The following is a 72,089-nucleotide window of genomic DNA, read 5'->3' on the forward strand; positions in this document are numbered from 1 at the left end:
GGACAAATATAAGGAGAACTATTCTGGTGAGCAAAGTTTGGATAACTTTAAGTAAGTGAAATTCATTGAAGAACCCATCATACCACTCATTTTAAATACTTCATTTGTGGGTTTATTTTTTTAAGTGAGAAACCTAATCTAACCTATTTCTTGATGTAATACACAATACACTTTTTCTTTTTCAATGAAATGATATATTTATTATTTTTTAATTAGTGCTGATGAATTCACAGAGTTGTTATTTCAGTATACATTTGTTTGAGAGTAGGAACATCCTAATTTGAATACATTTCTAATATTTGTAATATGACAGTATTCAGGAATATTTTATTCAGTGAATAAATATTTTGAATCAGATTTTTAATATTGGTTGAAACGTCAAATATTTCAGTGTATATTGTTTTTAAAATATATTTGATTATGAATATTATGTGTTTTATTACTTGTGTGAATCTTGCATCAAAATGCAATATATACATGCCTAATAGCGGTTACTCGTCACATTCTTGGAATATTCCAAATATTCTTAGAATATTCATAAAATATATTAAAAGAATATTCTATGGTGTTTCTCTATTGTATATTCCTACAATAAACTAGAATATCCTGAATATTTTATGAATATTCCTCGGGTTCTATTCCTGGAATATTCTTAATAGAATATACCTTAGACATTCTGAGAATATTATAAGATATTCCATGAGAATATTATGAGATATTCGCCAGGAGCACTTCCAGGGAATATTCTCCAGAAAAATATATATATATATATATATATATATATATATATATATATATATATATATCCATGGCATATTCACAGCATAATACAATATCCTTAAATGTATATTCATGAAATATACCTGGAATATCTATTGCTATGTGGGTATGAATTATGAAAAGAATTGAAGAAGAATTCCAGTGAATTATATGAGAAATGCGTGATATATTTATGAGTTTTTTCAATTATCGAAATGAATTCGAAACGAGTATCAGTTGAATTGAAAAAAAATTGGGAAATTTTGTTTCATTTGTATTTATGTTATTCGGTGAATGATTTTGTTAATCTTGTGAGAAATGCCCAATTTCACTCTTGTTGAACATTTCTACTTCATTTGTAATACTTTGAAATGTGCATCTCAAAACTGAAGGAAGTTGATGGATATTTCTTAATTTTGTGATACATGAATTATCAGAAGAATTGAAGAAAAATTCGTGTGAATTATGTGAGAAATGCGTGATATATTTATGAGTTTCTTCAATTATCGAAATGAATTCGAGACGAGTATCAGTTGAATTGAAAAAACATTGGGAAATTTTATTTTATTTGAATTTATGTTATTCGGTGAATGATTTTGTTATCTTGTGAGAAATGCACAATTTCACTCTTGTTAAACGTTTCTGAGTCATTTGTAACAATTTGAGTTGACTATCTCAAAACTGAAAGAAGTTGAAGGATATTTCTTAGTTTTGTGATATATGATTATTGAGAAGAATTCGTGTGAATTATGTGAGAAATGCGTGATATATTCATGAGTTTCTTCAATTATCGAAATGAATTCGAGACGAGTATCAGAGAAATGAAAAAAAATTGGGAAATTTTGTTTTAATTGAATTTATGTTATTCGGTTAATGATTTTGTTAATCTTGTGGGAAATGCACAATTTCACTCTTGTTAAACGTTTCTACGTCATTTGTAGTACTTTGAAATGAGTATCTCGAAACTGAAGGAAGTTGAAGAATATTTCTTAGTTTTGTGATATATGAATAATGAGAAGAATTGAGAAGAATTCGTGTGAATTATGTGAGAAATGCGTGATATATATGAATTTCTTCAATTATCGAAATGAATTCGAGACGAGTATCAGTTGAATTGAAAAAAAATTGGGAATTTTGTTTTATTTGTATTTATGTTATTCGGTGAATGATTTTGTTATCTTGTGGGAAATGCACAATTTCTCTCTTGTTAAACGTTTCTACGTCATTTGTAGTACTTTGAAATGAGTATCTCGAAACTGAAGAAAGTTGAAAAATATTTCTTAGTTTTGTGATATATGAATAATGAGAAGAATTGAGAAGAATTCGTGTGAATTATGTGAGAAATGCGTGATATATATGAATTTCTTCAATTATCGAAATGAATTCGAGACGAGTATCAGTTGAATTGAAAAAAAATTGGGAAATTTTGTTATATTTGTATTTATGTTATTCGGTGAGTCATTTTGTTAATCTTGTGGGGAATGCACAATTTCACTCTTGTTGAACGTTTCTATGACATTTGCAGTACTTTGAAATGTGTATCTCAAAACTGAAGGAAGTTGAAGAATATTTCTTAGTTTTGTGATATATGAATAATGAGCAGAATTGAGAAGAATTCGTGTGAATTATATGGGAAATGCGTGATATATTCATGAGTTTCTTCAATTATCGAAATGAATTCCAGACGAGTATCAGAGAAATGAAAAAAAAATGGGAAATTTTGTTTTATTTGAATTTATGTTATTCGGTGAATGATTTTGTTAATCTTGTGAGAAATGCACAATTTCACTCTTGTTGAACGTTTCTACGTCATTTGTAGTACTTTGAAATGGGTATCTCAAATCTGAAGGAAGTTGAAGGATATTTCTTAGTTTTGTGATATATGAATTATGAGAAGAATTGAAGAGGAATTCGTGTGAATCAAATGAGAAATGCGTGATATATTAATGAGTTTCTTCAATTATCGGAATGAATTCTAGACGAGTATCAGTTGAAATGAAAAAAAATTGGGAAATTTTGTTTTATTTGTATTTATGTTATTCGGTGAGTGATTTTGTTAATCTTGTGGGAAATGCACAATTTCACTCTTGTTAAGCGTTTCTACGTCATTTGTGGTAATTTGAAATGAGTATCTCGAAACTGAAGGAAGTTGAAGGATATTTCTTAGTTTTGTGATATATGAATAATGAGAAGAATTGAGAAGGATTCGTGTGAATTATGTGAGAAATGCGTGATATATTTATGAATTTCTTCAATTATCGAAATGAATTCGAGACGATTATCAGTTGAATTGAAAAAAATTTGGGAAGTTTTGTTTTATTTGAATTTATGATATTCGGTGAATGATTTGGTTAATCTTGTGAGAAATGCACAATTTCACTCTTACTGATCGTTTTCTACGTCATTTGAGATACTTTGAAATGTGTATCTCAAAACTGAAGGAAGTTGAAGGATATTTCTTAGTTTTGTGATACATGAATTATCAGAAGAACTGAAGAAGAATTCGTGTGAATTATGTGACAAATGCGTGATATATTTATGAGTTTCTTCAATCATCGAAGTGAATCCGAGACGAGTATCAGTTGAATTGAAAAAAAAATTGGGAAATTTTGTTTTATTTGAATTTATGTTATTCGGTGAATGATTTTGTTAATCTTGTGAGAAATGCACAATTTATGTTATTCGCTGAATGATTTTGTTAATCTTGTGAGAAATGCACAATTTCACTCTTGTTGAACGTTTCTGAATCATTTGTAACAATTTGAGTTGAGTATCTCAAAACTGAAAGAAGTTGAAGGATATTTCTTAGTTTTGTGATACAGGAATTATCAGAAGAATTGAAGAAGAATTCGTGTGAATTATGTGAGAAATGCGTGATATATTTATGAGTTTCTTCAATTATGAAATGAATTCGAGACGAGAATCAGTTGAATTGAAAAAAAATTGGGAAATTTTGTTTTATTTGTATTTATGTTATTCGGTGAATGATTTTGTTAATCTTGTGGGAAATGAACAATTTCACTCTTGTTGAAGGTTTCTACGTCATTAGTAATACTTTGAAATGTGTATCTCAAAACTGAAGGAAGTTGATGGATATTTCTTAGTTTTGTGATATACCCACACAGCATTAGATATTCATGGAATATTCCCTGTATATCATAAAACGAACGTATATATTCCAAATATTCATAGAATATTCTTGGAATATATACATGCCTTCAGAATATTCATAGAATATGCTTGAATGAATATGGCAGGATTATTCCCGAAAGAATGTGCATAGAATGTCTATAAATGGATTATTCTCCCTTGAATATTCTAAGAATATTGTCGATCGAATATACCATATGGTATATTCTCAGAATATATCCCCACGGTATATTTTGGAATATTCTATACAATGGAATTTCAAATTATCTTATAATAACGTATTCAAATAATTCAATATTATTAAAAACAAAAATATTTGAAGATCTTAATCGAATGCATAACCTAATGTATATAACCCTGATAGTGTTAACCAGTTTTTGAACTCAACGCGAAGATTCTGGATGAATTGCTCCAACAGCAACTGTTGGAAACGACAAAAAAATTTGAATGGGCCAATAAATGAACCAATTGCATCAATAAATTGGTTAATTCTCATCCTATTTGTCTTTTTATATTTGAAATTATTTAATTACAAAGCGAAAAATCCTGGAAAAAGTGAAATGGGTAAGTGAAGAATTGGAGTAAACGTTTTTCATTGGTCAATTGAAGTGTAGCGCGAGTTAAGTAACTTTGAAGTCGAAAACCGTTTTTAAAAACAATTTATTTTATTCAAAATTACAATATAAAATTTCTAGAGAACTTCTCACATCGAGATCTGCAAAATGAATGAGTAAAAAGTTACGATGATAATCGTTTCTGGATCCGGGGTGGGAATCTGCAAGCACTGCATTTCCTTGGATAGTCTGCAAAATCTCTTCACATAACTCCTCCCTCCTCAGGAGAAAACAATACGGATAAAGGGTTGTTTTCTTTAGGGTCCCCTTCTGTCGGTTGGTATTGCGATGGCCATTTTTCTTTTTCATCCAAAACCAAAGTATGGCGAATCCGGTAAGGAGTAGAACGCATATAGTTATACCGGGTATATTCCAAATTGCTGGGTGTATTAATTGGTTAAGATATGGCGTTTGGAGTAGCTTGGCTTCTGTTTGAAGTTCTCGTATGGATTGGAAATTGATTGACTTCAGTATCAATGGCTTATTTTCGTGTTGGTCACCATTAGATTTGGAATCCATATTCCATCTCAGTTTGGGAAGAATAAGTGGGTTTCCCAAATAGTTTCTTCTTCGTTTCTATAGGTGAAGTTTTTCACAACGACACTGCAACCTTCTGGAATTTTCAGAAGAGTATTTGTTTCGATTCTGTGTACACTTCTTTTCTCGCAATTCGCTTGGGCTATAACGGATTCACTGGATGGCAGGATTAGGAGAAATCGGTCATTGATTTCTTCTATTATGGGGTGATTCAGAATGGCTTCATTCGTCAGGCAATTGGGTTTTTTGTCCTTCATCAGAGCAATAATACAGGTGTCGATTATAGTTTCGTCATGATGTTGGCACAGGAACACACCATCTATTTGAGGGCATGGTTTATCTTCAAACTGGTGATATTCGGTACCGAGTATGAGGAAAGGTTTATAGGGGGTGATGATTGTATTTTGGTATGGTAAACTAATAAGATTATAGGTTCGGAAGTCGTCTTCTAGGCAAATTGGTATATGTATTGCAAAAATAATTTTGTATTTCTCAATTTTTACTTGAGTTCCTGCCAGCTGGTAATAAAGGTATGCATTTTGAGTTTTGAGGATCTTTTTATGACCATAGATATTGGCCATGTGTTTGATAGCACTTACTAAATCGTTAAGTGGAATTACTGAAGGATGGAGATAACCTAAGTTGGCAAACATGATTGCATTTTCTAAATTGTCAAGAAATGTTATCAAACTTTGGCAATTTTCTATTATTTGGCTAAAGGCCCCCAAGGATGCAAAATAAGAATATAGATTATTAGTTCGGTTATTGAGCTCTTCTCTCAGTTGGTTGAGTTCATTTCTCAATAAGATTTGATTATCGTGAACTTCGGTTATGGTTTCATTGTAGTTTTTGATCAGTTTTTGATTAAGAGAAGTCTGTAGTTTAATTTGATGATTGAGAGAATTTTGATTTTCAAATAGTGTTTCAATTTGTGAATCGTATTTAATTTCGTCATCATGATCTAACGTTCCAAAAAGCCATTTACTTGCTATGCCTAGACCATTAATTAGTCCGCGTTTTTTGCGATTACTTGAAATTATATTACTCAATTTAGTTTTTGTAGTGGTTAGGAAATATTTAGCTTGATTAAACGAATCATTCAGAATGATCTGGTCCTTTTCCAATTCAGTTTTATTATTGATCGATATTATTAGTCTCTCGTAGAAAAATTCAATATTTCTGAGTTGCATTTTTAAGAGAGGGGTTTCAATATAATGTAAAAATGTATGTTTTGTTTGAATGATTCTTGATTTTCCGAATTCTAATGGTAAGAGTGGAGTGTCGAGTTGTTGAATTTCAATTTCTTGGCTGGTTATTACCTGGGTCATTATGAGAAGTCGAAGGGATACTATTAGGATCGGTGTGGTCCGTTCTGTCATCCTGTAAAGAACGTCGAGAGTGAATAGGTGGTTTTCTTATTTTCGATTTATGAATTATTGCTCCTGTTGTTGTTTTAATTTTCAGTCCTAAGTCTTTAGAAACTCGTTTTTTAATGTGTCTAGGTTTGGCTTTGTTACGAGCAGCTTCGCGATTTTGCACAAATACATCTTGATTTTCTGTGAACTCTACAGGGTCTCCGCGAGTCTCGTTTCTTTTATTGATGACACGTTCTTTATTATTTTCACAACGTTTCTGGATGTTCTCGTAATGGGTAACCAACCTACTTTTCCTGTCATTTATGAAGTTATTGATTATGTGTTCGTCCGAAGTCAAAAGGGTCTAGTGATTTTGTATTACCCAAGACTACATCGTAAGGGGAATATTTTGTCACGGAATGGATTGACGAATTGTACCCTATAATCGCTAGTTGGACTAGTTGTTTTATGGGTGTGTTGGGATGTTGTAGTTTCAGGACGCGAGTATTTTCAAGAAGAGATAGGTGAAATCTTTCAACGGGGCTATTACTGTTTGAATTGCGTGGGGTAGTAACATGAAGTTGAATTTTGTGAAGTTTGCAAAATTCCATAAAGAGTTCTGATTTGAATTCGGTTCCACTATCACAAGTAATGGAACATGGTACGCCAAAATGAGTGATGAAAAGGTATAGTTCTTCTATTACGTTCACGGTGTTGACGCTATTTAAGATGTATGCTTGTCCGTACTTAGAGAAGGAATCGAAGATTGTTAGAAATTTCGTCTGTAGAATTTGAAATACATCAATATGTATCATTTCGAAAGGTTTAGTGGGTGTGAGAGTGATGGAGTATTTTATTTTCGGAGGGTGTCTATCATATTTGGCTTGTTGGCAGATATCACAAGCATTTATATACCGGATGATATCCGTTTTCATATTCGGCCAATAATATTTATTTCTTAATGCTTGGAATGTTTCGTTTATGCCGCGGTGACAAGATTTACTCTCATGGTGGTATTTCAAATTTCTTTTTATCTCATCTGAGTTTGTTAGGTCTTTGACGAATTTCTTTGAAATAACCAAATGATAGAAATGATTTTCAAATGTATTTTGAAGTGTTCTTACAAGCGTTGGAATAAAATGTTCGATTGATTCTTTGACATAAATACAGAATAATTTTTTCGGATCAATTTAATTTTTGAAGGTGTCAATCATTTCTTTCTCGAGGTTTTTGGTGAAGTTTAATGTCAATCGAGATTTTGAAATGAAAGGTTTGCTTTTTATCATGTATTATATGAATTTGTGACACTTTCTGTATACGGTATTTCAAGAACAGGATTCTCTGCATTTGAATGGACCGTTTCGTCAGTGGTAATCTCCTGCTCAACGGGGTATTCGGGAATCTCTTGTATTTCTTCGTTGTTGGGTCTCTCGTCTAAGGGTTGACTATTAGTATTGTTCTCGATTGGTGGTGGAATTTCATTCGGGTCTATTCCTAATAAAGCATCCCGTATATAATTTTCAATTTCTTCATCGATGTCACCTGGATTGCAAATAATGGATTCGTTCTCAATAGCATTTATTTCAACACGTGAAAGAGCATCAGCATTTGTATTTTGTTTGCCACTTTTATAATGGATGTCATAATCAAACTCTTCCAACTTGAGCCTCCAGCGAATAAGTTTTGAATTGGGATCTTTAAGACTAAACAACCATTTGAGTGGTTTATGGTCGCTTATAATGTCGAATTTCCTTCCAAATAGGTATGGGCGGAAGTATTTGGCAGCCCAAATACTTCCGCCCATAAGAAAAGTTCCTTTTCAATTGTGCTGTAATTTATCTCAGAAGGGTTGAGTGTTCTTGAGGCGTAAGGTATTGGTAGGTCGTATTCAATTTTTCCTTGGCTTAAGACTGCTCCAATTGCGAAGTTTGATGCGTCGGTCGTAAGATTAAATGGTTTGGAAAAATCTGGGTACTGAAGTATTGGGTCGTTAGTCAAGATATTTTTGCAAAGTTCGAAGGTTTCAAAAATTCAGGATTGTGTTCGATTTTTTCACCTTTTTTCAAACATTTTGTGAATGGTTTAGTGATTTTGGCAAAGTTTTTGATAAATCTCCTGTAGTAGCCTAAAAGTCCGAGAAAGGATTTAATTTCTTTTGCAGTTTTTGGCAAGGGGAATTTTTTATGGCTTGTATTTTCTTCGGATTCGGTTTTATTCCATTTGGAGTGATTACATGTCCAAGGAATTCCACATCCTTGCGGAGAAATTCAGATTTATCGAGCTGAATCTTCAGTTTGGTTTCTCTGAGACGTTGGAATACTAGTTTGAGGTTTGCGATATGTTCTTCGAGGCTGGAACTGAAAATAATAATGTCGTCCATGTAAACTAAGCAGACTTTTCCTTGAAGATTTCTTAGGACGTCATCCATCACACGTTGAAATGTAGATGGGGCGTTCCTCAAACCAAAAGGCATGCGCAGATACTCGTAGTGACCTTGCTCAACGCTGAAAGCAGTTTTCGAAACTGAGTTGGGGTCCATTTCAATCTGGTGGAAGCCAGATGCCAAATCTAGTGTGGAAAAATATTGGCAACGTCCAAGTTTGTCCAGAATGTCGTTAATGTTAGATAAGGGATACCGGTCTTCAATAGTTTTTTCATTCACTTTCCTGTAGTCTACCACAATTCGCCACTTTTGTTTACCACTTGCGTCTGTCTTCTTCGGGACTACCCAAATTGGACTACTCCATGGGCTCTGACTGGGTCGTATTATTCCGTCTTCTAGCATTCTTGAAATTTGCTTCTGCACCTCTTCTTTATGAATAAAGGGGTACCGATATGATTTCGAATGGACCAGGACTTCGTCCGTTGTTTTAATTTCATGTTTGACTTGATTTGTAAAGGAAAGTTTCTCATTGCTTTTATGAAAAATATCAGTGTATTCTTTACATAGCCTAATAATTGCTTGTTTTTCTTCTAAATTCAAGTGATCGACCCTAATTAGATGTTCTATATTTTGTTTTAAAGTGATTTTCGAATTTTCAGGCAAAAAATTTTCAACGTGAAAAAATTCAAATTTTTCTTTGAGACACCCTGTTAAAGGAATTACTTCAATAGGTGTTTTTATTACTACGGTAACTCGTGTATCAGTGTTGTTTATAATTTCTGTCTTTGCAAATCCGTGTTTCGCAGCAGATAAGGTTTCCGGTAAATAAAGAGTGTCAAGTTTCATCTCGGGTATAATGACATCGCCCTCATAGAAACTAACAGGAAATAGCCGCGATTTCATGTGAATCCACTGAGATTGTGAAATGTTGTCTATTCAACTTATAAAAAATTTGAATGCATAGATTTTCATTAACAAGTAGGTTTCTTTTAAAATCAATAGAAAATTTTAAATTTCGAATATCGTTAAGGCCAAGTAACCCATCAAATTGATTATGAAATTGAAATAATATGAAATTTATTTTATCGGAAGATTTAAATTCAGGAAAGGCCGGTATTTCGGCTCTAAATAAGGATTCTTTCTCGCCGATAGCTGTTTTGATTTTCGTTGGATTTTGGTATATAAATTCTGGAAAATATTTTTCTGCAATGGCTGGATTTAATATGGAGTTCATACTACCGGTGTCTATTAGTAATTTGATAGGCGGATTTTTAATTTCAATGAACGGTAGGTCGGTTGAGTGGGCATCCGAGAAAATCTCGTTTATATAGGGGGATCGGTTTGAGATGTTGACCAAAAATTTTCATCCGGGTTCGGTTGAGAGGGTTCAATATCTTTTTCTTCGATATTATCGTAGTGTGTTGGATATTCATAATCATAGCCTTCGGTATTACCGCAGTATATATTTTCGTTTTGGGCAATTTGATTAGTTTCGTCAAGATAGTCATCATTTTCGGGTGAGGTTTCTTTACTGTCAATTTGGTAAAGTTCCTCAGATTGAAAATTTTGAGGACCCGTGGGTCTAAATTGATTAAATTTGGGAATATTGGAAGTTTTATATGTATTCCTTGAAGTTGTTGACATTGGTTCTGGATTATAATTCGGAACGTGTCCGGTGGGCTTAAATACATTTCTGGGGGGACCGAATACTTGTCTATTTGTCGGATACTTTGTGACAGTGGGTCTAGGTTGTATCGGTATGGGTTTACTAGGAAATATGTTTGGGTTATTTTGAAAATTCTGAAAACTAGGTGGAATTTGGTGGTTAGGGACTGTCTGCGTGTATTGCTGTATTGGGGGTTTGATTGATTCGATTGGAATGTTCGAGAATATTGCTGGGTATTGGAAATGGGGTTTTGCAAATAGGTTGTTTGCTGTCTAGGACGATCTGGGGTATTTTTCGGTAAATTGTTTTGGTTACTGAGTTGTAAAAAATTATTTTGTGCATAGAAAAAGTTTTCTTCTTCTATCATATAACTAATAGCAGTTTCAATACTGTCCGGATTTTTAAATCTAACTGTTTGTTGTAAGGGAGCCGGGAGATTTTTTATAAGAGTTCTCAATGACATAACTTGATATTGTCGCCTATAAATAATTTTTGTTGCTTCATCCATTTCTTGAATGCTATAAGAATTTATTCTTTGAATCAAATGACTACGAAGAACTTGTAGTCTTTTCGCAAAATCTAAAGGTTGTTCGTTTTTGAAAGGTCTGGCTACAAGAAGGTCTTGTTCTAGACACTCCAAACTTCTCTTATCTCCAAAACATTGAATGAGCGCTTCTTTAATTAAGGCCCAGTTATTTAACTCTATTCTACTTCCTACTTCACATAACTCGCGCGACAGTCGAATAAGCTCTGTGAAAGCGGCTGTCCCTTAATGCATGGTACATTTGCGTTAAATCCGACATTTGATTCAACATGGCGGTTGACGTGGCAGGTTCGCGTGTGTAATGCCTGGTGTGTTGGTGTTATTATCAAAGTATAATTCTGTCACGTTCAGTGTACCATTTATAATTTTGGGTTGTTCAATTTACAGTACAGCGAATAGTTTGATTTTGGATCTTCAAACAGGAGAGTTGCATATATTCAGTCTTCAAGAAAAGTAAGTAAAATGCAATAGTATCGATAGTAAAGTCATGGTGATTAACCTACTATACCGCATTTTAGGTTCGAGGAGAGTTGGTGTGTGGGATTTTTTGGTTTGACAAGTACATGTTTGAACTAGAGTGATTTCAGTTGTGTATCTTCAATAGAGAAAAGTAAGTGAATGACACATTCTTTGGTATCATTTGTTTTCATAATTTTTATCACTCGTTTTCAAGATAGTATCAATTTGCCCAAAAGGAAACAGCGTGGTACCTAGTACAGGCAGGTGCGCCAAGGAACTGAAAACGTAATGAGCACTTTTCAACAAGACAATGCAAGTTGCTCTCCAAGTCATAAAAAGTTGTAAATGTTCATGAGTAACCTATGCGAAAAATATCTATTCGATTTGTATTCCAGTTTTATTGTGCCACTTTCAAATAGTGATAATGAACGTTAATGCACATTTTGTTCCAGGTATTACTATTGAAACACTGGCTGATGCATTGTTGGACAAATATAAGGAAAACTATTCTGGTGAGCAAAGTTTGGATAACTTTAGGTAAGTGAAATTCATTGAAGAACCCATCATACCACTCATTTTAAATACTTCATTTGTGGGTTTATTTTTTTAAGTGAGAAACCTAATCTATGCACAATTTATGTTATTCGCTGAATGATTTTGTTAATCTTGTGAGAAATGCACAATTTCACTCTTGTTAAACGTTTCTGAGTCATTTGTAACAATTTGAGTTGAGTATCTCAAAACTGAAAGAAGTTGAAGGATATTTCTAAGTTTTGTGATTTATGAATTATGAGAAGAAATGAAGAAGAATTCGTGTGAATTATATGAGAAATGCGTGATATATTTATGAGTTTCTTCAATTATGAAAATGAATTCGAGTCGAGTATCAGTTGAATTGAAAAAAAATTGGGAAATTTTGTTTTATTTGTATTTATGTTATTTGGTGAATGATTTTGTTAATCTTGTGAGAAATGCACAATTTCACTCTTGTTGAACGTTTCTACGTCATTAGTAATACTTCGAATTGTGTATCTCAAATCTGAAGGAAGTTGATGGATTTTTCTTAGTTTTGTGATACATGAATTGTCAGAAGAATTGTAGAAGAATGTGTGAATTATGTGCGAAATGCGTGATATATTTATGAGTTTCTTCAATTATCGAAATGAATTCGAGACGAGTATTAGTTGAATTGAAAAAAAATTTGGAAATTTTGTTTTATTTGTATTTATGTTATTCGGTGAGTCATTTTGTTAATCTTGTGAGAAATGCACAATTTCACTCTTGTTAAACGTTTCTACGTCATTCGTAACAATTTGAGATGAGTATCTCGAAACTGAAGGAAGTTGAAGAATATTTCTAAGTTTTGTGATTTATGAATTATGAGAAGAAATGAAGAAGAATTCGTGTGAATTATATGAGAAATGCGTGATATATTTATGAGTTTCTTCAATTATGAAAATGAATTCGAGTCGAGTATCAGTTGAATTGAAAAAAAATTGGGAAATTTTGTTTTATTTGTATTTATGTTATTTGGTGAATGATTTTGTTAATCTTGTGAGAAATGCACAATTTCACTCTTGTTGAACGTTTCTACGTCATTAGTAATACTTCGAATTGTGTATCTCAAATCTGAAGGAAGTTGATGGATTTTTCTTAGTTTTGTGATACATGAATTGTCAGAAGAATTGTAGAAGAATGTGTGAATTATGTGCGAAATGCGTGATATATTTATGAGTTTCTTCAATTATCGAAATGAATTCGAGACGAGTATAAGTTGAATTGAAAAAAAATTGGGAAATTTTGTTTTATTTGAATTTATGTTATTCGCTGAATGATTTTGTTATTCTTGTGAGAAATGCAAAATTTCACTTTTGTTAAACGTTTCTGGGTCATTTGTAACAATTTGAGTTGAGTATCTCGAAACTGAAGGAAGTTGAAGGATATTTCTTAGTTTTGTGATATATGAATTATGAAAAGAATTGAAGAAGAATTCCTGTGAATTATATGAGAAATGCATGAAATATTTATGAGTTTTTTCAATTATCAAAATGAATTCGAGACGAGTATCAGTTGAATTGAAAAAAAATTGGGAAATTTTGTTTTATTTGTATTTATGTTATTCGGTGAGTCATTTTGTTAATCTTGTAGGAAATGCACAATTTCACTCTTGTTAAACGTTTCTATGTCATTTGCAGTACTTTGAAATGTGTATCTCAAAACTGAAGGAAGTTGAAGGATATTTCTTAGTTTTGTGATATATGAATTATGAGAAGAATTGAAGAAGAATTCGTGTGAATTATGTGAGAAATGCGTGATATATTTATGAGTTTCTTCAATTATCGAAATGAATTCGAGACGAGTATCAGTTGAATTGGAAAAAAATTGGGAAATTTTGTTTTATTTGAATTTATGTTATTCGGTGAATGATTTTGTTAATCTTGTGGGAAATGCACAATTTCACTCTTGTTAAACGTTTCTACGTCATTTGTAGTACTTTGAAATGAGTATCTCGAAACTGAAGGAAGTTAAAGGATATTTCTTAGTTTTGTGATATATGAATAATGAGAAGAATTGAAGAGGAATTCGTGTGAATTAAATGAGAAATGCGTGATATATTCATGAGTTTCTTCAATTATCGAAATGAATTCGAGACGAGTATCAGTTGAAATGAAAAAAAATTAGGAAATTTTGTTTTATTTGTATTTATGTTATTCGGTTAGTGATTTTGTTAATCTTGTGGGAGATGCACAATTTCACTCTTGTTAAACGTTTCTACGTCATTTGTGGTACTGTGAAATGAGTATCTCGAAACTGAAGGAAGTTGAGGGATATTTCTTAGTTTTATGATATATGAATAATGAGAAGAATTGAGAAGAATCCGTGTGAATTATGTGAGAAATGCGTGATATATTTATGAGTTTCTTCAATTATCGAAATGAATTCGAGACGAGTATCAGTTTAATTGAAAAAAATTTGGGAAATTTTGTTTTATTTGAAATTAGGTTATTCGGTGAATGATTTTGTTAATCTTGTGAGAAATGCACAATTTCACTCTTGTTAAGCGTTTCTACATTATTTGTGAGGATATAAGATGATTATCTCAAAACTGAAAGAAGTTGAAGGATATTTCTTAGTTTTGTGATACATGAATTATCAGAAGAATTGTAGAAGAATGTGCGAATTATGTGCGAAATGCGTGATATATTCATGTGTTTCTTCAATTATCGAAATGAATTTGAGACGAGAATCAGAGAAATAAAAAAAAATGGGAAATTTTGTTTTATTTGAATTTATGTTATTCGGTGAATGATTTTGTTAATCTTGTGAGAAATGCACAATTTATGTTATTCGCTGAATGATTTTGTTAATCTTGTGAGAAATGCACAATTTCACTCTTGTTAAACGTTTCTGAGTCATTTGTAACAATTTGAGTTGAGTATCTCAAAACTGAAAGAAGTTGAAGGATATTTCTTAGTTTTGTGATACATGAATTATCAGAAGAATTGTAGAAGAATGAGTGAATTATGTGCGAAATGAAATATATTCATGAGTTTCTTCAATTATCGAAATGAATTCGAGACGAGTATCAGTGAAATGAAAAAAAATAATGAAAAATATTGTTTTATTTGAATTTATGTTATACGGTGAGTCATTTTGTTAATCTTGTGGGAAATGCACAATTTCACTCTTGTTGAACGTTTCTACGTCATTTGTAATACTTTGAAATGTGTATCTCAAAACTGAAGGAAGTTGATGGATATTTCTTAGTTTTGTGATATATGAATTATGAAAAGAATTGAAGAAGAATTCCTGTGAATTATATGAGAAATGCGTGATATATTCATGAGTTTCTTCAATTATCGAAATGAATTCGAGACGAGTATCAGTTGAAATGAAAAAAAATTAGGAAATTTTGTTTTATTTGTATTTATGTTATTCGGTTAGTGATTTTGTTAATCTTGTGAGAAATGCACAATTTATGTTATTCGCTGAATGATTTTGTTAATCTTGTGAGAAATGCACAATTTCACTCTTGTTAAACGTTTCTGAGTCATTTGTAACAATTTGAGTTGAGTATCTCAAAACTGAAAGAAGTTGAAGGATATTTCTTAGTTTTGTGATACATGAATTGTCAGAAGAATTGTAGAAGAATGTGTGAATTATGTGCGAAATGCGTGATATATTCATGTGTTTCTTCAATTATCGAAATGAATTCGAGACGAGTATTAGTTGAATTGAAAAAAAATTTGGAAATTTTGTTTTATTTGTATTTATGTTATTCGGTGAGTCATTTTGTTAATCTTGTGAGAAATGCACAATTTCACTCTTGGTAAACGTTTCTACGTCATTCGTAACAATTTGAGATGAGTATCTCGAAACTGAAGGAAGTTGAAGGATATTTCTAAGTTTTGTGATTTATGAATTATGAGAAGAAACGAAGAAGAATTCGTGTGAATTATATGAGAAATGCGTGATATATTTATGAGTTTCTTCAATTATGAAAATGAATTCGAGTCGAGTATCAGTTGAATTGAAAAAAATTTGGGAAATTTTGTTTTATTTGTATTTATGTTATTTGGTGAATGATTTTGTTAATCTTGTGAGAAATGCACAATTTCCCCCTTTTGAACGTTTCTACGTCATTAGTAATACTTCGAATTGTGTATCTCAAATCTGAAGGAAGTTGATGGATTTTTCTCAGTTTTGTGATACATGAATTGTCAGAAGAATTGTAGAAGAATGTGTGAATTATGTGCGAAATGCGTGATATATTTATGAGTTTCTTCAATTATCGAAATGAATTCGAGACGAGTATAAGTTGAATTGAAAAAAAATTGGGAAATTTTGTTTTATTTGAATTTATGTTATTCGCTGAATGATTTTGTTATTCTTGTGAGAAATGCAAAATTTCACTTTTGTTAAACGTTTCTGGGTCATTTGTAACAATTTGAGTTGAGTATCTCGAAACTGAAGGAAGTTGAAGGATATTTCTTAGTTTTGTGATATATGAATTATGAAAAGAATTGAAGAAGAATTCCTGTGAATTATATGAGAAATGCATGAAATATTTATGAGTTTTTTCAATTATCAAAATGAATTCGAGACGAGTATCAGTTGAATTGAAAAAAAATTGTGAAATTTTGTTTTATTTGTATTTATGTTATTCGGTGAGTCATTTTGTTAATCTTGTAGGAAATGCACAATTTCACTCTTGTTAAACGTTTCTATGTCATTTGCAGTACTTTGAAATGTGTATCTCAAAACTGAAGGAAGTTGAAGGATATTTCTTAGTTTTGTGATATATGAATTATGAGAAGAATTGAAGAAGAATTCGTGTGAATTATGTGAGAAATGCGTGATATATTTATGAGTTTCTTCAATTATCGAAATGAATTCGAGACGAGTATCAGTTGAATTGGAAAAAAATTGGGAAATTTTGTTTTATTTGAATTTATGTTATTCGGTTAATGATTTTGTTAATCTTGTGGGAAATGCACAATTTCACTCTTGTTAAACGTTTCTACGTCATTTGTAGTACTTTGAAATGAGTATCTCGAAACTGAAGGAAGTTAAAGGATATTTCTTAGTTTTGTGATATATGAATAATGAGAAGAATTGAAGAGGAATTCGTGTGAATTAAATGAGAAATGCGTGATATATTCATGAGTTTCTTCAATTATCGAAATGAATTCGAGACGAGTATCAGTTGAAATGAAAAAAAATTAGGAAATTTTGTTTTATTTGTATTTATGTTATTCGGTTAGTGATTTTGTTAATCTTGTGGGAGATGCACAATTTCACTCTTGTTAAACGTTTCTACGTCATTTGTGGTACTGTGAAATGAGTATCTCGAAACTGAAGGAAGTTGAGGGATATTTCTTAGTTTTATGATATATGAATAATGAGAAGAATTGAGAAGAATCCGTGTGAATTATGTGAGAAATGCGTGATATATTCATGAGTTTCTTCAATTATCGAAATGAATTCGAGACGAGTATCAGTTGAACTGAAAAAAATTTGGGAAATTTTGTTTTATTTGAAATTATGTTATTCGGTGAATGATTTTGTTAATCTTGTGAGAAATGCACAATTTCACTCTTGTTAAACGTTTCTGAGTCATTTGTAACAAATTGAGTTGAGTATCTCAAAACTGAAAGAAGTTGAAGGATATTTCTTAGTTTTGTGATACATGAATTATCAGAAGAATTGTAGAAGAATGAGTGAATTATGTGCGAAATGAAATATATTCATGAGTTTCTTCAATTATCGAAATGAATTCGAGACGAGTATCAGAGAAATGAAAAAAAATAATGGGAAATTTTGTTTTATTTGAAATTATGTTATTCGGTGAATGATTTTGTTAATCTTGTGAGAAATGCACAATTTCACTCTTGTTGTTAAGCGTTTCTACATTATTTGTGAGGATATAAGATGATTATCTCAAAACTGAAAGAAGTTGAAGGATATTTCTTAGTTTTGTGATACATGAATTATCAGAAGAATTGTAGAAGAATGTGCGAATTATGTGCGAAATGCGTGATATATTCATGTGTTTCTTCAATTATCGAAATGAATTTGAGACGAGAATCAGAGAAATAAAAAAAAATGGGAAATTTTGTTTTATTTGAATTTATGTTATTCGGTGAATGATTTTGTTAATCTTGTGAGAAATGCACAATTTATGTTATTCGCTGAATGATTTTGTTAATCTTGTGAGAAATGCACAATTTCACTCTTGTTAAACGTTTCTGAGTCATTTGTAACAATTTGAGTTGAGTATCTCAAAACTGAAAGAAGTTGAAGGATATTTCTTAGTTTTGTGATACATGAATTATCAGAAGAATTGTAGAAGAATGAGTGAATTATGTGCGAAATGAAATATATTCATGAGTTTCTTCAATTATCGAAATGAATTCGAGACGAGTATCAGTGAAATGAAAAAAAATAATGAAAAATATTGTTTTATTTGAATTTATGTTATACGGTGAGTCATTTTGTTAATCTTGTGGGAAATGCACAATTTCACTCTTGTTGAACGTTTCTACGTCATTTGTAATACTTTGAAATGTGTATCTCAAAACTGAAGGAAGTTGATGGATATTTCTTAGTTTTGTGATATATGAATTATGAAAAGAATTGAAGAAGAATTCCTGTGAATTATATGAGAAATGCGTGATATATTCATGAGTTTCTTCAATTATCGAAATGAATTCGAGACGAGTATCAGTTGAAATGAAAAAAAATTAGGAAATTTTGTTTTATTTGTATTTATGTTATTCGGTTAGTGATTTTGTTAATCTTGTGGGAGATGCACAATTTCACTCTTGTTGAACGTTTCTACGTCATTTGTGGTACTGTGAAATGAGTATCTCGAAACTGAAGGAAGTTGAGGGATATTTCTTAGTTTTGTGATATATGAATAATGAGAAGAATTGTGAAGAATCCGTGTGAATTATGTGAGAAATGCGTGATATATTTATGAGTTTTTTCAATTATCGAAATGAATTCGAGACGAGTATCAGTTGAACTGAAAAAAATTTGGGAAATTTTGTTTTATTTGAAATTATGTTATTCGGTGAATGATTTTGTTAATCTTGTGAGAAATGCACAATTTCACTCTTGTTAAACGTTTCTGAGTCATTTGTAACAATTTGAGTTGAGTATCTCAAAACTGAAAGAAGTTGAAGGATATTTCTTAGTTTTGTGATACATGAATTATCAGAAGAATTGTAGAAGAATGAGTGAATTATGTGCGAAATGAAATATATTCATGAGTTTCTTCAATTATCGAAATGAATTCGAGACGAGTATCAGAGAAATGAAAAAAAATAATGGGAAATTTTGTTTTATTTGAAATTATGTTATTCGGTGAATGATTTTGTTAATCTTGTGAGAAATGCACAATTTATGTTATTCGCTGAATGATTTTGTTAATCTTGTGAGAAATGCACAATTTCGTTTCTACGTCATTTGTAGTACTTTGAAATGAGTATCTCGAAACTGAAGGAAGTTGAAGGATATTTCTTAGTTTTGTTATATATGAATAATGAGAAGAATTTAGAATTCGTGTGAATAATGTGAGATATGCGTGATATATTTATGAGTTTCTTCAATTATCGAAATGAATTCGAGACGAGTGTCAGTTGAATTGAATAAAATTGGGAAATTTTTGTTCTATTTGAATTTATGTTATTCGTTGAAAGATTTAGTTAATCTTGTGAGAAATGCACAATTTCACTCTTGTTGAACGTTTCTATGTCATTTGCAGTACTTTGAAATGTGTATCTCAAAACTGAAGGAAGTTGAAGTATATTTCTTAGTTTTGTGATATATGAATTATGAGAAGATTTGAAGAAAAATTCGTGTGAATTATGTGAGAAATGCGTGATATATTCATGAGTTTCTTCAATTATAGAAATGAATTCGAGACGAGTATCAGTTGAATTGAAAACAAAATTGGGAAATTTTGTTTTATTTGAATTGATGTTATTCGGTGAATGATTTTGTTATCTTGTGAGAAATGCACAATTTCACTCTTGTTGAACTTTTCTACGTCATTTGTAACAATTTGAAATGAGTATCTCGAAACTGAAGGAGGTTGAAGGATATTTCTTAGTTTGGTGATATATGAATTATCAGAAGAATTGAAGAAGAATTCGTGTGAATTATATGAGAAATGCTAGATATATTTATGAGTTTCTTCAATTATAGAAATGAATTCGAGACGAGTATCAGTTGAATTGAAAAAAAATTGGGAAATTTTGTTTTATTTGAATTGATGTTATTCGGTGACTGATTTTGTTATCTTGTGAGAAATGCACAATTTCACTCTTGTTAAACGTTTCTAAGTCATTTGTAACAATTTGAGTTGAGTATCTCAAAACTGAAATAAGTAGAAGGATATTTCTTAGTTTTTATTGAGAAGAATTGAGAAGAATTCCTGTGAATTATGAGAGGAATGTGTGTTATATTTATGAGTTTCTACAATTGTTGAAGTGAATTCGAGACGAGTAACAGAGAATTGAAAAAGAATTTGGGAAATTTTGTTCTATTGAGTTTGTGTTATACGGTGAATGATTTTGCTAATTTTGTGAGAAATGCACAATTTCACTCTCGTCAAACGTTTCTACATTATTTGTAACAATGAGTATCTCAAAACTGAAGGAAGTTGGTGGATTTTCCATAATTTTGGGTTTGAAGCATGAGTTATCGTAAGAATTAGAAAATTCGTGTGAAACATGTGAGGTATGCGTGATATGTTTATGAGTTTCTACAATTTCCGAAATGAATTCAAGACGAGTAACAGAGAATTGAAAAAAATTTGGTAAATTCTGTTTTATTTGTTTGTGTTATTCGGTGAATGCTTTTGTGAATCTTGTGAGAAATGCACAATTTCACTCTTCTCAAACGTTTCTACATTATTTGTAAAAATTAGAGATAAGTATCTCAATACTGAATGAGTTGGTGAAAATTCCTGTTTTGTGTAGCGTGAATTATGAGAAAAATTAAATAATTCGTGAGGATTATGTGAGATATATTTAGTTTCCACAATTTTCTAAAAATATTCGAGACAAGTAACAGAGAATTGAAAAAAATTTGTGAAATTCTGTTTTATTTGAGTTTGTGTTATTCGGTGAATGATTTGGTTAATCTTGTGAGAAATGCACAAGTTCACTCTTGTTAAACGTTTCTAAATTATATGTAAAAATTTGAGATGAGTATCTCAAAACTGAAGGACGTTGGTGGAAATTTCTTAATTTTGGGTTTGAAGCGTGAATTATGGGAAGAATTAGGGAATTCGTGTGAAACGTGTCAGTTATGCGTGATATATTATGAGTTTCTACATTTTCTAAATGAATTAGAGGCGAGTAACAGAGAATTGAAGAAAATTTGAGAAATTCTGTTTTATTCGACTTTGTGTTATTCGGTGAATGATTTTGTAAATCTTGTTAGAAATGCATAATTTCACTCTTTTTAAACGTTTCTACATTATTTGTAAGAATTTGATGAGTATCTCAAAACTGAAGGAAGTTGGTGGAAATTCCTGTTTTGTGTTGCGTGAATTATGAGAAGAATTAAAGAAGTTCTGTGAATTATGTGAGAAATGTGTGATATATTCATGAGTTTTTACAATTTTCGAAATGAATTCAAGACGAGTAACATGAAAAAATTTGAGAAAATATGTTTTATTTCAGTTTGTGTTATTCGGTGAATGATTTTGTTAATTTTGTAAGAAATGCGTGATTTCAATCTTTTTAAACGTTCTACATTATTTGTAACAATTTGATGAGTATCTCAAAACTGAAGAAAGTTGGTGGAAATTTCTGTTTGGTGTAGCGTGAATTATGAGAAGAATTGAAGAATTACTGTGAATTATGTGAGAAATGTAGAATTATTTGTAACAATTTGTGGTGAGTATCTCAGAACTGAAGGAAGTTGGTGGAAATTCCATAATTTTGGGTTTGAAACGTGAATTATGGTAAGAATTAGAGAATTCGTGTGAAACATGTGAGGAATGCGTGATATATTTATGAGTTTTTACAATTTTTGAAATGAAATTACCAACTTACTACGATTACACTATTTTCCTGAAATAATTTCAGTCCAGAAAAATCTGAATTTGTTTCACTTCTCATGGAAACACCCCCGTATCTTCCGTAATAACTGAAGTAGATTTTTTTTTTGGTTTTGACATCAAAACATGAACGAAATTGTTTGAGAGAAACTCGACATTTGTTTTCACGTAAATAATCTATTTTTTATTTTGTTGTCAGGAAAGTTATTCTTTCTCAATAAGAGAGAAAATGGTATAAGGTTTTAGGATGGTTAATGTTAGTTCATGTTCTCATTTTCCCATTATTCAAAAAAAAAAACAAGGATATTTTGTGGCGAAAAATGTTATGTAGTTCAAAATTCTTTCGAAGTAGCTACTACTTTCAAAATCACATTTTCAATTAAAAAACAAAACAATCAATTTCAAATAACTCAACTGTTGACAGTTTTATATTTTCGTGCCTCCTATGAAATTTTCCTCCAAACGAACACATATTTCTATTCGCCTTCTATTATTTCCTTCAACTCTTCTCAGTTCTCTAGGTGTGATTTCTCTACACGCTTGTATAATTCTTGCACGGAGATCTTCCTTATTTGTTGGCCTATCCTTATAAACTTTATTTTTCAAGTTTCCCCATAAATAAAAATCCAGTGGAGTTAAATCTGGGGATCGTGGTGACCATACTACGGGAGGGCTATTGGGTCCTCTCCATGTTATAGGTAGATTCCTATTCAACCAAACCCTTGTTATGCCACTATTGTGAACTGGTGAACCATCTAACTGAAAAATCATGCTGTGTCTCACATCCAGAGGTAGTTCTTCCAACACATCGGAAAATGCATTTTCGAGAAAATCAACGAATAGTCGTCCGTTCAAATTTTGATCGAAAAAAAATGGCCCGATAATATTTTCGTTCAGGATACCACACCACACATTAACTTTCTGAAATATTTGGTCTCTACAATTCACCACCCAATTTGGATTTTGTTCAGCCCAAAACCTCATGTTCTGGGAAGATATAACATCATTCGTGGTAAAGGTAGCCTCATCACTGTATAAGATATACTTTAAAAAATTCCTGTCATTGTGATAATTTCCCTGCATCCATAAACAATACTCCATACGGCGGATTTCATCTCCTTTATGCAATGTAAAAATTTGGATTTGAACGCAAGCATTTTATGCCTCTTTAATCACCTCCATATTTTACTGTGGCTCATATTGAGTTGAAGCGATAAGTTTCTCAAACTAATTCTAGGATCAGCTTGATGAGCTTTCTTTCTGTCCTTTATTACTTAGCCGGGGCTCACAAATAGATTATATATTTTATTTACAGTTCCGGCGTGTACAGGTACCTCTAGCGGGTGTCTTCTATTAAATTCAGCGGCCGTTTCACGATAAGACCTCACCCCTTCACCAACAATTAAAACAATTTCAATTTTTGTTTGAAGTGACAGATGTGCCATGTTGAACTTTGTCAATCAAAATAAGCTGATATCAGTTAAAATGGGAACTTCAGAAATATTAAAATATGAACAGGAACTCACGAACAGAAAACAACTGGAACACAGGAACAATATCCAACACACATACAAGAATAATAAACACAATGGGAACAAAATCACGGCAGAAACAACGGTGATTCAAAGAACAACAATACTAGAAACAACAAATGCAATGAAAACTTTTCTGGAAGTTAATACAACAAGATCTTTTAACAATATTGTCAGGTTGATAGTAAATATCAATGAGCAACTGTTTTGCATGGTGATTTCGGGGCACCGCATGATTCAATAAAACCTATGTAATTCAATCCCTTCAAATGATTTCAGACAACAATATTGCAAGTAGGTAAAATAATCTAAATTCTACCGGTTCACTGAGTGCGACTTTTTCTTTAAAAATTAACAGTTGTTTGGGTGTTGCAATGAGTATGAAGATTAATTTTGTTTCGGATGGTAAAATGTTTCCTCAATATTTTGATAAAGGACCCCGCACATTTCTTATGAGAAATGGCTTGCCTTGAATTTTGCCGAAATTTTGATAGGTTGCGGTTCTTGATGTGCTGATTGAAAGTGTCCACAGCCAAAGCTCAGAACTGTACAGTTTTCGAGATGTGAACCTTTGAATATGATTTTTTCCATTTTTAGCTGTTTTTGCTCATCAATCGAGAGCTCTCACTTCTGGTTGGGATAGAATTTGAATGTTTCGAGTATGCTCCGAGTATGCTACGGCCATACAAAAGGATCTAAAAGCAGTTTAATGAATAGTTCAGATGCTTTTCCCAGCTGTATTTTTTGTTCAGTGGCAGCGGACCTCTATATGGAAATTTCAAAGTAAGAGAAGTTTTTATTTTCCAAGTCTGCTACGGCCATCCAAAGAGATCTGAAGGCAGTTTTATGATTGTTTTCAGATGCTTTTTCTCACACGGTATTTTTAGTTCAGTGGCAGCGGACCTCTATATAGAAATTTCATGGTACGAGAAAAAGTTTTTACTTTTTTTCCAAGTCTGCTACGGCCATCCAAAAGGAACTAAAAATATGTTTATGAATGTTTTCAGATGCTCTTTCCCATGGTATTTTTTGTTCAGTGGCAGCGGACCTTTATATGGAAATTTTATAATACAAGAAAAAGTTTTTTATATTTTTCCAAGTCTGCTACGGCCATCCAAAGTGATCTGAATGCAGCTTTATAAATGTTTTCAGATGCTGTTTCTCAAAGTATTTTTTGTTCAGTGGCAGCGGACCTCTATATGGAAATTTCATAGTACGAGAAAAAGTTTTTTATATTTTTCCAAGTTTGCTACGGCCACCCAAAGGGATCTGAAAGCAGTTTAATGAATGGTTTCAGATGCTTTTTCCAGCTGTATTTTTTGTTCAGTGGCAGCGGACCACTATATGGAAATTTCATAGGACTAAAAAAAGTTTTCATTTTTTTCCAAGTCTGCTACGGCCATCCAAAGGGATCTGAAAGCAGTTTAATGAATGGTTTCAGATGCTTTTTCCAGCTGCATTTTTTGTTCAGTGGCAGCGGACCTCAATATTGAAATTTCATAGTAAGAGATAAAGTTTTTATTTTCCAAGTCTGTTACGGTCATCCAAAGGGATCTGAAAGCAGTTCAATGAATGGTTTCAGATTCTTTTTTCAGCTGTATTTTTTGTTCAGTGGCAGCGGACCACTATATGGAAATTTCATAGGACTAGAAAAAGTTTTCATTTTTTTCCAAGTCTGCTACAAAGGATCTGAAAGCAGTTTAATGAATGGTTTCAGATGCTTTTTCCAGCTGTATTTTTTGTTCAGTGGCAGCGGACCTCAATATTGAAATTTCATAGTAAGAGAAAAAGTTTTTATTTTCCAAGTCTGCTACGGTCATCCAAAGGGATTTGAAAGCGATTTTATGAATGTTTTCAGATGCTCTTTTTCATAATAGTTTTAGTTCAGTGGCAGCGGACCTCTATATGGTAATTTTATCGTACAAATAGAAGTTTTTATGTTTTTTCCAAGTCTGCTACGGCCATTCGATGGTATTTGAAAGCGGTTTTATGAATGTTTTCAGATGTTCTTTCTCATGATATTTTTTGTTCAGTGGCAACTGACCCCTATATGGAAAATTTATAGTACGAGAAAAAGTTTTTATTTTTTTCCAAGTCTGCTACGGCCATCCAAAGAGATCTGAAGGCAGTTTTATGATTGTTTTCAGATGCTTTTTCTCACGGTATTTTTAGTTCAGTGGCAGCGGACATGTATATAGTACATGAAAAAGTTTATTTTAATTTTCAAAGTCTGCTACGGTCATCAGGTATCTGAAGGCAATTTTATGAATGTTTTCAGATGCTTTTTCCCACTGTATTTCTTGTTCAGTGGCAGCGGACCTCAATATTGAAATTTCATAGTAAGAGATAAAGTTTTTATTTTCCAAGTCTGTTACGGTCATCCAAAGGGATCTGAAAGCAGTTTAATGAATGGTTTCAGATTCTTTTTTCAGCTGTATTTTTTGTTCAGTGGCAGCGGACCACTATATGGAAATTTCATAGGACTAGAAAAAGTTTTCATTTTTTTCCAAGTCTGCTACAAAGGGATCTGAAAGCAGTTTAATGAATGGTTTCAGATGCTTTTTCCAGCTGTATTTTTTGTTCAGCGGTAGCGGACCTCAATATTGAAATTTCATAGTAAGAGAAAAAGTTTTTATTTTCCAAGTCTGCTACGGTCATCCAAAGGGATTTGAAAGCGATTTTATGAATGTTTTCAGATGCTCTTTTTCATAATAGTTTTAGTTCAGTGGCAGCGGACCTCTATATGGAAATTTTATCGTACAAATAGAAGTTTTTATGTTTTTTCCAAGTCTGCTACGGCCATTCGATGGGATTTGAAGCGGTTTTAGGAATGTTTTCAGATGTTCTTTCTCAAGATATTTTTTGTTCAGTGGCAACTGACCCCTATATGGAAAATTTATAGTACGAGAAAAAGTTTTTATTTTTTTCCAAGTCTGCTACGGCCATCCAAAGAGATCTGAAGGCAGTTTTATGATTGTTTTCAGATGCTTTTTCTCACGGTATTTTTAGTTCAGTGGCAGCGGACCTCTATGTGGAAATTTTATAATACAAGTAAAAGTTTTTATTTTTTTTCCAAGTCTGCTACGGCCATCCAATGGGATCTGAAGGCAATTTTATGAATGTTTTCAGATGCTTTTTTCCACTGTATTTCTTGTTCAGTGGCAGCGGACATGTATATGGAAATGTTACAGTACATGAAAAAGTTTATTTTAATTTTCAAAGTCTGCTACGGTCATCCAAAGGGATCTGAAGGCATTTTTATGAATGTTTTCAGATGCTCTTTCTCATGATATTTTTTGTTCAGTGGCAGCGGACCTCTATATGGAAATTTTATAGTACAAGAAAAAGTTTTTTATATTTTTCCAAGTCTGCTACGGCCATCAAAATTGATCTGAATGCAGTTTTATGAATGTTTTCAGATGCTCTTTCTCAAGGTATTTTTTGTTCAGTGGCAGCGGACCTGTATTTCATAGTATAAGGAAAAGTTTTAATTTTTTCACTAGTCTCCTACGGCCATTCAAAGAAATCGAAAGCAATTTCATGAATATTTTCTCATGCAAATATATTTTTGTTCAGTGTCAATGGACTCAATCCTCTATGAGAATTTCATATTCATGAATTTCTGACAATTCAAATGGATTGCTGCTTGTGCCTTCAAAAAGTTTTTATGTTGCCACTATAAAATTTTCGGGTCTAAATCGACTGACATTTTCTAGGCCTTTTTTGGAATAATGCAAAGTCAGAACAGATAGAATTTTTTATTTTATAGATTTCTGGATGTTCCCGGATATATGAATCGAAGTATTATTTTATTTAAAAAAAACAACAATAAAAATCAATTGGTGCTCCGGGGCGAATTCATTGATTCCAGTGGCGCACTTGCTTTTTCAAAAAAACAATCCTAGGAAATTTTACTTTTTAGGTTGTTCAATTGTTCGAAACCTACATATGTTTACCTGTTGTCACAAACATAGTATTCCAGCGTTCAGTTTGTTTCTGCCAAGGTATACGACGTGACGTTAAAATTACTGGATTACCACTATTAAACAACATACAAACCTAAAATTCCCTAGGATTTTTTATTTTTGTCCTTATCAACTTTAATACTTCGATTCATATATACGGGAACATCCAGAAATCTATAAAATTAAAAATTCTATCTGTTCCGACTTTGAATTATTCCAAAAAACGCCTAGAAAATGTCAGTCGATTTAGACCCGAAAATATTATAGTGGCAACACTAAATAGGGGTACTGGAATCGTCCATTGGTCTCTACAAGTTTCAACTTTCCATCTAATCTCTTTAATCAACTCGCTCATTTCTTTATCTTCACATATGTATTCTTCGTATAAGTTGAACTCTACTTTTTTGTTCAGTTAGTAGTTAGTATCACATTTTTATTTTCCATTTGTCAACTTCACATGAATAAAGTCGATCCTATAATCAATTTTTCCATCTGCTATTTTATTTCTATTGAAATTGATAATGAATAAGTTTCCTGAAATATTGGTGTTCCATCTTTAAAGATTATCTCAGTTTCATTTTATTTTTTTAGTGTACCTAATAGATTATTGTATTTTATGAAAATAAAATATATGTTTCATAGAAATGTGATTTATTTTACTTTTCGCCCATTCAACGTTATATTATATTTTTTTTAATGAAACTCTCTTTAAGTATTAGTCACAGTTCATTTCCACTAATCAATTATGTTTCACATAACTTGTCGATTTGACGTCTTCTATAAACTTATTCAACTAGTATTGAATCAGAATTTGTAGATACTTGCATTGAGTGATTTCCAAGTAAGGAAAAATGATTGAACCTTGCTTAGAATTACCGAATTATATAAAAAATATATTTATGAAATTAACGAAAACAAAACGCCTCACTTCTCGTAAACAATCACGGCATGTTTTATTTTTTGTAAATGATTACCGAATGTGCCTTTTATAACTATATTTTTTATCATTCGCTAATTCTTGTCTCGGTTCAGTGATTTTATCATACTTTTCAACTCTGAAATCACACAACACAAGAACAAATTTCCATTCAGAACTCTGATCAGTCATTACTCTATCTCTTCTGCCTCTATGAAATCAAAGTAAATGGGGCAAAATGAATATATAGAAGACGCCAAAGTGACAAGCTATGTGATGAATAGCATCCTTGATTATTAGTGAACATATTTGTAGATTCGATAATTTATCATTGAAAAATAATGAAAACAATGTTTTAATGAAATTAGAAAAAAATCAAGCGAGTTACAAATAAGATGTAACTCGCGCTCATTACACAAAATTGAACTTGTCGTAACTCTTTACATAAATAGCTATTCTAGAAGTATGGCCAAGCATAAAATGTATCAAATATACAAATTTTACAAACCTATTCTGATAAAAAATGGAAATTTAATCTTTTTTTCCCAAAGCTACATTCTTTGGAATCACAAACTACTCAACTGCAAACAAGAGAAACTTAAAATAAGATTGAAAATTTGCACATCATTTTCGTATTTTCAATTTTTAACGCACAACGCCACTGCGATCTCTGTCCCAGCCACTGAGAAACGAATGAAAACATAATATTCAGCCAGCTGTATTTGAAATCTTGTCTATGACTTCACCAGCGCAGCGTTGCCAAGTGATGAACAGGCGAATGTGGGCATTCAATAAGAAATATTGTACTTTACTCTCGTCGCACTTATTTCGAGTGCTTACTTCCGCTACCCGCCAGCAGGGACATGCGTTGTTGATTAATTTGGCTAGAGAAAGTAAAGCAAGAAGAGAGATGAAAATATCGTTAACAGATAATATGTTACAGGGCTGCCAGAACTAGTGTTTTCGTACTAGATCTAGTGATTTCGGCCAATGTTCAGTACGTTAGTGTTACATTCTCAGAGTAACAAAAGACATAGAGTTTGCCATGCCTGTACGGTGCCTATACCAATACAATACCGTGTTTTGAAACGGATATCGTACTATCCTTTTCTGTACAACTTTGGGCGAGGGGGGTGGCGGGTAATGAGAGGTTATGGAGAGTTTGATTACATTTGAAGTTGGATCTTGAAACAGTGGCGGCTGGTTTAGTTGATAATCGGAGGGATAGTATATATTTATAAAATAAATCATTTCAGGTGAAAATGTATTCTGTTCAAATAGTTCCTACAGGAAATCTCATATATTATTAATTATTTTAGAAATGGGGCCAGTTTTTCTACCTCTTACTAAATTTTTATTTATGTATGGCTTTGTAAAAAGCGCGTGGTTTACGGGGTTAAAATTAAATTATTTCAAATGAACTGATACATAACAATGATAAATGTCAATTTCAAAAGTATTGAACTCTGGTTTATAAAATCAAATGAAGAAATTTGTGATTTTTTCTCAGATTTGAAGAGAACAAGTGGTACGGTTTGTGAGGTCCGATATAAAGAATTGTCGATTAGAAATCATGAATATTTATAATTACCATTGAGGTTTGATTTTATTATGTGATTTCATTCAAAATTGGTATCTAGGGGTCTTTGTGGACCGACATTATGATTTGTTCTTTCAATATTCATGCTGACGAATTCTATAATTGCGAAAAATCATTAATGTAAATGAAAAAACTTTACTCAAAAATAAAAAATGTTTTTCATATGACCTATGTCATATTCATTCTGTGATCAACAGATTAAAAAGCTTTCTGCTCAATGTCCAGTTTGAATACTAAATAGATATTCTTGTGCAACTGGTGTTATATCTGTTATTGCTCACTTAACAACTAACTTACGTCACACAAAGATTATGATTCCCGTTTCGGTTTTTCTTTCTTTGCAACCAGGCACTCGAGTTGCATACAGACAATATTCAATAGGAAATGACGGTTGTCATTTTTTTCCTTTTTTTTTGTTGCGATATGTCAAATAATGAAATAATATAAACCTAGTTTCAAAAACTATATTTACAAGAGAAAGAACACTTTATTGAATCAAGAAAATTTACATTCTATACAAATTAATAAATCCTCTACATAGATGGAGTATATATGGAATTACATTCATTGTTATAAAAGAAAATCTAATACAGAAGATGAGTAGATAGGTAGTTACAATCAACATATGTTACTGAACAGGATATTACTATACAGATAAGTACATTTACAAGTATCGAAAGGAGAAAAATAATAATAAAAAAATACACAGTTGTTTTGAATAAGTGGAAAAAATTACTCTTATGGCGGCAGTTTTTAATTGTTTCTGAACCTCTTTGTATCCAATGCTCTGATCTATAAAGTTATTTTATTAGAAATGTAAACTCATCTGAAAAATACCCAGTTTTGGCCATAGAGCCAGATAATTTGATGTATATAGAAAGATACTTGAAATCTATAAATGTTTTGTGGCACAATGTTAAAATTTTTGGAAAGCATGAGATTATAAATATTTTTGATCGCCTTACTTTGCAGTACTAAACACACACTGAAACTTTCAGATTCTGTAAAAATAAAGACATTCCTCTCATCTGTAATGTTTCACTTACAAGCTCGCTCACTTCTCTGGAGCACCGCAGAAAGGTTGGCGACTTGTCTGTTTTATAGGTATTTCTATGGATGATGCTCTTCTGAAATATCACCAACCATTCCACCCTTAGCGGAAGGTGTTCTCGGAGGCATACAGCCTGTAGAAATTCAAAATCACCAGTTCTTACCTCCTTTCCTCAGTTCTCACAATGTTATAAATATTACAGTATTTTCTTTTTCCTCAGAACCGGAATAAAAAAAAACAAAAACAAAAACCTTATTGGTTTTTAAACAAAATTGTTTTGGTTAGTACAGAACGTATTCTACTTCCTCGTTTATTTTCTAATATACTTGTTTCATGGTGAATTCTCAAATCAAAATATTTTTCCAATATTAATTTTGACAATTGGAAACCGTGATTACTTAGGGGTTCATCATCAAAAAAATGGTCTTTAAAAACATCAAAAATATGACCTTGAATATTTTGGAAAGTTTCTATGATTACTTCAACTTTTAAATTACCTAGTTTCGCAGAAAATGTTTGAACTATTCTTCAACAACCTCAATCTTTTTTCTCCTTCCTTACAGACATTTATGACAAATTGCGAAGCTTTCACCATAATACCATACATTTTTCTTTTCTGTAAACCAGATATGGCTTCACTACACTCTAATAAATGTAAACAGTGAGAACATTTTATAATTTTTTTGATTTTCTTCACAACGAACCCAGCTATATATGCCACCACGTCATCCACATACAAGGTTAAATCCTATACATTTGATGCAATGTAATCATGATCATCTGTTTTCTTCCAATCTCTAATTTTGTCTTCAACCCTATCTCCCTCATTTCTGACCAACCATGAACTAGTGCAATGTAAAATATTTGTTGAGTCCAAAGCTACTGCATTTGCACAGTTGCTTCCCTTTATTTCACTGTGAACTAGTATTTTTTTCATTATACTGCCAAATTGGCGGGCTGTTGGATTATTATTGTATCCCCCCTTAGCTCTAACACAACTGAAAAAGATCTCCAGATGGTCTTGGGACAATTTATATGTCAGGACATACTTCAATTGTTATTTTTTTATGACCCTCTCTTCATACAATTGTTTGAGACTTTCTATACAAATGAGAAAGCCCAAAAAAACAGTTTTCCTTGTTGAATACAAAACAGGAATATTTTCATTTCCAATTATCAGCTTCTTTATATAATCTCTGCAGTGGTTCATATAATCGAAATATTCCTTTTTTGTTTGTGGAGAAAGCGGTTTCTCATAAGGCTTCTTGGTAAATCTACTTCTAGAAATGAAAGTGTCAAATAAATTATTAAAAGTTCTACAAAAAAATGAAGTGGGTTCTGAAAATGAAAACTCTTCTAATTTTAGGACCAAATTTAAATAATCTAAGGCGACTGCAACACTGTTGCTCAGTGTCTGCACTGCAAGTTTTACTTTCATTTTTTCTTTTACCCAGGCAATGTGTCTTTTTCTGAGTTTTGTAGCTAAGTGTTCTGTTTCCTAAGTTCTGTTTCCTGAATTTCGCTCAGTTTCTTTACAAAATCCCATTTGATTGGTTTTCCATAAATTAGTTTTCTTTTTTCTACTCTTCTTACATTAAGAACTTGTTTTGAACCAAAAGCGTTTCTGACTAATTTTATCATGTGACTGGGATCTGAAAACACATACACCTTTTCATTGGTTTCAGGATGAATGAAATAAGGTTTCAAATTTGATGGATTAAGACTAACACCCAACATTTTAACTACAGTAAAATTTGTTGGGGTTCCATCAAATGTAATTGAAGTTACAATAACACCACTTTCATTAATGAATTTAAGGCAATTTTGCAATAAATTAGCCTTTTCAGATCCAGTAAGCCCATTAACAAAGAAATAACTAACTGGAATTTTCCAAGATCCATTCAAGGCAACAAGCAAGTGCCTCCTTTGCTTCATCTAAATTGTCTGATTCAAGGTTGACGCCAAAATCCACATATCCATGAAATTTTTTTCCATCCCATTCAACTCTTTTTCGGATGGCCATCTCATCAAATACAAGATTGCACAATATTTTAATTCCTTTGGAAGAAGCTTAACCTGCTTTAACCTTCAAGGCATTTAGAGCATCCTTCAGAAATCCTGGAGTACAATCAACTGTCTGATACCACTTTGAGAGTGTTCTCACATGAGGAAGACTTTTGAAGAATGTTTGTCTGACATAATTATACGATTTGGTTGAATAAAAATTTAGGGTAAGAGCAAATTGTCTCAATTCTGGTGAATACTTTTGTGTTCCAGGCTCTTGAGCATCCAGTTGAACAATTCTTTTGAAGCTCCAGACAAAGATGCCTATAAAATGAACATAACTGAAACGTCAATCAAAGATATATCACAACTTACATTCAGAGTACACTCTGCATTCTCAGATATCATATTATGATTCCTGAGATGCTGGGTCAATAATTTGAGCGTTTTGATTTTGTGACTCATCCTTCTATTACTTTGCTGTAGTTGTCTTATTTTGGCTCTTTGCTTTGATATGGTGTTTCGGGCTATTTGAAAACACTTTCTTCTATTCTTGGCATCTTCCATATTGTCACTATCCAGATCCCCAAAATATCGAATACTTCTGAAAAGAAATTGGATTTGAAAATGTTATGATTGGATCATCAATTTATTTTTCAATATTGAAATTTTGATTATTTGATTACTTTGATTACTTTTTAAATCAGCCTACACACAGAAAGGAATAAAACGAATGGTCTCTAGAGAAATCAACAGAATGTTTCCTGAATTTCCGTTCCAACATATCTTCTTTAGGGAAAAATTACAAATGAGAGGTCTACCACATTGTGCGATTCATTTTGTATGTATAATCTTTTATGAAAAAACTATAGTGAAAGGCAAATTTCTCTCTCTCTCTGTGAGAATAAAAACTTAATAATTTTCTCTTAGTCAAATGAATCTCCACAGACACTATAAAAATGTACCTTATGAAAATTGAAACTGTGAAAGGTAGTAAAAAATGATGATCCAACCATCATAGCCTACCAAGTACTTGTTTAATTATAATTAAATTAAAAAAATATGTATTATGCATACTTTTTTTTCGAAACAGATCCTTCATTACACCAATTAGTTTTTCTTTTTCTAGGATTGGATATCATTTGTGGTGAACGGACAGTTAGTGTACTGAAAGTTTCCTGCATATCTGTACTCTCATCATTATCTTTGCATTTTTCTTCAGATAAAGCACTACAACAATATTTCATCAGAATAAAAAAGTTACTTTATTAAAAGTATCACCCACCTCCCATACATTGGCGGAATGTTTTCTAGTTTCAAAAGCAAACCAGATGTGGCAGAGGTTGATGTTTCAAATCTGAAATGAAAATTGAAATATCGAGGTATGAGATATAGGTATGTGGTACTCAAATATCAAGATAATTATGATGGTAAAACCCAAAAACTCAAATGGTCAATTTCGTTAACAAAAATAATTCTACAGATATGAGCTACTTGGTGAAACTAACATCAAGTAAATTATACCAAATTTTTGGGGTTGTGATTGACGATAAACTCAGCGAGAATCCCTATAATGAAGCTCAAACTCAGTTAAAATATTTATTTACTATGTCAGCATTGTAACTAAAGAAACTATTATCTAAACCAACATTCTATTACTTATCTATATTTTACTCTATTCAGTGGTTGTCTATTTTTATTTCCTGAAGTAGTTAGTATTTATATAATATTCATAGTAAAATAAAACTAGTCCATTAAAATTTTAATTGATTGAACCAAGACTTGGCCACTGGGTTTCCTATTTATGGCCGGAAATATATCTCAGTTTCAATAAACTTCATGTTTATTGGAAATAGTTGAAACAAATTTTAATGTGCATTTTAGGACAATTTTTGCTTTTCAGATATTTAGTGAAGAGTAATTTCCAATCAGGGGAACTAAGGAAATATACTTAATATAATAAATGCATCACCTTTTCCTGAATGCTTCACTTTTCATTGAATTTTGTGTTTATGTTAATGCTTCTGGTGCAGTTGAAGTAGAAGATGAAGTTTCATCATTAACTTCGGAAGCAGTTAGAGTGATAGAAAATGATTGTTCGGCCAGCATTGGGACAGTCCAAACCTTGCTGTGTCCCTTCATCATATTTCAAAGCTTCTGGTGCAGTTAAAGTGGATGAAGAAAGTATTTCATCATCTTCAAATTCCAATGCAGTCAGTGTTGTTGAAAATGACTGTTCTTTAGCATCAGTATCATCAATGTTTTGTCCCATTTCCCCTACTTCAATGCTGAAAATAATTGAAATTTAGTTTTATAAGATAGGGACATATATTTTTATAGAGGTTACCATTCTGAAGTAGAATGTGACAAAAATATTTGGGGAATAAGCAATAATTACTAAAAATGAAATCACCTTTTCACGGTGTTTAGTTCTTTGATTATATTGAAGAATGTATTAATTTAATTTTTTTTCAAAAAATAATAATTACATATCATCATCATTTCATACAAATGAAATAATCATGCAAGTTTTCTAAAATTAAGATAGTCGATTCTGACTACCTTATAGACACATCGGGTTTCTCATGATCACACACTGCTCTTGGAGTTGATTGGTCATGTATGTCAATGTCCAAAATATTGGATGGTAGTAACTTTCAGCATAGACCTATAATTCATTGACCATTATTCACATATTAGAGGAAATCTGTGACTTCTGGGAGTTTGGATCCTCATCAACATATTCAACCAACATTACAAAAATATTCTAGTGACGACTATGATTGAAACAGAATGTGTTATGGTTCAAACTTACCTATGGAATGTTTTGTCACATCCCGGAGACTGCTTGAGTCCACAAACCTCACAAATTTTGACCATTTCAGATATCACTAATTACACTTATGCTTAAAGTCTTATTTCTTAGGTAAATGAAGGGATTCTGATTATTCTGAATATCACAAAATAAACACAACAATATGTAACCAAACAGGAACAAAGCCGACAAACAAAGAATGATGAATTGATCCAAATGAAGTAAGCTGGCCTTCACGAAACTGCTCGATTGAATCTGAACAATAGGTTTGTTCTGGTTCTACGAAATTCAGGTCCCAGGACGTCAGGATCATGCGCAGTTGATATAGAGCGTTCTGGTTTATTCAGGATAATTTCGGACTGATGAATCCTCTGTTCTGGTTTCGACTGCGAAATGATCCTGAACTGTAATTACGTTGGACCTCAAGCAGTTGTGGTTCGTTGAAGCCCCTCCGTGTTGTGAGAACAGTTTACTGACAGCTTGGTTGAATTACTCTTGAATATGAAATAACACTCACAAATAAAGAACAGTTCGTTCTTACTGTGTGTTGTTTTATTTAATAGACAGCAGGTAACAACGTGTTGTAACTGAAGTGAAAACTGAACTGAACTACAACACATAAGTCATAGTATTTATATATGAGAATACTATGCGTAATAGTTGTCATCAAAGAACATTCTAGAACAAAATATTAGTAAGCAATGATGAATAACATGATGAATTATATCTGAGCACATTCATGCAGATAAAGTTCGGTTTAAAAGCATAGTCATCAAATAAACAAAGATAACGTTCGGAATAAAAGATAACATTCGGAATAAAAGATAACGTTCGAAATAAAAGAGGTGTCAGCATTTTCCGGGTTTTATCTCTGTGGATAGTCCAGGGAAAGTTGGCATCATAGTCCAGGGTTGGTCTGGTTGGCTGGTCTGACCATCCATCTCTAAGTCATCTATGGAAGTTTTCTTGTATAGTTGTCTTCTTCGAAGATGCTGGATCAAGTTGTAGGGATAACATGTTTTATAGTAACATGTCACTAAGATGTAAATGGCAAGGCTGGCCATTAAACAAATGATAACAATCATCCATACAGGTAATGATTGTCCAGGCATTGGCACTTGGGATAAATTCACTTCATGATGAGTATTCATCTTGGAAGTCAGATGCTGGAGTTCTTCTAAGTCCATTTTATTAAGTTTCACTTTGATAGTCCTTGTAGAGAGAGTGGAGATATCCAGTGATGGAAGTTTTATCACTGTCATTGGGGATAATTCGTCGTTTCCATGAATGAATTTTCCTTGATCCACAAGAAAATAACATGATTTTGGAATTGTAATGAGGTAGCTTCCAGGTTGTACCTCATGGTGTGTTTCAATGGAACAGCTTTCAGTTAGAATGGTATTGGAAGGTGTCGTGAAAATGATGTTGTCTGGAGTCACTTGATTGGCTATAGCTTGGTCTAGGTGTACCATGACAGTTGAACAATTGGTGGCATCATTGTTCAGAATAATTTTTACGATGCAATCCTCTTCTGTTTGAAGTTTGTTCTGGCAATAGCAAGTATCTTCAATTTCAGCACATGGCTCGTCTTGATATTGGTATAGCTCATTTCTCTCATTCAAAATAAGGTAAGGTTTTTGAGGTGGAATGATTTTATTTTGAAGTGGAATAGGATAGATAAAATAGGTTTTATATGGAATGGGACTCAATATTGGAAAATGTATTAGGAAAACAATTTTCTGTTCTGTAAACATTAGTTGAATTCCCAAGAAGGTATAATAACTATGTTGATTTTTGAAATTTGCTATTTGATTTGAAGAATATAACGTATTCATTTTATTTTTAATTGTATTTAAATTTTCCATCGAGAGAAATGTTGGATGAACTCTATGAAAGTTAGCAAATGTTATTGCATTAATAATTTGATTTAATTGACTTTGGAAATTAATTAAAGAATCAATAATTAAATGAAGAACATTTATTTCATTGATTTCTTTCTCAAATTTATTTATTAAATTCATTGTTATAAGTATATTTGACCTGATTTGAAATAATGTTCGATTAGTTTGTACCATGAATTCTTTTGCTATAGATATTTGACTGTTAATTGCCTCTTGTAATAAATGATCGTTTTTATTTAAATGGTTGAGGATTGTATTAATTCTTTCACCATCATCATTATCGAGAGTACCAAATAACCATTTAGATATTTTTCCTCCGAGATTTATCAATCCGCGTTTGGAGATAACATGTGGGTTGATTGTTTGTAGTTGGTGAACAACTTATGTAGATATTGTATTTGCTTGTCTAAGTAACAAATCTGGCTGATAGCTTACATTTTGTTTTTCTTTAATAAAATTTAATTGGAAGTTAAATTTTGTTTCATCTCTAAAAGTTCTGTAATATTCATATAACTAACAAAAGTATGTTTACTTACAATAATCTTTGTTTCTTCTAAGTTTATGGGTAGAATAGGGTTATTGAGTTTTTGTGTTGATGTTTCGCTAAGGTAAGGCAAGATAATAAATGAGAGAATGATGACCAATAGAATCATCTGAAATAATACAAAAAAATAGATTAATATTTTTTACGTTTTTTCAAATTATGTTTTGAATATTTGGAGTTATCAGTTTTTATTTTATTATCTGTTTGAGCAATGGGATTTATTTTTATAAATTTTGAAGCTAGTTTGTCTCGTGTTTGTTCTTTATGGTATATTTGATCATCTTGGGATATATCCATTGGTTTTGTTCGTTTAGAGTTTATCTTTTGCAATTTAATATTTTTCTTTTCATTTAGTTTTTTATTAATATCTTTATACGTTTTCTGAAGATTCTCTTTATGATCTTGAACATATTTTAATATAACATCTTTTTCTGCTAGGTCAAATGGATCTTTTGTATTAAAATGTCCGGTAACAATTTCAAAGGGGGTAAATTCAGTTGTTGAATGGATTGAATTATTATAATGTAACAATGAATATTTAACAAGGTTACTTAAAGATTCTGCTGGATTTTGTCTAGTCTGAGTTCTTACTTGTTCTAATAGTGTTGAATGAAATCTTTCTATATAACTATTAGAATTGGGGTTTTTAGGTGTTGTGAAATGTACATTTATCTTATGAATTTTACAAAAATCAAGAAAATTTTGATTATTAAATTCTGAACCTCCGTCACAAACAATAGTATGCGGTACTCCATAGTGTGATTTGAATTTCACTAGTTCGGACTTCCATTGTCTACTATATAAAATGATTTGAAATCCCTGAAACAAGTAAAAAAGAATAATTAAAAAAGAATAGTTGAAAATAACAATTATATTAAGCAACAATAAACCTGAAATGCAATGATAGTGAAATAACCTACAATAATAATTGAATAAATAAAAATTAAAGGAATGCAAAAAGAAAATAATAAAAAATAAAAAGTGTAGAGATTCCAAGTCACGTTAGTTCACGACGTTTCGATTGTTGGTATCTACAATCGTCTTCGGGTGATGACGAAGACGATTGTAGATATTATTTTCTTTTTGCATTCCTTTAATTTTTATTTATTCAATTATTATTGTAGGTTATTTCACTATCATTGCATTTCAGGTTTATTGTTGCTTAATATAATTGTTATTTTCAACTATTCTTTTTTAATTATTCTTTTTTACTTGTTTCAGGGATTTCAAATCATTTTATATAGTAGACAATGGAAGTCCGAACTAGTGAAATTCATCACGAAACATTGTCAATCACCTTCAAACAAATGTGATATGAATGTTAAAAGAGCATCTAATATGTTTATTCCATTTATTCCCATTATTGGATAGGCTTGCGCAAATTTTGAAAATGTATCAATTAAAGTGAAGAATTTTTCTTTCGATATTGACAAAACATCAATATGAATTCTTTCAAATGGTTTTGTACCTATTGGAACGGGTAAAAATTCAAAATTATTTGGTTGTCTTTCATATTTTGATTTCTGACAAATGTTACAATTGTTTATATAATTTGTTATGTCTTTATCCATATTTTGCCAATAGTAATTTCTTTTCATTGAGTTTATAGTGGTTTCTATTCCTCTATGTCCGGTTTTATAAACATGGTGATAATTCATTTTATCTAATTTTTCTTTTTCTGATGTTACATCATTAACTTTACTGGAACAAATTATCAATTTGGAATTTATTCTAATTAGTTTTTCTTGAATTAATTTCAGAAAATACTTTTCATGTTCTTTGTCTGGGAAGTATAAATAATAAGTAATGTTGTTCACTAAATCATTTACGAATTTTTCTAAATCTTCTTCCATGTATCTTTTTCTGAGATTTATGAAATATCTTTGATTATCAAAAATTTTTTCTCTTATGCAAAGTGGTACAGGTGATGAGTCAGATATTTTTATAATCATTTGATGTTTATAATAATTCAGGGGTTTATCTGCATATGGAAAAGTAAGTAAAGGCATTTCTTCTGCAGAATGAATTGTAGATGTATAATTTTCAGATTCATCAATGAATTCCTCTATAATTTCATCTATATCACCTGCAACTATGTTTTCTTTTCCTTTTATATAATCAATTTCATAATCGTATTCAGATAGTTGTAATTTCCAACGAACTAATTTAGAATTTGGTTCTTTTAAACTATCTAATCATTTTAAGGGTTTATGATCAGTTTTAATTTTAAAATGGCGGCCAAAAATGTATGGTCGGAAATATTTCACTGCCCATATTATAGCGTACATTTCTTTTTCAATGACTGAATGATTTATTTCATTTGGATTTAGAGTACGGCTAGCATAGCAAATTGGTTTTCCTTCTTGACATAAAACTGCTCCAATAGCATGCGTCTGTGGTCAGTATAAATGTTTTAGAAAAATCTGAATGAACTAAAATAGGATCATTACATAAAAGTTTTTTACAGGTTTCGAAAGCTTCAATAAATTCAGCTGTGTGTTCTACTTTTTTACCTTTTTTTAAACAAAGTGTAAGAGGTTTTGTAATTTTAGCTAAATTGTCAATGAATTTTCTATAAAAACCAATCATTCCTAGAAAACTTTTAATTTTTTTATGTGTTTTAGGAATTGGGAATTTAGTTATTGCTTCAATTTTTCTCGGATTTGGCTTGATTCCGTCAGTCGTTATAATGTGACCTAAAAATTCAGCTTCTTTTTTCAAAAATTCGCTTTTATCTAATTGTATTTTCAAATTATATTTATCAAATTGTTTGAAAACTTCTTTAAGGTTTTTGATATTTTCGTCCAAAGTTGAAGAAAAAATGATAACGTCGTCCATGTATACTAAGCATATTCTATTCAACTGGGATTTTAAAGTTTCATTTATCATTTTTTGAAATGTTGAAGGAGCATTCTTTAATCCAAAGGGCATTCTAAGGAATTCAAAATGTCCTGTTTCTGTTGAAAATGCCGTTTTTTCAATACTATCAGGGTGCATTCTGATTTGATGAAATCCACTAGCTAAATCTAGTGTTGTGAAATATTGGGCTCTACCTAGTTTTTCTAACAAATCATCTATATTTGGGATAGGAAATCTGTCTTGAATAGTTTTTGAATTGAGTTTCCTATAATCAACTACTATACGCCATTTTGGTTTTCCTGAAGCATCTGGTTTTTTTGAAACAATCCAAATAGGACTTGACCAAGGGCTAGAACTATTTCTAATAATTCCGTCCTCTAACATTTTTTGAATTTGGTCTTGAACTTCTTTTTTGTGAATTTCTGGGAATCTATAAGATTTGGTATAAACGGGTTCATCATCAGTGGTTCTGATTACATGAGTGGTTTGAGTTGTTGCAGATAGGGGTTGATTTGGGTATTGAAATATGGTATGAAATTGTTTGCATAATTTAAGTACTTTGAATTTTTCTTCTTCATTGAGATGATCTAATCTTAATAAATTTTCAGTTTGTTCAGAATCGGGATATGGACTCGAATTGATTATTTCGGTTTTAAAAAGTTCACAATCTATCAAAGGATAAATTTCTAATGGTGATGTCATTTTTACATAAGTATCTTTAATGCTAACATTATGAATTTCCACAATTGCATAACCGTTTTCTACTGTTGTAATACTTTCTGGTATAAAGCAATGTTCATTTATCTCTTTATATGGAATGTAGTATGTTCCATCAACTGTTGCATTAGTTGGTAGCTTTGTTCTTAAAATTTCATTTTCATTTAAACTAATACTATATAAACTATATTCTGAAGGAGAACATTGTTTAACAGGTAGGTTAACATTTCCTCTAATTAAATAACCTTCTTGTAAGTTCCAATTAAAACCCATGTTTTTAATATCTTCAAAACTTATTAATCCGTCGAAAAATGGATGAAAATCAAATAAAGTGAATACAATTTTTTCATTGATTTGAAATTCTGAAAATGCGGGAATATGAGCTTCATATTTAGCTAACTGTTGTCCGCAAGATGTTTTAATCATATTCAGTTTAATAAATATGTATTCTGAATAATATTCTTTAGCTATAATTGGATTTATTAAAGAAATATGGCTGCCTGAATCGATAAGAAAATTTAATGGTTCATGATGTCCTTCTATTGTTATGAAAGGTAACTTTCTATTGTCAATGCAATTGATTTCTAAGCGGTTTCCTTTCCATAGGCTGTTAAAATAAAATTTTCATCTTCAGTTTCTATTATTGGATCTAGTATTTCATCAATTTGATCATTTTCTGATTCCGAGAATGATTGTTCATTAGAATAACTGAATTCAAAATTATTTTCTTCATTTTCTTCATTATCATTTAAATTTGGATCAATCGCGTGAATTTCTTCAGATCGAAAAGTTGGTTTAGATTGACTTTGGAAAAAATCATTTCTTGGTGGTATATTTTTAGTTACTGTTGACATTGGTGTGGGTCTATGAGATGAAATTTGATTTTTAGGTTTCCATACATTAGTATTATTAGGTTTAGTATTACCAAAAACTTGCTTGTTTGTAAAAAACTTCTGTGGAACCTGTCTTGGATTCACTTGAATGGGTTGACTTGGAAAAGTCTTGTTTTGAGGTGTATGAAATTGGTATTGAGGGTTTTGCTGTAATTGGTTTTGAATTTGAAATTGTTGATTAGGAGTTTGATAATATTGGTGACTTTGGGGTTGTGAATAATTTTGTTTTGGTGCCATTGGTGTTTTAAAATCCCATCTCCATGGGATTTGTTGAGTATTATTTCTTTTTCCATCATTGACTAATGAAAGAAAATTTTCTTCTTCAATGACGTGTGTCAATGCTTCTTCTAAACAAGTTGGGTTTTTCAACCTAACACCCATTTGAATTAATGGTGGCAAATGTTTCAAAAATGTGACCAAAATTAATTGTTCAATGTTACTAATTTGGGCAATTTTTCCTGATTGTGTTAAATTTGGATCATTGTTTATAGAAGAAAAAATTAAACTTCTAGTATATTGACATCTAACACCAAAATTGTAAGAATTTTCTTTTGAGTAGGGTTTTAAACTGTGCAATTCTTGTAGTAAACATGTAAAAGATCTCTGATCGGCGAATGAAAGTTTTAATAAATCTTTAATTTGATTCCATGTATTTAATTCTGTTCTACTGGAGACTAAGGTGAGTGCTTTTCCTCTCAATTTTCCGATAATTGCTCTCAAAATAAGTTTTTTTATAGCTTCAGATTCATTATTATATTGTATAAATGTTTCATTGCAAACTGAAATAAAATTATTCAACTCACATGCATTTCCATCAAAAGTTGGAATTATATCTAAAAATAGTCTAAGTTGTTGATAATTTGTGTCAACCATTGTTACATTTGGTGTATTTGAAGTTGTTTCAGAAATATTTAAAGTTGATAAATCTTGAGTTATTGAGTCTAAATCTGGATAAAAGGTATTTATATTTTCTTCTTCAGAAGTAGAATTAGATTCGTTAAAAATTAGTTTTATTTGCTGTCTTAATTCTTTGTTTTTGTTTGCGAGATTTTGCAAATTACGAAACATAAAATAATAGTTACTATAATTCGCTAGGAACCAACTAAGTTAAAACAAAATATATAGGATATGAAATGTAGGGAATAAGAATGAGAGATTCACTTTGTGTGTGTGGTATGTGATCTCTTGGGTTGTCTGCTTTCTGCTTTGTTTTTCTGTTTGCTGAACCAGTCCAGGGACAATCGGTCGTCCAGAAAGGTTGTTAGCTTCTTCTTGAATATCCAGTTCAAGAATCTGCCCTGTGTGTCGAGAGAGAATATCCAGTCCTCTTCGGTACACTGTGGTTGTTGGTGGTGCTCCTGTTGAAGATTTGGTAATCACCAGGCAATTGGTTTTGCTTGTTGCCTGTACAGGTATCCTACCGACTGCGCCAATTACGTTGGACCTCAAGCAGTTCGTTCTTACTATGTGTTGTTTTATTTAATAGACAGCAGGTAACAATGTGTTGTAACTGAAGTGAAAACTGAACTGAACTACAATAAATAAGTCATAGTATTTATATATGAGAATACTATGCGTAATAGTTGTCATCAAAGAACATTCTAGAACAAAATATTAGTAAGCAATGATGAATAACATGATGAATTATATCTGAGCACATTCATGCAGATAAAGTTCGGTTTAAAAGCATAGTCATCAAATAAACAAAGATAACGTTCGGAATAAAAGATAACATTCGGAATAAAAGATAACGTTCGGAATAAAAGAGGTGTCAGCATTTTCCGGGTTTTATCTCTGTGGATATTCCAGGGAAAGTTGGCATCATAGTCCAGGGAAAGTGGGCAAAAATGTAATTCTGTCTTGAACCGTCCCGAATCGTTCTTGTTCTCGAGGCTGAACTGTTCAGAACTGTTCTCGTTGCTCATGCGCATTCATGTGGAAGTTTGTTTGGGCTATTTGAGATTTGAGGTTAGTTAGATAAAATTTGAACTGACTACAAGGATACGCTACATAACAAAATGGACATGATTAAAAGTATTTCCTCGTCTTCATCATCATCCTCATCTTCAGACGATGATGAACCATTCTTCAACTTCTAGTGAAACTACAGTGGCCTTGTTTAATGATGAGGAATTCAAACAGCATTTTAGGTATGTATTAATATTGTTTTAAAAAATGTTATGCTCATACGTTTGTTAAAGTTTATTTTATTTATGCGAGTGATAGGTACAGTGTTTCATTTAAGATTATATTCAATGAGAATGGCCAATAATGAAAATATTTATTTTGTAGAGTGCCCAGAAAAGTAGTGTCTCAACTGGCCTTACTACTGAAAGAATCTGAAAGTTTTCCTAATTGTAGCACTGGATTTGAAATTATCCCACCTGATAAGTGCATCCAGATATTTTTGTGGTGTATTGGACATGAAGCTGTTGAATTCCGAGATGTTGCAGACAGGTTCAATGTTACTATTGTAACATTGCAGTTTACTTATTAGTAAACTGCATAATATTATAGAAGTAGTATCATACTTCATTTCTGGTTTGTCAGAAAAATTAATCAAATGGCCTACTGATGAAGAAAAACTAGAAATTACTGAACATTTCAAGACCATGGGGTTTCCACGTGTTTTGGGAGTCATAGATGGCAGCCACATCAAAATTGATACCCCCTCTGGCGATCCTGTATCTTATTTCAATAGAAGAAAATATTATTCTATTCATGTAAGTGAGCAAGAATGTTAAACATTTTTAAAAATATTCAAAAGATATTTTCATATCCTGATAACCTAAAAAATTCAAAGTATTCTCATCATTATAGACATATCTGATGTATTTCCGGAGATTCCTATATATTTCCTTATTATTTTCAAATTTTCACAAATTATGTTTAAACATGTACCTATATTTCCATGTATGAAATTTTGGTTTTTGAAATATAACTTTCTCTCTTTTGAAGTTATAATTTTTTGAATATTTCGTTTCGTATTTGGTTTCATGTGTAAAAACTTCTTCAATAAACACTTCTTTACATCTGTAAAGAAGATGGTCACATACAGCTTGCAGATGCAAGCTGTATGTGACCATATGTATAAAAAAAGATTCGAGACAATTCATTGGATTTCCTGGATCAGTACATGATTCAAGAGTTTTTAGAAATTCATCTCTAGCATCATCTCTTGAAGAAAAATGTGGTGATAATTTCATTTTAGGAGACAGTGCTTATCCATGCTTAAGACATTTATTAACACCATATAAATTCAGAGAAAATTTAAGTGTAACTGAGAAAGAGTATAACAGAAAACTAAGTCACAGTAGAGTGGTAATTGAATATGCATTTGGTATACTCAACAAAGATTTAGGATGTTGTACCATGTCAAATTGAAAAAAATTGAAAACATTTGCCATCTAATTAGGGTTTGCTGTGTTTTACACAATCTAACTATTGATGAGGATATCAATTTGGACCAGACAAGTGAACCTATTGTAACAGATAATTTAGTAGAAGATGAAGATGATGAAGAAACTAATGAAGGCTAGAACGAACCAGGCCATGCTTTCCGAAACTACTTAGCTAGTATTTTAAATGTTTAGATTACTTTTTAATTTTTCATGTACATTAAGTGTAATGTAGATTATTTTGAATGATGTAAAGCTGTATTCAGTAAATTAAATATCATTTATTGCTTCAAAATAATTGTTAAAATATAAAATTTCATTAAATCATATAGCACCTTATTCTGGAATCCAATTTGGTATTTTGATAAGCCAAACTTCTCCAGTATCTCCTGTAACTTTTAACTAAAAAATGAGTAACTGGTAACAATAAATATTTTGTGTTCTAGAACCAATTTTATCCTTTTGTATCATCAGAAATTTGTATACAATCAATTTAAATATTTCATTTATTGCGATTATGGTTATACTTTAATACATCCTTTTTCTTGAGCAAGATGACTTTCAACTGGTTCGTCTATAGCAGTGGTCTCCAACCTGTCGATCGCGAGCTACCGGTAGCTCACGGAGGCAATTCTGGTAGGTCTCACAACGATTTTAATTTAAAAAATACAAACTGCAAAAATCAGAGAAGCTTCCGAAAATTCCACAAAAAAATCTAATTGTCATAATATTAAACATAAACAGCGGCAACGTTGCGGTGAGCGATCTGCCGCTGACGCCATCAAGCTAGAATCGGCTAGAACCGACCAGCCGGACCAGCGCGTTAGTGTTCGAGAACGATCTGGATTGCTTTGAACGGGAAAATACGCACGGCGCGGCGACATTGCGCTTAGTTTAAAATTGAACGCGTAACCAACGTCCAGCGGTTGGGTTAGTAGAGAACAACAAAAATAATATTATGGCAGTCGTTGTAACAAGGTAAAGACATACCACTTTCATTCGGAATGGGAAGAACAATACTTTTTTACAGAAGTTAAAGATAAAAATATGTGTTTGTTATGTAATACTTCGGTCTCCGTTGCTAAAAAAGGAAATATTGAGAGACATCATAAAACTGTACATTCTAATTTTGAAAAATCATTCCCACTACATTCTGCCGCCAGAAAGGAGAAACTGAAACAGTTAAAAAAGCAGTTAATTGGACAACAATCAATATTTTTAAGAACAGTCGACAAAAATAAGGCTGCAACTGAAGCATCGTACCGTGTGTCCCAGATAATTGCACAAAAAAAGAAACCTTATGAAGACGGGGAAATGATAAAACAGGCGTTTTTAGAAGCTGCTGATTCGTTATTTGCCAACTTTAGAAATGAAGACGAGATAGTTTCAGCTAAAAAATCTATGCAACTTTCTGCTAATACAGTGATGAGACGTGATGAGTAATGAGCAATGATATTTTTTTACAGTTAAGAACTGACTTAGATAACTGTGTTTATTTTTCACTTCAACTGGATGAATCAACAGATGTCGTTGACACTGGCCAGATGGCCGTGTTCGTCAGAATGGTTTTTAGTGATTTTACGATTGAAGATCTTTGAAGTCCATTCCACTGAAAGGACACACTACTGGACATGATGTTTTCTCATTTAAAAAATATTATTTCTTCCGAGAAAATTCCAATATCGAAAATGGTAGGCTTGACAACCGATGGCGCTCCAGCTAAGGTGGGTTGTGATAAGGGTCTGGTGGCGTTATGTCGTAAAGATGAAACTTTTCCGCAATTTCTCTGTTACCACTGCATTATTCATCAGCAAGCATTATGTGGAAATTTCCTGAAACTAAACAACGTTATGAAACTGGTGGTAAAAATTGTGAACAAGATTAGAGCTCAAGCGTTACGAAGAAGATTATTCAGAACCTTGGCCGATGAAGTTGACTGTCAATACGGGGACCTACTCCTTCACTCTGAAGTCCGATGGTTAAGTAGAGGACGGGTGCTGAAACGTTTTAATGATGTCCTATCTGGCATAGTTCAATTTTTCAAACAACGCTATGAACCGACTCCGGAACTAAAAATTCAATCTGGCTTAGAGATTTTGGTTTTCTCGTGGACATTACAGAGAAATTAAACGAACTTAATTTGCAGCTTCAGGGGAGAGACAAAGAACTAGCGGAAATGATTTCTGCTATAAAAGCATTTATCAAAGAGCTGGAGTTTTGGGAACAAAACCTAATTAACAGCGATGCCAACCATTTTCCTATTCTTTCAGAAAAAATATCTCAAAATCCATTAGAACCCTATGACAACAAATATGTAGAAATAATTTCTACCCTGAAGAATAACTTCAAAAATCGTTTTAAGGATTTCAATGAAATGACTTTAGTAGCGCAGTTTGTTGTTTCACCCTTTATGGAAATTGATATCCAACAGTTTGCAACTTGTGTTATGCAGAACTTTGGCGAAGACATCGCTGCAACAGAAATGGAAGTCATTGAGTTTCAAAATGATTTAGCCTTAACATTGTTAGTCTCAAGTACTGAATGTATCTGGCCTATTGTAAGTAAAGACAAATATTCAGTCCTATGCCGTGTTGCCTTGAAAGTGAAAGCATTATTCAGTTCAACCTATTTGTTTGAATCTTCTTTTTCCAATATGAAGTTTATTAAGAATAAATATCACAATCGACTTACAGATGAACATTTGGATAATTGTATTCGAATGGCTGCATCAAATTATATTGCAACCATTAAAAAAATTATCGATGAGTCTTGAGCGTCAGCCTTCTCATTGAACATGCTTTTTTATTTTTTAATGTTTATGTTCATGATAGTGCGTTACTTTTTTGTTGTTATTATTAACTATTTTTAAATCATACGTGACATGCCGTTGTTGCTGGATAAAAGTTTGTGTTTATTTTTCAAACACCTTCGTTTGATAGGTAGGAATGTAGCTATGAACAAGTACGTACTAGTAATATTAGTTATTAGTTTATTATTAGTACCTATGTATTATGTATTACCAGTTAAATAGTAAAATAAATACATATAATGATAAATTAACTGTGGATTATTTCATTTACGTTGCGTTACGTGGCTTCCGTGTGGATAGCTCGCTGTTTATTCCAAAATTAACAAAGTAGATCAACACATTGAAGAGGTTGGCGACCACTGGTCTATAGTCTATATGAATGGAGTGATCAAATAAAAACAGTCTTTCGTTTACCGCCTAGAATTTTTTTTGAATGTTACAAAAATTCTTTCAGAAGTGCAGCTCGATATCTCACTGAATTTATAATTTTCTCTCTAAATAGCACGAAAAACAATTTTTTTCGTGCTCTTTCAGTAGAACTACGAAAATGATTTTGAATCAAATTTCAAAGCTTCTGTTCTTGTCGGAAATTCAATTCTCATTAAAGAAGCTCTGATCCTTTTTTGTCGACTTAACAGATGAAGATGTATGAAGCTCTGAAAACCTGCGAGGACAATTATTTGTATTATTATAGTAATAAAATTAAAATTCGAAATCTTCTCTTTAGTCCGTTTAAGATAATATCTCACACTTCTTATATTAAATCAAATGGTGGTTATCGGGTCTATTATGGTGGTTATCGGATCCATAAGCCCCATAGGAATTATGGAATCTAGGTTTACTATAAATTAATACTAATGAACATCTAATTAGCACTTTATTCTCATGCCCTTATTTATTGGGAAACGTACTGTAAAAACTCAGTCCATCGGTCATACTGGTTTTCAGATCTATAAGCCCCATAGGCATTATGGAATCTAGGTTTACTATTATTTATCTAGTGAGCACCTAATTCTAAAATTACATATCTCATCAATACCGTAGATTACTGAGGAGAGTGGTGTGATGACTGCTACCTAGGACCTTCCAAATTATTTTCCAGTTTTTAGTAGATTACCTACATCATTATTATTATTTTTTTGATGAAATCGTTCAACGTAACATTTTCAAGTTTTCAGTTTCTAATTTTAATCCACCCCAATGCCACAGAGTTCTAGACACGTTATAACCTTTTACCTCAACTTGGGTGATGTATCGCTAACGACGTATCATTTGTAGCCACCCTAACGCCATACAGTCCTCAACACGATACAAAATTTTGACTTGGATGAAAGATCCATGCTTGTATTTCGATTAGTAGGTACCACTATAGTACCTTCTAGTCAAGCCGTTATTTGATACACATATTGAGGTTGTTGTGTATTTATGTATTTCACCATTTTATAGCTTGAATTTGCATCTTTTTCAGAGTGGACTACTATTCTACCAGTCAAGCCTTGTCATTTGATATCCATATTGAGGTAGTTGTTGGGATAAAAATATATAATTTTGTAGCTGCGGCCATCTTGAATTTACAATGATACAGAATTAATTAAATTGTATTGTCATCAAAACTGAATATGTGTACCAAATATCAGATCAAATTATCAACAGGAAATGAGTCAAACTCCAATTACTAAATTTGACCCAAATAAATAAATGTAGGTATAAATAAATTAATGAACAAACAAACAGGACAAGCTGAATAAAACCGTTTGATTGATTAATTAAAAAGTACCTTCTCCTTTTCGACATTACAAAAAAACTGAAGGTGAAATACATATACTTGCAACTTCAACTGCATGTTCGGTTGCAAAACTCACAAAAGCGAATCCAAACGAAAAATACTTCAATTGAAAGCAAAATTATAGATAAAACACATTTAATTTGCAGCCTGTTCTGAGCAGCCTGTTCTGGATTGCTCCACTCATTTTTGCTCTCGATGACGAAGACGAGATCAGAAAGCTTTGATCATCATTTGTGTCAAGATAAGTTTAAATACACATTTGACATAAAATGAGATTAAGATTTAGGTTACTAATTAAAAATACAATCACATTGTTTCGTATTTTCTAGGTTGCAGAATATTAAGCTCGTGCAATTTCTCTACTTATCAAATCATGAAGTGTTTGCTTATTTCGAAAATCTTATTCAATTGAAGCATTCAACCTATATAATGCAATCTATTTTCATTTCCACCACCACACTTAGGCATATAAAATGGATTTTCATCATCAATACCTCAAATATTTCGAAACGACCTGAAAATCTTCAAATTCAACTCACTTTTGATTTTTGTGAAAGGGTTTTTTCAACTAGCACCCCCATAATTCGACTGCTAAAGGGGTATTTAAGTAGTAGTGCAGCCAAAATAATTCTTTTGAACCAAGTTCACTACTTTATTTACAAGATTCAGTATCCTTACGGAATATTTGAAGCCTGGTCAGTTAGGACTTTGCGAGTATATGTGCATAATTATATACAATGTGCAGGGTGTACACGGTTCATAGGAGTCCCACAATCTTTCGTGCATTATACAAAGCCAATAAATACATTTGGTGGTGGGAAACGAGTTATTTTGATTTTTCATAAACTACACCTTACGATCTGATCTTCACAAACTTTATTCTCAAAAAATATATGTTAGTATTCAATTAACTACGAAAAAGCTACTGTGTTAGCGAAACATGTCGTTATATATTTTTTGAACATAAAGTTTGTGAAGATCAGATCGTAAAGTGTAGTTCATGAAATTACTATGGATCTTCATCAAGTAATGACCGAATCAATCAGAAAAGATTAATTTTGTGTTTGTCTACAATACAGCGCTAGCTACACGTGATGCGGGCTTCCTATCGTACTTCGTAATTAAGGGTATTGCATTAGGATTTCCCATTTAACTCTTATTTCACATAACACCTTGTAGAAGAGAGGTGAAAAATGTCATAAATGGATTTGAGATTAAACAGTTATCTTGCATAAATGTCTGTCGGATATAATTCAATATCCAACGTGGTATTCGCCGGAAAGTAGTTGTTTTCCGGTAGGAATTTACCAGAACCCACTGTGTAGTTTTGTTGAGAAAGATGAAATTTTCGAAATTTCATTTGGAAATATTAATTTTATTGTTGATTATCAGAATGTTTCAAACAATCTGTCATTTTCACAGATTTGTTTCATTACCTACATTACATTACAGTGTCAAAGTAAAATTTCAAGGAAGGTTTGAGTAAACCATGGTTCAAATAAATCCAACGAAGGTTCTAATGGGGAATTCAAGACCAGTTATTGCTTGAAATGAATTTCATTTGTCAATAAACACACTTGATTTAGAAATAGTAAATTACGTATAATTAAATAATATTTTTAAAGAAATTATTGCAAATGTATTTTTTCTTCTGTGTCTATGTTTTCTGTGTCCAATAGAAACTTAAACTGATAAGAAGGAGAGGTGATTTTCGTATAATTCAATTTCCAATTCAATCGTGAAAATGGTGTTACTATAAAAGTATCCATTTGAGTAATATCCTTATAGATTACTTGACATTCCAGAAAAAAGTTTCTAGTTGAATAAAATATTTGAACTTTTTCAGTCAAGCAGGTGTGTCATTAGTTTTGTGCTCCTGATTTATTTGGCTTTTTCTATAGTTAAAATTGGTCATTTTTTCTTATTTCTTTTTCCATCCATTGAGTAATCTTAGTTAGTGTGTGGAATAGTAAAAATCTATTGAAATTTCAATCTGCAAAGTGTCATAAATTGCAGTTGTTTGGTGTAATAAACTAATTCAAGGAGACTGACCACTTTTTGTTGGCTGTAACAAAAAGCACCTTATCTCCAAAGCAAAAAAAAGAGGTAAATTCCTCGCATAGAAATTCTACCAGGTCCGCACTAAGGATAAATGGCCATTAGGATGTCTGATATGTGTATAAAATGCAATCAAGATCTCGGAGATAAATATGCTGTATGTGACAGTTGTCACTGTGCGCAACATCCGTCAGAACAATGCACAGGGTTAAGCTCATCGGAACTTCGAGCTGTAGTCTTGACGAAAAGAACATTGACGTACTTCTGTCAGGAATGCCGAGTTTCCTTCAGGAATGTTCCGGCACTATTAAGAGAAATGAAAAGTTTCAAAACAGAAGTTAAATCACTAATAACTGAAAAGATGGCTTTGAAAACTGAAATAAATGATCTTAGAAATGAAGTGAAGAAGATAAAGGTAAATGAAGTTAGTGAAACTACTCCAACTGAAAGTATCATTATGGAACTACTAGAACGCCAAAGAAGAGAAGCTAATATCATGGTAGCTCATGTTAGAGAGGCGCAGGCAACAACACCTTTGCAAAGAAAAGAAGAAGATGCAAATGTAGTTAAGGAAATAATAAAGAAAGTCAGTATCAATGTTAATCTTGACAGCATTACAATATTTAGAGTTGGAAAAGTTATACCAAATAAAAATAGATTAATATTAGTAGTTATGATGAACAAAAATGAAGCAATTACTGTGAATGAAATCAGAGAGCTAACACACATTTTTGTAGGCTCCTTAAAAATTGAGGATTTTTCATTGGTGATACGTTGGTTTTTGGAAAATTCTGTGCAACTGGATAATATCAATAGTGATGGTTCAGTTGATTCAATAATTAGTGGTTCGGCTGTTATTGGTGAAGCAGAAACTTGATGATAATTAACAATTTATTATCAAAATTCGTGAAATTTACCAATAAAAACCTTAGTTTCTTTTTTATTTTGCTCCAGGCAAAAACTATCAACAATATTCCATATCTACATACTTATCAGTATACAGTGTCGTGGAATTAATACATTTCAAAGAGGATCATGACATGTTTAAAGTGTGAAAAATCTATTAATGATGATCAATTCTGTGTTTGCGATGTATGTCATCAAAGAATCCATTACACTTGTGCTGATCTTACTGCTTCTGAAATTAAATGTATGGTCTTGAAGACGAAAAGAGTACTCAAGTTTTTCTGTGATGAATGCTTGGAAGGTATCAAATTGGTTCCAGTTATGAAAAGACAGATTGAGGCCCTGGAGAAAAAGGTTAATGACTTGGTCACTAAAATAAATTCTAATCTGATAGATAACACCTCTGAAAACTCTTCTATAAACTTGGAAACGATGATATTCGAACTGGAAGAACGTCGCAGAAGGGCTAACAATTTAATGGTGTATAATATCCCAGAATCCTCTTCAACCATTGTTAAGGAGAAAATAGTTCACGATACTAATAAAGTTCGAGAATTTATTGAAGAATTGGGCTTCAATATTGAAGTCATAAAAGTAATCCGGATCGGCAAATCTAGTAGCACTACTAGACCAATTAAAGTTTTGCTAAAAAACAGTGATGATGTTCTGAATATCTTGAAAAACAAAAATAAAATTCAACATAATATAAAAGTTAGTTCTGACTTATTTGAAAGATCTGAGAGAACAACTCAACACCAGAGTTGCCAAGGGAGAGACCAATCTCACGATAAGGTATATCAATGGGATACCTAAAATTGTACAAAAAAACTAACTAAGGGTAACTCTCCAGTTAAAACAATGAAGAAAGTAGAGTTGTATTATCAAAATCACCTCAAACCAGTTCCAAATCTAGAGGTGGAGGAGTCCTTGTGGCAATAAAAAAAATCATTTCTCAAGATCCATTGTTGTTGAAGTGCAGAATGTAGAACAAATCTTTGTCTGTACAACGGTCCATGGCTTGGAAGTCATCATCGGTGCTGTTTATTTACCTCCAGCTTCCAATCTTGATTTGTACATAAACCACTGTGCCAGTGTTGAGAGTGTATTAGATAGGTTTCCTCAGCATAAATTCTTTTTATTAGGAGATTATAACTCGAATATTGACTGGTTTAATGATGAGCTGGGTATATCTGCCCTTAACAATAACAATATTGCAGCTCAAACAATGATAGACTGCTTCTCTTTTTATAATCTCTTTCAATTAAATAATATTAACAATTGTTATGGTGTTATGTTAGATCTTTTATTTTCAAACGAACCTAATGACTGTATTGTAGAAGGGTCTAGTGACTGTTTGTTGCCATGTGATACCCACCATCCAGCGCTAGCAATAACAATATCAAATCCTAATGATTTCAAAGAGCTAGAATATGAAGATTTTCTTTTTGACTTCAAAAATGCGAATTATGTTGGCTTAAATTACTATCTAGCTGGCATTGATTGGGACTCATATCTTGGCAACATAACTGACATTAACCAAGTTACTGAAAGTTTTTATGATATTTTGTATAACGGGATACATAATTTTGTTCCTGCCGTCCGCCTCCCCGTTGGTTTCACATTAATTTGAAGGTGCTAACTATGGAAAAGAAAAAAGCTCACAAAGCATACAAAACTAGCAAAAGTTGGGATGACTATCTGATATTTTCCAATATTAGAGCTCAGTGCAAATCAGCTTGCAAAGTAGGTTATGAAAATTACATTAAAACAGTTGAAAATAACATAGCATCTAACACTAAATATTTTTGGAACTTTGTGAATACCAAACGGAAAAATAATGGCTTACCTGAGACTATGTATTGTGATAATTTGACCTACGACAATGGTAATGATATTGCAAATGCATTCGCACAACAGTTTCAATCTGTGTACAAGCCTGATACTGTTGATGAAATTCCAACCTTCACCACTGATAAGACTGTGGAAATGAATAGTTGTGCAATTAGTTTGGAAATTATTTGTAATAAATTATCTCAATTGGATCCATATAAAGGTCCAGGACCTGACGGTATTACAACAATGTTATTGAAAAATTGTAGATTTACTCTGACAAAACCACTATTTTTGCTTTTTACAGCTTCACTCAGTCTAGGTGAGGTCCCTCTTGTATGGAAATCGAGTTACATAACGCCTATATATATAAGTCTGGAGACAGAGCAAACATAAAAAATTTTCGCCCCATTAGCATATTGAGTGCTATACCTAAATTGATGGAAAGCATCATATGCGATAATATAAAGACCCCTCTGAATCAGGTTATAATTGATGAGCAACATGGTTTTTGCCAGGGCAAATCGACCAATACTAATTTGTTGCTCTACTCTCAGTATATCTTAAATGCTTTGGAGAAAAAACAGCAAGTGGATGTGATATACACAGATTTTTCCAAAGCATTTGACACAGTTAATCACAGGATTCTCGGTGCAAAATTGGAGGCAATCGGTTTCTTTGGTAATTTATTGAAATGGCTCACAAATTATCTATATAACAGAACACAAGTTGTAAAAATTAAAGAATTTACATCTCAACAAATCTCGGTTAGCTCAGGAGTTCCACAAGGAAGCCATTTAGGGCCATTCCTATTTAATATCTTTGTCAACGATATCAAAACCAAAATTAGTCATTCTGAAGTATTAATGTTTGCTGATGACTTGAAAATATTCAAAACCATGAGTAGTTGTTTACAGCTGATTCTCGGCCTCCCCCCACCACTATGACGTATTAATTGCTTTTTTTTATTGGTTGTTGTTTGGTGAAGTTTTTTTGTTGTGCAGTGAAGTCAAGGCGTTGTGACCTTGAAGTGTCTGGTGCATGGATCGTTCAGATTTTTTTTTCATATGAGATTTTGTGTGTTTATGTGTGTGTGTAGGAGAATGCACGGTACAGGGTTTCATCATGTGCTTGTTTGTCTATGTACAAACATACGTCTGCATACTTCGAAGATCCTCCAAGTAATAAATGCTCCATCGGTGTTAGGGCACCAAGTTAGTAGTGGAGTGACGTCACAGCAATAACCGTTCAACGGCTAGAGAGCGACATGTTCACTCCACGACGTGTGGCAGAGTAATGCGTATTCATCGGTCTGCCCTCACCTCTCCCGAAGCGATGAAGGTTCGCTCTAGCCCCGCTATCGATGGTGACACAACGGCAGCCGAGGACCGTTTGCCTAGCGTCTACCCTCTCCGAGACCGCAACGACCACTGCTTGCTCGTATATCGACATCTGTTATCGCATTCAGTTGGGAGGTAATCTTGGCGCATGTAGTTGAGAAGTGGGGTTGGCTATGACGTCTTGACGGGTCCTATCAGAGTGTATTTAAGAAGCGTACGAGTGTTGGCTATGTCAGTTTACATCAAGTGAGTTAGTGAGAACTATTATATAAAATGTATTCCTGTGACTGTGGTAAATCTTTCACTCGTAGTGATAATCTTCGTCGGCATCAGCTCCAGAGTTGCCAAGGAGGGCCTGCAGTGAAACGGGTGAGAGTGGATAATGCAACACCTATGTATACGTGCAATTGTTGTAATGTGACAATTCCTATGACCCAAGTGAATTCTCACCGAAGAACCATGAGTCATAAAAATAATGCATGTGTTCAATTGTCTGACGGTGTTCAAATTATAACGAATGCATTCAATTGCCGCATTGCTACATACAGGGTGGAGAGTTCGATTGTAACCAGTGACTACATGTCATTTTTCAATGAGATTAGGCAGAAGGTCATTGAATTATTGGAATCAGCCATCAGGATCCATAAAAGCATCAAGGTGAATATGGAAGTTTTTGGGAATTATATTCTTCAGACTGATGATTCGAGGGACACGAAGTCATTTAATTCCCAAAATAAAATAGTGGACCAATCTTCAGATTTGAATGCTGTTTTTGATGGATTCCGTGATGTAATTGTGGCTCAAACGACTGAGTTCCAGGATCGTGACTCAGGTATTTATTTTTTAAAAATTTCAATAAGATTGAATAGTAATTTTTTTTTTTATAATTCAGGTTGGACTTGTGAAAAAATATTGTTTCTCGAGGTCAACATTAATAAATACAGTCCACTGGAAGGACGTTCATATGTGAAGCTGCCTCAATGTATTCAATGGAAGAAAGCTGTTGTGAATGTTCGTAATGAAGATCAATATTGTTTTGCTTGGGCTATAACATCAGCATTATATCCTGCAGATAGTCGAGTGTCCGAACTTACGTCATATCCACATTTTTCCACTGTTTTAGATGTCACAGGTATGGATTTTCCGGTTAAAGTTAATAATAAGAGTATCGAAATATTCGAAGATAGGAATGATATTTCAATTAATGTTTACGGTTTAGAGAGTACATTTGAGAAGGGTAAAATGAAGTATGAAGTGATTGGTCCATTGCGATACTCACAGAGAAGACTCCGGAGACATGTCAATTTGTTGTTTATAACTGATGACTCCGGTAATGGTCACTATTGTTGGATCAAAGATCTTTCAAGATTAGTTTCTAATCAACTATCAGCTCATAGACAGAAAAAATATTTTTGTGACGGATGTTTGATATATTTTTCTGATGAGAGATTGCTTTTACGTCATAATATGTATGATTGTAATCACATTAGTACCACAACACCAACTACTAATTTAAAGATCAATAAATATGGTAGAATGGTTGCGGAAAATAAACTAATGTTTGAAAACTTTGAGAGGCAAATGAGGGTGCCATTTGTAGTGTATGCTGATTTTGAATCAGTGCTTAAACCGATTCATGTGAATGAGCCAAATCCTGAAAGTTCATACACGATTAAAACATTCAAACATGCCCCATATTCATTTGCTTATTTGATAAAGTGTTCATATAATGATGATTTGTCAAAATTTGTTACATATAGGGGTGTAGATGCAGCTCAGAAATTTGTGAGTAGCATTGAAGATGATTTGAAAGAGATACATGAAAATCATCTCAGAAACCCTAAACCGATGGATACACAAACTGACGAAGAAGAAGAACAGTTTGCTGCAGCCAGAACTTGTGGTATATGTAATAAAGCATTTACTGATGGTGAAGTCAAAGTAAGAGATCATTGTCATGTCACAGGAAAGAAAAGATCACATGCCGCTCACTCGAAATGTAATTTAAATTTCAAAATACCAAACTTCATACCTATCATTTTTCATAATTTAAGTGGTTATGATTGTCATTTATTCATAAAAGAATTGTATAGGAATAAAGAGAAAGTTGATGTTATCCCGCAAACTAAAGAGAAATATATATCTTTCACGAAGCATCTCTTCACACACAGCTATACCGATAAAGATGGTGTGGTTAGGAAGAATTATCTCAAAATGAGATTTATCGATAGTTATAAATTTATGACTAATTCGTTGGAGAAGTTGGGTGCAAACTTGACCTCCGATCAATGTTTGGAGATGCACAAACATTTCCCACAAATTGAGAAATTCAATTTGATGAGACAGAAAGGTGTATTTCCATATAGTTTTGTTGATGACATTGACAAATTGAATTATCCATTACTTCCGACAAAAAATCAGTTTTATGACACACTCAATTGTGAACATATATCGGAAACTGATTATGATAGGGCTAGAAATGTTTGGAATTTATTCGAGTGTCAGAATTTGGGGGAATACTCTGATTTGTATTTGAAGTCGGATGTATTGCTACTATGTGATATTTTTGAAAACTTCCGCACCACAAGTTTAGAGATATATAACTTAGATCCGGCACAATATTATACTGCACCTGGATTATCATGGGATGCCATGTTGAAGTTCACTAATGTTGAATTGGAATTACTAACTGACATTGATATGATTCACTTTTTTCAAAAAGGTATACGAGGTGGAATTAGTCAATGTAGCGAGAGGAAACATATAGCAAATAATAGATTTTTACCCAATTATAATCCCAATGAACCTTCCACATTCATTACATATTTAGATGCAACAAATCTATACGGTCACAGTATGTCACAACCTCTACCAACAAGTGAATTTACATGGTTGACACCAAATGAAATTCTTAATCTTGATGTGATGGATGTGAGTACTGATAGTCCGTATGGGTATGTATTTGAAGTGGACATTCATTATCCACAAGAGTTGCATGATAAACATTCTGACCTTCCATTTTTAGTCGAAAAAATAATACCACCTCGTACACAATCGAAAATTCCCAAATTAATTCCAAATTTGAATGATAAAAGAAAATATATTGTTCATTATAGGAATCTACAGCAAGCTGTCAAAAATGGATTGATTGTAATGAATACACATAGAGTATTGAAATTCAAACAATCATGCTGGATGAAACCCTATATAGATCTTAATACTGAAATGCGTAATAGGTCTAACAACAAATCTGTTAAAGATTTCTATAAACTAATGAATAATGCGGTGTATGGAAAGACAATGGAGAATGTAGATAATCGAATTGATGTTAGACTCGTTACACATTGGGAAAATATAAAGAAAAATATAGGTGCCAGCACTCTCATAGCCAAACAAATTTCAAAAATTGTTCAATTTTCACTGATAATTTCGTTGCCATTCAATTGGGTAGAGTGAAGGTTCATTACGATAAACCATTATATTTGGGATTTTCCATATTAGAATTATCTAAAACAGTCATGTATGACTTTTTCTATGGATGCATCAAACAACACTTTGATGAAAATGTCTCTTTACTTTACACAGATACCGACTCGCTCATTCTTAAAGTAAACACAGAAAATTTTTATGAATTCATAAAAACTAACATAAGTAGATTTGATACATCCAATTACAGTATAGTTAACCAATTCAATATTCCAGTAACAAGTTCAGTCTTGGGTAACTTCAAAGATGAATTTCCAAATGATCCAATCATGAGTTTTTATGGTACAGGTGCTAAAGCATATTATGTGAAATCTGTTGATGGTGAATTTAAGAAAGCCAAAGGGGTTAAACGATCGGTAATAAAGAATGAATTGACATGCGAAGATTATCAAAAATCGTCGAACAAGGTGGTATGATATTCAGAAAGATGAATTCATTTAGAAGCGTGTTGCATGATATGTATACTGAATTGAAAAATAAAGTTGCATTATCATACCACGACGATAAACGATTTATCATTCCGAATACTACCCACACTCTTCCTTGGGGTCATAATGATATTGAATTTTATGAAAACGATCCAAATGAGAACATTCGTTGGATAAGTAATATTATTCAACAATCACAATCTCAGGAGACTCCATTGGATCAATTGATTAATTTATTATCTGCCGAGATCAATGATTGAAGTATCATTCAATATCTTCAAAACCGGAAAATTCAATATGACAGAAGTATTGTGATATTAATGTATTATGTATGTATGTATATGTATTACTGTAATGAATATAAAATGATTGAAATTTTATTTGTATTATTTCTATTTCCCTAATCGATTACTGCAATATATAGTATAATGTAAATGAAAGGAATATCAGTTTGAAAAGAATCATCGTGGGTGCACAATGTCTAAAACAATCGATAAATTTGGCAGAAAAAAAAAATGGGGTGGTAATGTCATCCGAGGTCCACCCGGCAATGGATTTAAATTAACAAAAGATGGTCATTATGACATGCAAAGAAAAATATTGAAAAATACAAGCGAACCAATCGACAAGAGTGATTGTGTAACTGTATCATACCTTGAGGGGGAAATTAACGGAACAAAGGAGGTTATACTTCTAGCCCTACAAGCTGCAATACAATCCACAATAGGCAATATTGCTCGCGATGCCCGTCAAGCATTTGACGATAAAATTGCAGAGGCTCGGATAACTTTCACTCGTAAATTTGACAAACTTACAAATGATGTAGACATAAAAATGTCTGACATAACAGCGTCTACAAATAAAAAATTTGATGCTATGTCAAACATAACAGCGACTACAATGAAAAAGTATGATGTACTGGAAGAGAGAGTTGAAGTTTTGGAGAAAAGCCATAAAGTCAGGCCATCAGGTGGAGTGGGATATCCAGGACTGAACATTGATCCAAATATTAGAATAATAGAACCAAAACCAAAAGCAACAGATGACGTATTAATTGAACCAACATGGTGAATAGTGAAGTGGAATAGCCTGCCTGGGCAGGGCCTGATTAAGTTAGGTTAGGAAAAAAATGTGTATTTGAAAAATTAATAATGAAAGTTATCAACAAGTATTATTATATATATTTCAATGTCCCTGAAGTGGCATTAGTGATGTACTCGAATTCTGACTTGACATGTTCCCAACTGTTAAAATTTGAAAAAAATTTAATTTGAAAAAAAAAAGCAAATTTGAAAAAAAATTTTTGAAATTTGAAAATAAATTAAAAAATTTATATTTTTTCACATATCAATCCTGCGAAAAAATTAATAGAGACCAAATTTGTTGGAAATTAAATTCTCTACAACTTTTGTCATTACTATTTTTCGTGTAAAATTGAAAATAAGTGTAATAAATTTAATATTACATAATGAGATTACAACCCGTTCTTTTCTCGAAAAATATCAATCCTGCGAAAAAAATAATAGAGACCAAATTTGTTGAAAATTGAATTCTCTACAACTTTTGTCATTACTATTTTTCGTGTTAAATTGAAAATAAGTGTAATAAATTTAATATTACATAATGAGATTACAACCCGTTCTTTTCTCGAAAAATATCAATCCTGCGAAAAAAATAATGGAGACCAAATTTGTTGGAAATTAAATTCTCTACAACTTTTGTCATTACTATTTTTCGTGTTAAATTGAAAATAAGTGTAATAAATTCAATATTACATAATGAGATTACAACCCGTTCTTTTCTCGAAAAATATCAATCCTGCGAAAAAAATAATGGAGACCAAATTTGTTGGAAATTAAATTCTCTACAACTTTTGTCATTACTATTTTTCGTGTAAAATTGAAAATAAGTGTAATAAATTCAATATTATAATAATGAGATTCCACCACTCATTTCTCAAAAAATATCGATTCTACATACACACTGAACATTAAATACCCCCATTATTGATTTTAATAATATAGATTTACAAAAAATAAAGATTTTTTTCTCCAGTCACAATTCAAGTAGATGATCAATGCCGGTTCTATGACTGAGGATGACCAATGCCGGTTCTATGACTAAAAATTTTTAATTTTATGTTTCATTAAAAAAAAATTTAACAACACACTGTAGTCCCCGCCCACTCTCCTCCACTTTTAGCCCTGCCCCCTTCCCACCATTGCTCGCCTCACCCCACAATTGCGCATGCGCGCCCCCACCTCACTCCCACCACTCCCACTTCTGCCTACACCCTGAGGAGCACACTTCTCGGCATTCAGTACGACAAGTCTTCTCATCGAGTGCAGTCCAGCTACAGCAATCTACTACAACACCAGTCTAATACAGCAGTCTTCTACAGTCTACAACAAGCGAATTTTGAGTAAGTTATCAATGTTACTTTTTCATAACAACTAACTTTGTATTACATTTTCAGAATGGAAAACTACACGCAGGAAATCGACAACGCTGTGGCATCGATCATACCTGTGGATGTTGAGGTGGAGCGACCAGGCAGCCCTGATATGTTCGAGGGAGACGAGGTGGCGATGGTCCAAGAGGTGAAGGCTTCAACTTCGGGTGGTGTGCAGCGGCCACGCAGCCCTGTCTTATTCCAGGAAGACAGGGTTGTTAACAAAGCCAAGCGGCAATCTGCAGCTAAGGTTGGTCCTATTCAAAGGTATAGGAGTAAATGCAATAGGACTAACCCTTATGCAGGTAGTTGGTCGACCGCCAAAAGGAATCCTCCGAGACGTCCCACACCGCTCGCATTGACAGTGGAAAGACGGAGGGCATATAAGCCGGTGCCGAGGGTGCCATCTCCAGGTGAAATCCTCACCCAATTTGCATTATTAGCGATGTTGACACCCATGGAACTCACACCGGTGCCTGATCCTGCCATGGAGGTCGTGCCACCAGTGTCGAAGCCTGCCGGGGAGATCGCGCCACAAGTGCCACCAGTGCCGGAGCCTGTCGGAGAGGTTAACCCCCAGGAGATGGAAACTTTCCTACAGAGGTGTAGGGATGTTGCACTTGCTTCACGAAATAGTGAGGCCGCGTTGGCTAGCATTTCCCGGGAGGAGAATGAAATTGCTAGCCAACGGCGCGAGTTGTTAATGAGGATGGCCGAGCTAGATCGAAGGACTGCAGCTCTGAAGGAAAGGCGGAAGGCAGAGACCTCTTCGATAGAGCTCAATAATGAACTAAAAATATTTATAAAGAAATTTTTGAATAAAGGGAAATAGTTTTTAGGTCAACTAGGATAGTTTTAGGATAATTAGGTAGCATGGTAGTTTTAGGTTTGTAATTATAATTTTAGGAATAAAAAACAAAAAAAAACAAATGAAAAAAGAAGTGAAATAAAGGGTGTACATTGTTTTGGTTTGGTACACATTGAACAATGCGATGGTTGGAGCATTTTTCTTCACTTCGTCTTTTCATTATTTTTCTTTTTTCCATTTTCAATTCCAAGTTCTTTCATCCCCACTCCTCCCCACTCCCTTTCAAAAGTATAAAAGTAGGAATTATCTGTTGGAATATTCAGTTGATCAGCCACCTTCAACATGGAACCTGATTCAACTACTGAGCCGTACAGTGACCCAGCGCATCAACATCCTTACTGGGCTTCTATCCATGAAGGATTCGTGGACTCCACAACGGCACCTCATGACATTCCCTTCGAATTCATGAATAATGACTACAGGGTGCAGGTTCAGCATGTCACTGGGAGTGATGAAGCTGACTTATCGGACGGGGATTATCCGGATCCCTACCAATGGATGACGAATGGGGTGACCCACCGCCTGTAGACATCACAGATGAGGATGACGACGACGACGACGATGACGCTGGCGACATCAGACTTCCACCATCCCCAATCCTTATCGAGGACAGTCCTCCGCCATCTCCTATCCTAATTGATGACGATGATGTCCTAAATTCCGACGACGATATGTAATCGTTTCCCTGTTTCTCCCACCCTTTCCTTTCCTTTCCTTTCCTTTCCTTCCACGGAGTACACACTTTTTTGGTTGGTGTACACGAGGCACTGCGAGGCTGGGGCAGTGTCTTCCTCCCTCTCTCTTATTAGTTTTTCATAATAATCACTTAGAATTTCTCATAATAATCGCTCAGAGTTTCATGAAGATCGTCATTTTTAATGTTTTCGAATCTCAAACACTGTTCTACATTTACACTTCACCCCCTCCGTTTTATTTCTTCCAATATAAATATAGTATCAATCCCAGTTCTACATCATTCTTCCACAATGTCGATTGCTGATTCCACCACCGAACCGATGAGTGTACCAGAGTCTTCTATGATGAGTACAGGACCCATCCAGGTACATGAAATAGATTCTACGTTTGATCATTTCAGTACAACCTTCGCAGAAATGCTGCAACGCATCTACGATCTTCCTGATGATTTCCCGGAACGTATGCAAGAGGAAGTAGATGAGTTAGACGATCTACAGGATAACGAGCTAGATGATCATGCGGACGACATAATTAGTATATCATCTGATTCAGATGAATCTGATGAATATGAGGACGACATCATCAGTATATCATCAGATACAGATGATTCAGATGATGACACCATCATGATTGTTTCTGATGATGAAGAGCGTTAGTCCATACCATTGTATGGATTAATAGGAAAAACAGCCCTTTTAAGGGCTACAATTAAAGACAATAAACAACTATTTTCAGAGCTATCATTATACTTTCAATCAGAAATAGGTTAACACTATAGTCAAAACTTATGTGAAAGTATCATCATCCAACTCTGTAGTACTCATCATTATATTCAATGATTGAGAAAATATCAACTTCGACTTTTCAGTCAAAGTAGTACTCATCATATACACAGATATTCGATGATAAACCAAATCCTAACTTCGACTTTTTAGTCAAAGTAGTCATTTATCACATAATCTGTGAATTCTACTACTACCGTTTGTGTGAATAATGTAGCCCTGAAAAGGGCTGTTGTTTTTTTTTTGACCAGTAGGTCCACGGTTATTGTGCCACAGGTTGGACATTATTACATATAATACATGTAGATACTCGGGTGAAGTTTGTTAGTGGCCTCTCGCAAGCTTCACACCAATTTTGTCCCATTTCCATAATTGAGACAGTGTTGTGGGTGTTGACATGGGCATACCACCCTCCATTATTGTTTCTATGCGAATAAAACCGAAAGCAGCACCAGCATAGTTTTTTGTTCTCTCCATCTATTGTGCTGATCAATACGTATGCATCCATTGCACAATACAAATCCAAGGGATCTTCCAATGTCTCACTGACATTGAGCGTTCGCATACCGATCCTCAAAGCACCATCGCCTTCAGTTGTGTCAGCTTCTATCCCTTCATCATCTCCTTCTTCATCCATGACCCTCTCAAACTCCATCACGTCATCATCTTCGTCGCTTTGGTTGGCCTCGTTTTCAACTTCGTCTATCTCATCTTCATCGACTCCAACATCTTCTGCTTCAACTATCACTTCCTCTAGCGGAACATTGACATCATCATCATCTGATTCGTCTATCCAATTGTTTTCATCAACAGCAGATATTCTATTTAATGCAGCATTTATTTTTGCAGAATTCATCTTGTTGTTGTTTGCTCACAGTTGTAGAGAGTGAATGAATGAACTTCAGGATCGCAAGTCGACTTATACGATTGAATAGGAAACGGAAGTGGTACGACTCCCACCTATCACTTGACTCGTTTTAAGTGGGAGAGAAGGATATGGCATCTCTAGTCGATGAAAGAGTGGGCTAGTTGACGAAAGAGCGCATGCGCTAGTTTATTTTCTTCTATAAAAGGTGAAGTATCAGTAACATCATCACCTTTCCTATCCACATTCTATTGCTATCACATATCATTCCTCCAAACCTAAATAATCATTATCATGAGCTCCATGCCACTATTGATTGCTGAAGATGGTTCACCACTTGTTGATATCGATCACACTAATTTTGAAAATATTCCAGTATTACATTTACAGTCTCAAGACTCGATAAGTGATTTTGATATTAGCGACTTCGTTAACTTCGCAGATGTGCCGGAACCAATTCAACAAATTATCGTTGAAACTCCAATCATTTCACAATCATCATCATCCAAACACCCTTCATCTACCCCCCTCTTGGTGTTGATAAAAAATCCAGAACTATCAAAAGGAAGGTTAATAATGCATCTTCATCGATTGTCACTGAGTTGAAAGAAAAAAAACAATCGAAAAGTGGTTTGCAGGAGAAAAAGCCCACAACGAAAAGTGACAGATCGAAGAGGAAGACAAAATGTGAACCAAAGAAATGAAGGGTGATTTGATGACTGAATCGCTATCTTCTTTCACTCCATTACTTCGGTTTGGAGATATGAAAAAGAAAGCGAAATGCCGTCTTGTAAAGGCGCAAAAGGCTATTGCTGAACATGAAAAGAGTGAGCAAGCTATTAGTGTCAATAAGGACACTCTTCAAGCATTAGATGCTAAGATTGCATTAGCGAAAATTGAATTGGCTAACATGAGCAAAGAAGCAGATGAACTACGTTCAAAAATCATGAAAGATGACAAATTCAATCAACGTTCGAGAATGCAAGCACAGGCAGAGCTTGAGGAGTCGACTCGACTTTATGAGACGGCATTATCAGTGAGAGATAATTGGCGAAAAGAGTTGGAGAAAGCATTTCAAAGTGACAGCGATTAGTTTTGGGAATGGTATTGTGTTCTCAATATTGTGAGTTGAAAAAAATTTTAAGCGGGAATGGAGTATACAATTAATTTGGTTTGGTATACACAGAACATTGCGAATGGTTGGGGCAATGTTTACCGCTGCAATATTTTTTCAATTCACTTACATATAATTGAAATGAAAACAATAATGAACTTTAACATTACTTTATTCATAAATACATTATTAGATACATTTAAAGCATATTTGATTCATCAATCCAAGAATTCTGTTCACTAGGAAGTCCTAACCACTTTACATATACTTTATTTTTCCTTTTCTTCAGCACTTTCTCGATCAGATATACATCAGGATTTTCGGTTCGCAATAACTCTTCTTCGTAAAAACATCCTCTAATAGGTTGTTCATTCATATCTTCAAGATTATAGGTTGTGGGAAAAGTTTTATTGATTTTAACAATCTTGAAGAGTTCCGTGGTAAAGTTCGCAGTGTAAGACTTTTCAAAAATATTTTTGTATTTGCTTATTCGTACAATATCATTCAATCGGAATTTGGGTTTACTTTGTTTTTTTCCAACTCCATTGATACCTTTGAATATCAATCTTGTTGATGGATCAACATTAATGGGTGCCATACCTATTGTACGATGAACTTTATTGTTATATCTACTAGTTATAGTTGGAAGAATATCAAGCCATTTGTGGTGACCTCTCATCGAAAATTCCTTATAGAGCCACCCCTTTATTGTACGAATCACTCTTTCTGCTATAGCTGCCTTCTTTGTGCTAAATGTTGAATAATGATTGATATTATATTCTCGCATGAGAGATGAGAAGCTTTTATTGAAAAATTCTTTCCCTTGATCGCTTTGTATGTGTTTGGGGGAGTATTTGGCTTCTTTCAGTACATGTTTCATTGCATTAGTTACTGTACTACCTGTTTTATCTTTAACTGCTACAGTCCACAGATATTTGGAGTAACAATCTATCACTACAAGTATATATCGGTATCCTTCATTACTTTTTGCATAAGGTTGCAGTTCAGCTAAATCTATTTGCCATAGATCTGCAAAACCTTTGATGGTGGTTATTCTTCTACGAAAATTACGTCTTGCAGGTTTATGTAATTCATTAACAACTTGTCGTTTGACATCACTTATTTCATTAGTCATTCTATTTCAATATGATTAAAGAGAAAATGTGATAATGTTACTGCATTGAATGATGATGTGACAGTGATCATTACATGTGAATATGTTAATATATTATACCTTCTTCACGTAATTCTTCAATTATTGAAATTATTTCATTGTCATGTCCTGTATGACCAGCTGACTTTGAAGCTACCAATAATCGTAGGCGAGCAACTAACTCTTTCGGTGAATTCCAGTACACATAATTCACAGGTTTAGAATTATATATTTTCTCCATTTTCACTCGTTTGAGTGCTCCACCAATTTTACTTCTACTTCTTATTGGATATTGTCGTGAGTCTAATAGAGGTTTGATAACTTCACGAAATTTTTTAGAATTTGTATTTTTAAAACCATTCTTCTGATGATATTGTTTATATGGAGCATTCGTTATTTTCAATATTTTGGAATATACTTGACGAGTTTCTTTATTATCAACATCTCGTGGATTCTTCAAAAAGATCATATCATACAATTCTGGACTACCTGCGCATTCATATTTTTTCACTTTATTAGCATCCCAAAATGAAATGTTTCCATCTTTGAAATGCACCACTAGACTTCCCATTTTCAGCTTTTGTGTAATAGGATCCATACGTACGCCAAATGTTCCATCATATGCTGGATTTCTAGATTTTACATTATTCAAATGTTTCATCAAAACATCTTCACCACTTTCATTCATAACAGGTGAGATGTCAGGATCCGAGGAATCGATGTGGGACGATGATGGTGTTTCGAATAGAGTTGTTCTCATATCGTCTTGAAGTGTGCTCGTGTCACTATTCACAGATGATACACTACCAAAAGATTGTTTTCTTCCTATTGGAGTACTCATGGGATAATTTGAAGTAGATTGAACAGTTCCATGATTTGGTGATAACACTGGTGATTTAGAAGTAGCGTTTGATGATAAAACATTCAATGGTTTCATTATGGGCTCATACAATCTTTCAAGTGTCGTACGATTTTCAATATTATCATTCTTGATAGAGTTGAATTTCTGCCTGACAGCTTCTGTTGTCTCTACTAGTTGACGTTTCAAATTCATTTCATTGTTTTTATTTTCAGAATCTTTTTTTGTATTCATAATGCCCTTTTTTAAATTATAGCCTAATTCGCTGATGAAGTGACCTCTACAATATTCAGTGATCGAATAAGTGTAAAAAACAAGATCATGGGTATATAAAACTATCGAATCCTTTGCGATATCTACCTTCATCTATTTTTCTATCCTTATCAATGACTAGAAATCCATATTGGTCCTCCCAGCATTTAACACACATCAATTGGAATTGTTTGAATGTTACATCGGGTGAAACATGATCTGAATAAATGTGATGTAAATTCGTCTCATCTTGTTTGAACATTAAAATGAAATTGGTATTGTCACGCACTAACTGTTTGGGTACCCGTGAATATGTCTGTGCTAGATAAAAACAATCAACATCCTTATGACGTCCCATACAGAAATATGATCTAATAATATCTTGCTTTTCACATATCACATCATCGAAAATGAAAACAGAATTAGGCTTAGCGTCGGAGGGTTCCACTATTTCTGCATTATTGCTGAATGTATAGAAACCTAATCCTTTTATAGGTTCCAAAACACTTCGCAAGTACTGATATTTAGGTTGATTGAGTGATTTCGAATAGAGATACACATTTCTAAATCTCAGTCCTTGTGGATGTGTTAATAGTGATATCATTGCATTCGTCTTTCCACAATTTGAAGGTCCTATAATGAGTCCTCGAACTGATGATGGAAGTAGTGGACCATGTCTGAATACCTTTTGTCCATTCAATCCACACCCAAATTTCTCATCTAGATTATCTACAGCAAACTTTTCTTTCTGTTTTACAATGCGCATCGTGCCGTGGTTGGAGACTATATAAATGTTATTAGCTTATTCATTTCAATGTGTACCATCAAACGATACGGACGTATTGAAAGTGATCGTAAAATTAAAAGAGGTTGTGGTTTTGTTAATGATTTAATAAACAAACTTCCTTTCGAATTACATCTACCCGGAGGTTATCAATACTGTGGACCGGGTACAAAATTGAAACAACGTTTAGCTCGTAACGACCCTGGAATCAATAAATTAGATATTGAATGCAAAAAACACGATATTCAATATTCTAAGCATCCATCCGATCTTGCAGCAAGACATTTAGCCGACAAAGAACTTGAATACAGCGCTTGGGATAGGGTTAAATCGAAGGACGCGAGTATTGGGGAAAGAGCAGCTGCATTACTTGTCACCAACATTATGAAAGCGAAAAGACATATGGGCATGGGTTGTAGTACCAATAAGAAAAAATGTAAGAGGAAACAAACGAAGAAAAATAAAATTAAAAAAGTTGCATTTGGTGCTGGGATAGTCCATAAAGTGCGAAATGTATTGAAGAAAGCTGGTGGGAATCAATTTGTGACGAATAATAGCAAAAAAGCTATCACTGTGGCATTGCAGGCGGCACGTAAATACCTTAAAGCTGCCGGTGGAAAGAAGAAAATCCGCACACCACGCATAATTCCTGTTCCCAAGATCGGTGGACTTTTACCATTGATACCAATTTTTGCTGGACTATCCGCACTAGGAAGTTTGGCGGGAGCCGCTGCTGGTATTACCAAGGCCGTGAATTCGGCAAAAGCCAGCAGAGCGGCTTTAATGGAAGCCAATCGTCACAATAAAACCATGGAGGCTGTAGCATTAGGCAAACGCGGAAGTGGAATATATCTCAAACCATACCGTAAAGGTTTAGGACTATATTTAAAACCATACAAAGCCACAAACAAAACAAAAAACTAATTGAACCCCTACCTCAGAGGCCTCTTACTGATCTCGATCTCAGTTATTATGCACAAAAAATGAAAATTCCACATTTTCGTGGTGTTTTTATGCGTGATAGATTACCATCTTCAGGTCCAAAACAAAACGAGACAGCTATTGTTAATTTAGATGGAATAAGTGGACCAGGAACACATTGGGTGGCATATAAAAAATGTGGGAAAGAAGTCACATATTTCGATAGTTTTGGAGATCTACCCCCACCATTGGAATTGACTCGATTCTTTCGAAAATGTTCGAATGTAAAAATCAAATATAACTATGATCGACAACAGAAATTTAATACAGTTCTCTGTGGTCACTTGTGCTTGCAGTTTCTCTCTAAATAATTTTCCAAATAAAAATGGATTCAACACCAAAACTGGATCGGGAGGCTATCAAGGGAATGGGGTTTTCACTTAGAATGTTTTCAAAATATGG

General features: G+C 32.9%; 4 protein-coding genes across 8 annotated transcripts; 2 read left to right on the top strand and 2 right to left on the bottom strand.

Annotated features, from left to right (window-relative positions):
• Positions 1 to 30,505: 30,505 nt before the first annotated feature.
• LOC141486904 (uncharacterized) lies at positions 30,506 to 33,130 on the bottom strand. The gene is made up of 2 exons (XM_074185514.1): positions 32,989 to 33,130; positions 30,506 to 32,759 (listed from the first exon to the last, which is right to left on the bottom strand). The coding sequence occupies exons 1-2, from the start codon at positions 33,128 to 33,130 to the stop codon at positions 32,590 to 32,592; spliced, it is 312 nt and encodes a 103-aa protein (XP_074041615.1). The 3' UTR covers positions 30,506 to 32,589.
• On the bottom strand, positions 30,506 to 39,176 carry LOC141486903 (uncharacterized). Of its 5 annotated transcripts, XM_074185512.1 has the most exons (6): positions 35,927 to 38,258; positions 35,084 to 35,399; positions 34,397 to 34,468; positions 34,189 to 34,341; positions 33,487 to 33,715; positions 30,506 to 33,435 (listed from the first exon to the last, which is right to left on the bottom strand). In XM_074185512.1, the coding sequence occupies exons 2-6, from the start codon at positions 35,107 to 35,109 to the stop codon at positions 33,355 to 33,357; spliced, it is 561 nt and encodes a 186-aa protein (XP_074041613.1). In that variant the 5' UTR covers positions 35,110 to 35,399; positions 35,927 to 38,258; the 3' UTR covers positions 30,506 to 33,354. The 5 variants fall into 5 exon arrangements, 4 of the variants coding, with proteins under 4 accessions (XP_074041613.1, XP_074041612.1, XP_074041611.1 ...); XM_074185511.1 differs by lacking the exon at positions 35,084 to 35,399 and having other exon boundaries at positions 33,487 to 33,712; positions 35,927 to 39,155; XM_074185510.1 differs by lacking the exon at positions 35,084 to 35,399 and having other exon boundaries at positions 35,927 to 39,147.
• Positions 39,177 to 55,438: 16,262 nt separating this feature from the next.
• On the top strand, positions 55,439 to 56,023 carry LOC141486894 (uncharacterized). The gene has a single exon (XM_074185496.1). It carries the CDS (start codon positions 55,439 to 55,441, stop codon positions 56,021 to 56,023), a length of 585 nt encoding a protein of 194 aa, XP_074041597.1.
• A 7,020-nt stretch (positions 56,024 to 63,043) lies between these two features.
• Positions 63,044 to 64,314, top strand: LOC141486888 (uncharacterized). Its single transcript, XM_074185492.1, has 2 exons — positions 63,044 to 63,303; positions 63,358 to 64,314. The coding sequence occupies exon 2, from the start codon at positions 63,359 to 63,361 to the stop codon at positions 64,163 to 64,165; it is 807 nt and encodes a 268-aa protein (XP_074041593.1). The 5' UTR covers positions 63,044 to 63,303; position 63,358; the 3' UTR covers positions 64,166 to 64,314.
• The last annotated feature ends 7,775 nt before the right edge of the window (positions 64,315 to 72,089 follow it).

The sequence above is a fragment of the Leptinotarsa decemlineata genome, unplaced genomic scaffold, assembly GCF_025532065.1.
Source record: "Leptinotarsa decemlineata unplaced genomic scaffold, Ldec_3_MD MMD2_tig00026375_RagTag_RagTag, whole genome shotgun sequence".
Taxonomy (NCBI): domain Eukaryota; kingdom Metazoa; phylum Arthropoda; class Insecta; order Coleoptera; family Chrysomelidae; genus Leptinotarsa; species Leptinotarsa decemlineata.

What these genes read in the sequence shown, in the direction of transcription:
- LOC141486888 (XM_074185492.1), top strand. Translation starts at nt 63,359, where the DNA reads ATGGAAAACTACACGCAGGAAATCGACAACGCTGTGGCATCGATCATA.
- LOC141486894 (XM_074185496.1), top strand. Translation starts at nt 55,439, where the DNA reads ATGGAAAAGAAAAAAGCTCACAAAGCATACAAAACTAGCAAAAGTTGG.
- LOC141486904 (XM_074185514.1), bottom strand. Translation starts at nt 33,130, where the DNA reads ATGGCCATCCGAAAAAGAGTTGAATGGGATGGAAAAAAATTTCATGGA. An exon ending in ATGGATCTTGGAAAATTCCA is followed by an intron (nt 32,760 to 32,988) that starts GTTAGTTATTTC and finishes ATGTGTTTTCAG; the next exon opens with ATCCCAGTCACATGATAAAA.
- LOC141486903 (XM_074185510.1), bottom strand. Translation starts at nt 35,991, where the DNA reads ATGGTCAAAATTTGTGAGGTTTGTGGACTCAAGCAGTCTCCGGGATGT. An exon ending in GGATCTGTTTCGAAAAAAAA is followed by an intron (nt 33,716 to 34,188) that starts GTATGCATAATA and finishes ATTTCTTTTCAG; the next exon opens with AAGTATTCGATATTTTGGGG. An exon ending in ATGCAGAGTGTACTCTGAAT is followed by an intron (nt 33,436 to 33,486) that starts GTAAGTTGTGAT and finishes TTCATTTTATAG; the next exon opens with GCATCTTTGTCTGGAGCTTC.